General features: G+C 36.8%; 3 protein-coding genes and 1 non-coding gene across 9 annotated transcripts; 1 reads left to right on the top strand and 3 right to left on the bottom strand.

Moving 5' to 3' along the window:
• Window positions 1-40,131: 40,131 nt before the first annotated feature.
• On the bottom strand, window positions 40,132-40,204 carry TRNAA-AGC (transfer RNA alanine (anticodon AGC)). The gene has a single exon. It is a non-coding gene; the product is annotated as a tRNA-Ala (tRNA).
• Window positions 40,205-41,177: 973 nt separating this feature from the next.
• LOC141623154 (UPF0481 protein At3g47200-like) lies at window positions 41,178-43,692 on the top strand. Its single transcript, XM_074439223.1, has 2 exons — window positions 41,178-42,345; window positions 42,440-43,692. Exons 1-2 carry the CDS (start codon window positions 41,348-41,350, stop codon window positions 43,047-43,049), a joined length of 1,608 nt encoding a protein of 535 aa, XP_074295324.1. The 5' UTR covers window positions 41,178-41,347; the 3' UTR covers window positions 43,050-43,692.
• Window positions 43,582-46,399, bottom strand: LOC141623155 (protein RER1A-like). Of its 6 annotated transcripts, XM_074439229.1 has the most exons (5): window positions 46,104-46,399; window positions 45,907-46,010; window positions 44,757-44,937; window positions 44,607-44,672; window positions 43,582-44,098 (listed from the first exon to the last, which is right to left on the bottom strand). In XM_074439229.1, exons 1-4 carry the CDS (start codon window positions 46,281-46,283, stop codon window positions 44,616-44,618), a joined length of 522 nt encoding a protein of 173 aa, XP_074295330.1. In that variant the 5' UTR covers window positions 46,284-46,399; the 3' UTR covers window positions 43,582-44,098; window positions 44,607-44,615. The 6 variants fall into 6 exon arrangements, with proteins under 6 accessions (XP_074295330.1, XP_074295325.1, XP_074295327.1 ...); XM_074439224.1 differs by having other exon boundaries at window positions 45,907-46,398; XM_074439226.1 differs by having other exon boundaries at window positions 43,632-44,093; window positions 45,907-46,399.
• Window positions 46,400-49,346: 2,947 nt separating this feature from the next.
• LOC141623153 (small RNA degrading nuclease 1-like) lies at window positions 49,347-55,785 on the bottom strand. The gene is made up of 12 exons (XM_074439222.1): window positions 55,561-55,785; window positions 54,284-54,466; window positions 54,120-54,206; window positions 53,157-53,225; window positions 52,875-53,015; window positions 52,646-52,762; window positions 52,474-52,543; window positions 52,278-52,378; window positions 51,885-52,019; window positions 50,711-50,818; window positions 50,309-50,413; window positions 49,347-49,831 (listed from the first exon to the last, which is right to left on the bottom strand). Exons 1-12 carry the CDS (start codon window positions 55,591-55,593, stop codon window positions 49,514-49,516), a joined length of 1,467 nt encoding a protein of 488 aa, XP_074295323.1. The 5' UTR covers window positions 55,594-55,785; the 3' UTR covers window positions 49,347-49,513.
• Window positions 55,786-72,089: the final 16,304 nt, after the last annotated feature.

The raw sequence follows: 72,089 nt of genomic DNA, 5'->3' as shown, positions 1-72,089 counted from the left end.
GGAACCTTAGATGAAGTCTAGATCACATATATAGTTATATCACTTATTTAATTTCCGCTGCGAGTTGTATCAATTTTTATATTAAGTTTTAGTTGGATAATTTGTAATAAACATGTAATCATTAAAGTTTTAATTTAAAGTACTTTGGTATTGTTGTACTTTGTTATTCATTACCTCGGGAAACCGAGATGGTAACAGTCCTATTTATTTGGGAATGTCTAGCTAAAGGCTCCTGAATAAATGGGGGTGTTACAGTACCCACTTTGTGACACACCAGTATTCCCCGTTGGTGCTACCACTCTTGGTGCCTCTCGCTCCCCGTGAAAGTCGAGCAGGCGTTCCGCAGCTGATATGGCCGAAGACAGAGTTTTGGGATTCTGCCTCATGACCTCCTGTTGTGCCCACCTCTTCAACCCGTCAATGAATTCGAATGTCCTATCCGTCTCGGACATTTCGCTAATCTCGAGCATGCACGCTGAGAATTCCCTCACATATTCTCGGATTGATTTGGTGTGCTTGATTTCCTTCAACTTCTTCCGAGCAACAAACTCCGTGTTCTCGGGGTAGAAGTGATCCTTCAAGATCCTCTTGAAGTCGGCCCACGATGTCACCGTAATCGTGCCCGCATCGATTTCCTTGTATCTAGCCCTCCACCACATCTTGGCATCGTCGACTAGATACATGCTTGCCGTGACAACTTCCGCGTCTTCGTCGAGCCCACTTACTCGGAAGTATTGCTCCATATCGAAGATAAAGTTATCCACCGCTTTCGAATCCCTCGCCCCATCGTAGGCACGAGGTGGAGGGGCCTTCACCTTATGGCTCCCCACAGATTTCCCGTCATTGGCCACCGCTTTCACGAGCGTGGCGCAAGTGTTCTCTAACAACTCGACCTTTCGATGCAGATGATTGATCTCTTCCTCCCGATCGTCGGGGATCGCACCACTGATCGCTTGGATGCGGGTGTCCATCCCGTCCACCTTCGTCTCAAGGTCACAAACCGTCTTTTGCAACTCCTCGAGGCTCGCAGCCATCCGCATAACGATGTCCTCGAGTTTGGGAAGCTTGACATCGATTGTGTCCTCTAAGGCATCCACTCGGTCCTCGATTGTTTCGCCCATTTTCTCGATCTCGATGAACAAATGCGGCTTGCAGACGCCCGTCCGAAGACCGGGCTCTGATACCAAATGTCACGGTCCGCTACTTTTGCCGGACCGTGGCGCGCACCTTTGCCCCTTCTCAAGGCAAGATGCAAGCGACAAGGCTCTTCGTACTAGTGAGGGATCGCCCACTAGCACGATACTCGGGTCTCGGGGTGTGAGTCGGGATCCTAGTGTCGATCCCACAAACACGGCTTGTTAGTAAAGTGAAGGCTAAGAGTCGTTCACAACAAAGCAACAACAAGCAATACGAAGGCACAAGGTAGGAAGTAGATTTTCATTCACTAGTACTCCCTAAAGAGGGAAATTTGATATTTACATCCTGGTAGCAGGAAACATTGATTTTACAAGTTTAGTTCAGAATAGCAATATACCTATTTATGGAAACCTATTCTAAAACTACTAAGAAAATACTTACTACAAATGTACAAGGGAAAATGAAATTACATAAGCATAAATAAATCTAAGGGTTCAAGTGTGCGGATCGTCACACACTGCCTAGTAGATTCCTAAAGTAGAGCAATTTTCGTTTATAAAGTAAGAAATATACGAGTCTAATTGTCTATTAAATTTTTAATGGTCTTATTATTATATAAATCCTAACTTTTTTCCGGGATATTTCATTATACTACTGGTTATGGGTATTAAGACGCTTTAGGATCTTTTTCATCGCGACACTAGGATTTTCTTAAATGATGACTATACGAGTCTTAAAATAACAATTCTTTATTTCTTTAACGTGCTCAAAATAGAAAATGTTATCCCAAGAATTTTTTGAGATAGATCTTTACTCACCCTTAGGAGGGTTTATTGTGTTGTCTAATGTTGGTAACGGCTTGTTGTTTGATAAAGTCACTAATTTTTATTACACACGCTCTGTTTAGAGTCTTATATGGTAGAAGTTGGGCCTGTTTAATCCAAGCATGTCAAGTAGTGCAGTGGCCGGAGCATGCTTGTAATGCTCTCCGTGCTTTTGTGGGGTTTGCTCGGGAGATTGATCCTGACTCCAGTTGATTATGGATGTCACCTCATTGTAGGGATGGCAATGGGTGGGATATGGATGGGTTGGAGCCATATCCATATCCATATCCATATCCATTTAATTTATGGTCATCCATATCCCACCCTCATCCATTTCACATTTTTTCATCCATCCATATCCATATCCACCATGTGAAGCGGGTACCCGTTGGATATTTTCACAACTTATAAAATTTAAAGATAATATATCGTAAAAAAATTGTGGCGATAAAATTAAAAGGCATACATAATTCAAGTAACAATATGTGTTAGCAAATAGCAACCTAGTATATATCCAACAACAAACTGTCTTTGCAAAGCAAGTGACCCTACAAATACGCCACGCTAACTACAAAGAAACCATCAACGCATTATATTATTGATTAAACTAACAAAAGTAAGTTACTTTGATTAGCGAAAATAACAATATCCACACAAACATAAATTTTACTTTTCCTAAATAAGAGTATGATATTAAAATGAAGTAAAATTTCTGATAAAAAAATATACTTTTGAAGGGAAATCATTAATGACCTAAATAATTATTAACTTAATAAAAATATAATTATAAATATTAATTTCAGATATCCACAGGGTGGTTAAGCGGGTGAGAGCGATAATCCATATCCCACCCTAAATTCATCCATATCCATATCCTACCCTAAATTCGAAAAAAATTCGTCATCCATATCTCACCCATTTAATTTCGGGTGGATGGATATCCACAGGGTAAGGGTAGGACTGCCATCCCTACATCATTGTTCTCCTCTTACTGTGACACCCACATACTCCAAGTGCCTTACCAGGACCACTCAGGTATATGGACGTCACCATCTCGGTTACCCGAGGCAATGAATATCATAAGACAATAACGAAACGTACTTTAAAAGTAAATATAGTTTAAGTGATTACATGTCTCAAACCAAAACTGTTAAACGAAAAACAATTCTAAAACCAAACTGTCTACTATCCAAAACTGAAAAACTAAAGGACATCGTCTGACAAAGCGGAAGACTCTTATAACTGCAAGTGATGACTCATCCCAGCTAGCCCATATGCATCATATCAAACCTGCTCAACAACTGCTCACCATCCCCTAATGGATCACCACAGTTTTACAAAACAAACAACGGGGTCAGTACTAATTACACAATACAAATCACGATAAAACAATGCCAAACAGCTCAATCGTCACATCAAACCCCAAACTCCATCATCAATCTCCACACAACTGACTACACACTAAAGTGTGTAGTCCTGCCAGAGTACCCATCGCAATAGATACTCCACACCGCCAGTGGGGGACCGCAGCCGTTCCCACCTAAGCCCCGCTAATCTCCATCGAGCGATAAACCCATGTTCATTAATGTGCACATCCTCTTCTGTGGCGGGTTCTACAGAGGGCGAATCAAGGGCGTGAAGCAACTCCCGCAAGTGACTCCACTCAGCCAGGGACGCACCCCGAAGATCACATACAGATAAACAGTAATCACAACACAAAACCAACAACCGTCTGAATCAATCAAAAATCGCTAACTACAGCACAATCACCACACATTATGTAATTAATACTGAGTAGGGAAACCCTACCTGGAATGCAATCACAAATCAGACGATCTAGCAGCTATCTCAAAACCTCTCTTCTACGAACCCTCCTCCTATACACATATTCATACAACTACTACCATAACAACAGAATCATAAAAACCCCCAATTCCCAAATTAAGGTTTAACTAACATTAACCAAATGTTATAAAAGTGGTACGTATAACTTACCCTGAACGCAAGGATCTCAATGATATAAAGAACAAAGGAATCCGACACCTCTAGCTCCGGGATTTGCCAATAATGCGAATGAATCGAACAACGTAGTATGCAATATCTCTTTTTGTGTATTAGGTATGTAAAAGTGTTTAGGAAAAGATGACGGAGTATTATATATATATTAATCTGCATTATTAACAAAACCCGTCAAATAACACCTGATAACCGACCTACTCGATCGAGTAAGTCTCGTACTCGATCGAGTGCCAGTTACTCGATCGAGTGCCAAGGCTACTCGATCGAGTACCCTACATGCAGACTACTGTTTCGTATACCAAAACATACTTACTCGACAGAATAAACCCCACTCGATAGAGTACCCAGGGACTCATAAAACCGTAGTAATACAGTCTTCCCTCTTTAAAAAGAACTTCGTCCCCGAAGTTCAAACCACAACAAAACAAAAACACACTAACACTCTCCCGACCCAATAACAAAAACAAAACTCAACATAAAACTCCAAAACATACTTACCAACCAGACTCAACCCGACTCAAACAACCACTAACTATGTCAAAAACAACATAAAAACATGTAAAAACACTTCGCGACCATCTCCTACCCCCTTAAAAGAAACAAGGTTACGTCCCCGTAACCATACATACCTGATCAAAAAGAGACGGGTAGCGCTCTCTCATGGCCTCTTCCGCCTCCCATGTAGCCTCCTCAACCTCATGATTAGACTAAAAAACCTTAAGCAACACTGTCGCACTATGTCTAGTTTTCCTAACCTTTCGATCAAGAATCTGTTTAGGCACCTCAAGATAAGACAAGGACTCATCCAACTCTATGTTCTCTACCTCTAACACATGTGATGGGTCACTAACATACTTCCACAGCTGAGAAACATGAAACACATTATGTACCCTATCCAAAGCAGACGGTAAAGCCAACCGATAAGCAACCTCTCAAACACGGTCTAAGATCTCATACGGTCCTATGAACATCTGACTCAACTTCCGATCTCATACGGTCCTATGAACGTCTGACTCAACTTCCCTTTCTTGCCAAATCTCATGACCCCACGCATAGGAGACACTTTCAAAAGAACCTTGTCCCCAACCTGAAACTCTATATCCCTGCGATGTAGATCAACATAACTCTTTTGTCGATCCTGGGCCGCTCTCATCCTCTATCTGATCAGCTTAATCTGTTCCACAATCTCATGTACCATCTCTGGTCCTAAAACCACTGCCTCAGCACTATCGTCCCAACAAATCGGACTCCTACATCTCCTTACATATAAAGCCTCAAATGGTGCCATGCCAATACTGGTGTGATAGCTGTTGTTGTAAGAAAACTCAATCAAATCTAACCTCTGTTCCCAGCTACCACCAAAATCCATAACACAAGCTCGTAACATATCCTCTAGAGTCTTGATGGTCCTCTCCGTCTGGCCATCTGCCGCAGGATGAAATGTTGTACTCATCTTTAAGGTAGTTCCTAAAGACTCCTGTAACTCTTTCCAAAACCGTGAGATAAATCTTGAATCTCTGTCAGACACTATATCTTTAGGCACCCCATGCAATCTCAGCACATTCTTCCTATAAGCCATAGCTAACTATGCCTTAGTCCATGTATCTTTCATTGGCACAAAATGAGCTGACTTGGTCAGTCGATCCACTATAACCCATATCATGTTGTTACCCTATTGACTCTTCGGTAAACCCACGATAAAATCCATAGAAATGGACTCCCACTTCCACTCAGGTACCTCAAGAGACTGAACCTTACCTTGTGGTCGTCGCTGCTCCCCTTTCACTCTCTGGCATGTCAAACACGAGCCACAAACTCAGTTGTTTCTTTCTTCATCCCAGGCCACCAGAAAGTCTTCTTCAAATCCTTGTATAGCTTGTCACCACCTGGATATACCGAGTATGGTGTACAATGAGCCTCTGTCATGATCGTCTTTTTCAACTCCTCATCATTAGGGACACACCACCTCCCATCGAATCTCAGACTGCTATCTGTATGAATAGAGAATCTAGACACTGTTCCTTTCTCTACTCCAGCTCTCCACTCCACAATCTTGGGATCCAACACCTGTTTACCGCGAATATCATCATAAAGATCAGGCTGCACTGTCAAATCTCCCATAGCATTCCCTTTCTGGATCATATGTATCCCGAACTTCCCCACCTCATCTCTCAATCTCATCAAAGATATAGCTGTGCACAAAGAATGCACACTCTTCCTGCTCAAAGCATCTGCAACTACATTGGCTTTCCCTTCATGGTAGATAATATCCATGTCATAATCGCCAATGAACTCCACCCACCTCCTTTGTCTCATGTTCAACTCCTTTTGAGTGAAGATGTACTTGAGACTCTTGTGATATGAAAATACCTTAATGGTCGCCCCATATAGGTAATGTCTCCAAATCTTAAGAGCAAACATAACTGCACCCAACTCCAAATCATGTGTAGGATAATTCTCCTCATAAGGCTTCAATTGCCTAGAAGCATAGGCAATCACTTTCCCATTCTGCATCAACACACAACCCAACCCATTCTTTGAAGTATCCTTATACACCTCAAAGTTCTCACTCCCTTCAGGCAATGCTAAGATTGGAGCTATGGTCAAACGCTCCTTTAATGTTTGGAACGCCGTCTCACAACTTTCATCCCAACGAAACATGTTCTCTTTCCTCATCAAAGCTGTCATAGGTCTAGCAATCTTGGAGAAATCTTTCACGAACCGTCGATAATATCCTGCTAAACCCAAGAAACTCCTGATCTCAGCTACATTCTTTGGTGATTCCCACTTGGTAACTGCCTCAATCTTTGCAGGATCCACCGCTACCCCCTTCTTTGAAATCACATGCCCCAGAAAAACAACCTCCTCTAGCCAGAACTCACACTTGGAGACTTTGTATACAACTCGTGTTCCCTCAAGGTCTGCAACACAATCCTCAGATGTTCCTCATGCTCCTCCTTAGTCTTAGAAAAGCCTAAAATTTCATCTATGAAAACCACCACAAAAACTGACTGAACACCCGGTTCATCAAATCCATAAACACAGCTGGTGCATTAGATAACCCAAACAACATCACCACATACTCATAATGACCATACCTCGACGTGAAAGCTGTCTTTGGTATATCCTCTTCCCTAATCTTCACCTGATGGTATCCCGACCTCAAATTAATCTTAGAAAAGACCGCTGCACCACTCAACTAATCAAACAAACCATCTATCCTTGGCAAAGGATACTTGTTCATCACTGTCACTCTGTTCAGCTCCCTGTAATCTATGCATAACCACAAGCTCCCATCTTTCTTTTTCACAAACAGAATTGGTGCTCCCCACGGTGATACACTAGGTCTAATATATCCCCTCTCAATCAGATCATCCAACTGGTTCCTTAGATCCTCCAACTCCTTAGGACCCATCCGGTATGGTGCCTTAGAGATTGGCCCCGTCCCCGGTTTCAACTCAACACTGAAATCTATCTCCCTCTTTGGTGGCAACCCCGGAATCTCCTCTCGAAAGACATCTGGAAACTCTCCCACACCTGGTATCTTCTCAACTGTCGGACTCTCCACTCTGTGATCCCTCACATGGCACAAGATCAACGGGCACCCTTTCCTCAGATAAGACTTCTAGGTCAGAGCTGCAATCAACTTAACTTTGGGTTTGACAACAAATCCACGATAAGACACACTAATCCCCTTAGGACCTCTCAAAGAAACTTTCTTTTGATGACAATCTATCTTAGCTTTGTACTTTCCCAACCAATCCATCCCGACTATCATCTCAAAATCGTCTAAAGGAAATTCTAGCAAGTCTACAGGTAGATCAACTTGTCCAACTATCATGGATACACCTCTATACAACCTCCCACATGATACAGACTCACCCGAAGGTATAAAAACTTCCTCTCTTACAGACTCATACTCACTCAAACCCAACTGTTTAACATGACTCGAAGATACAAACGACTGTGACGCTCCCGAATCAAACAAAACAAAGGTATAAACACCATTAACAAGAAATGTACCAGTGATAACATGAGCATCATCCTCAGCTGCTTTCTTCTCCATCATAAACAGCTTGCCACTGGTCTTCTGCCCACCTCCCTAGACAGTACTAGCTGAGGTAGCCGGCTTAGCACCCGACCCCTGGTTGTTGTTGGTGTTCGTAGCGGGTTTTTGATAAGAATTACCGCCATTGCGATTGCCCCCACCATTGTTGTTCTGACCTCCCCTGTTGTTCCATGACCCAGCCGGTCTATTACTCGCATAACTCTGTGCAGGACCCTGTGAAAAGCTCCCCTGTAATGCCCTCTGTAAACCCCCACTCACAGCACTGGTATACTCATGCCTCTTGTGGACCACACCGCCACAGTTAAAACAAGTCATACCCCAACTGCTACTACTACCACTCCGACGGCCACGCCCATATGAAGCCCCAACACAAAACCCTGAACCAGATGAATATGCTCTTGCCTGAGTGTGGTTACCCTTCTTATAGTTGGATTGACCACCACTCTCGCTCTCAGCCTTCCTTTTCTCAGCACCCCTCTCCCTGGTCATCTCCACCAACCTCTCAGCCCTACCAGCTCTCTCATACACTTCCTTAACATCTATAAGGACTCCCACCGATAGCTTCTCCATAATCTTGGGGGTCAACCCCTTCTCAAACCTCAAAGCTAGATTCTCCTCACTCAACCCCATGTCCTCAGCATATCTGGACTTCTCATTAAACTTACGGTAGTACTCAGCCACCGTCATATTAGATGTCATCTTACACTCATCAAACTCCTCCCTCAGCTTACTCCTCACATGCTCTGGCACAAACTCACGTCTCATGGCTCTCCTGAACTCATCCCAGGGTATTGCAGGTAGTCCCTGCTTCATATACATCTCCCTAGCACTCACCTTGACCTTATCCCACCACTCACCTGCCGCTTCCCTCAAGTAGAACGCAGCTTGTTCCACTTTCAACTCATCCGGGCAATGAACTAACTCTAGGATATTCTCCATCTCTTCGTGCAAATTATCCAGAAGAATTGGCGCCCTGGTTCCCTTATACTCTTTCGGACTGAACCTAGATATGTGGATACTGATCTTGGAGTAATCAACCTCCTTATCCTTTCCCACTCTTTTCAAAGCTTCCGTAAGAGCATCTTGGTGCTCCAACATCTTTACTATATCATCAACGGCCATACTCTCAGCTCTAGCATACAAGGCGTTTCTTTTCGGCGGCATCTTGTAACTATATAAGAAAAGTTAGACATAAACACTCATACTATGACCGAAAACACGCATACGACCTGTATAGAACCCACTCGATCGAGTACCAAAACCCACTCGGTCGAGTTGAGGCCACTCGATCGAGTGCCTCGACTCCAGAATCTGACCAGAAACTTTTCTAACACATACTCGATCGAGCTGACTCCACTCGATCGAGTGCCCCTACTTACTCGATCGAGTGCCAAAAAACACGGTTCTGCCCAGAAAACGTAAACTACCCACTCGATCGAGCCATGCTGACTCGTACACAATACCCGCATATTCATCTTACTTTCCCAACATAATATACAACTTCTATACGTTCAACATATCAACAACAACTATACATGCATATATACGCAACTCTTTATATACTCAACAAAAAAATTTACTTCATATCACTAATATGCCAAATTATAAAACAAACAACATGCTTTCATCTAATCCAACATATAAATCACATAGCTTTCAACTTCTATTTCACACCTCCACTCCTCCACATTCATAAATCCATCAATACACACCACATGCTACTATACAGTTACACAAACCAGAAGACAACACACACGATCCCGACACGTACCCCATGTGACCGGTTCAAAATTGCGGGGCGAGTTCGCGACTTTAGGACGTCTCCCAAGCCTTTGCATTAGCTCCTACAAATTTTACCTCGGGTTCATTTTAATTTGACTCCCTATGTTCATTAGATTCATTGGTTACAGGTTTCAGGATCGTCGCTCTGATACCACTTTGTGACACCCCCATACTCCAAGTGCCTTACCAGGACCACTTAGGTATAGGGACGTCACCATCTCGGTTACCCGAGGCAATGAATATCATGAGACAATAACGAAACGTACTTTAAAAGTAAATATAGTTTAAGTGATTACATGTCTCAAACCAAAATTGTTAAACGAAATACAATTCCAAAACCAAACTGTCTACTATCCAAAACGGAAAAACTATAGGACATCGTCTCACACAGCGGAAGACTCTTCTAACTGCAAGTGATGACTCATCCCAGCTAGCCCATATGCATCATATCAAACCTGCTCAACAACTGCTCACCATCCACGAATGGATCACCACAGTTTTAAAAAACAAACAACGGGGTCAGTACTAATTACACAATACAAATCACGATAAAACAATGCCAAACAGCTCAATCGTCACATCAAACCCCAAACTCCATCATCAATCTTCACACAACTGACTACACACTAAAGTGTGTAGTCCTGCCAGAGTACCCATCGCAACAGCTACTCCACACCGCCAGTGGGGGACCGCAGCCGTTCCCACCTAAGCCCCGCTCATCTCTATCGAGCGATAAACCCATGTTCATTAATGTGCACATCCCCTCCTGTGGCGGGTTCCACAGAGGGCGAATCAAGGGCGTGAAGCCACTTCCACAAGTGACTCCACTCAGCCAGGGACGCACCCCGAAGATCACATACAGATAAACAGTAATCATAACACAAAACCAACAACCGTCTGAATCAATCAACAATCGCTAACTACAGCACAATCACCACACATTATGTAATTAATACTGAGTAGGGAAACCCTACCTGGAATGCAATCACAAATCAGACAATCTAGCAGCTGTCTCAAAACCTCTCTTCTACAAACCCTCCTCCTATAGACATATTCATACAATTACTACCACAACAACACAATCATAAAAATCCCCAATTCCCAAATTTGGGTTTAACTAACATTAACCAAATGCTATAAAAGTGGTACGTAGAACTTACCCTTGACGCAAGGATCTCAATGATATAAAGAACAAAGGAATCTGACACCTTTAGCTCCGGGATTTGTCAATAATGCGAATGAATCGAACAACATAGTTTGCAATATCTCTTTTTGTGTATTAGATTCGTAAAAGTGTTTAGTACAAGATGACGGAGTATTATATATATTAATCCGCATTATTAACAAAATCCGTCAAATAACACCCGATAACCGACCTACTCGATCGAGTAAGTCTCGTACTCGATCGAGTGCCAATTACTTGATCGAGTGCCAAGGCTACTCGATCGAGTACCCTACAGGCAGACTACTGTTTCGTATACCAAAGCATACTTACTCGACAAAGTAAGCCCCACTCGATAGAGTACCAAGAGACTCATAAAACCGTAGTATTACACTTACGGACCCGTTCTTTGAGAATTCTGCACATTCGGAACTGTGGATGGTAATATTGAGATATGGTGCTGATATTTGCTGATATTGCGATGGTTTTATGATATTGAGGAGTTAGATTGAGAATGGTGACAAAAATTATTGTTCCTTGATTACCGTTCAAATAGGGATCAATGAATCTTGCAGGTAATTGAGTTGATGTTTTTAGTTGCTGGCTGCATAATCGGAATGGGTGATTTGAGGACCAACCATACTTTAGTTGACGATTATTAATCCTTTATTTTATTTACTAAAAGAATAGGTGAAACTGGGAATTTTCCCACTCGAATCACTCTAACATACAAATTGAGCTTAACATGTTTGGTTCGTTATTCTCTATTGTTAGGCTTAACATTTTTGGTTATTCTATACAAATATTAGGCCTAATATAATTCTTATTTGTCAATATTTAGCAAGGAATATATTCTGCCAAAATATTTTAGACTACCATATATTTTCGTTTTATTTCCGTCACTTAATACTACACATTTGTAATTGTAAACTCTAACATAAAATTTTAATTTTAATTGCTAAATGTTAATTTCTATACATTATAATCTAAAAAACCGTGCATAAAAGCACGAGATCAACACTAGTTATGAGTATTAGGGTAAGATTATCAGTCAGACTCTTCCGAGTCTTAAAACTCTGCCACATTATTTTTCCACTAACTTTTATAATTTTTATATTGCTCAGACTCACTTCAGACTCATCTCAGACTTTATATTTTATCAATCAGACTCACCTCATACTCTAATTTTTACCCTACTTATTATTTTTAATTTATAAGAAAAAATGAATAATAAAAGAGGTACACATGTCAATTATTAATTGGAAGAGATGCCTAGTAAATTGTGTCAATACTCTACAAAAGTCTTAACTTAAGACTTTATCAAGACTTTGGTAGATTAGTGGTAATCTTGACCGAGTCTTGTCTCGAGATATTGGTAAGTCTTGTCTCCAGACTACTAATAATCTTACCTTTAGAAACATCAACTAGAATAAAGTATTCCGCTGTAACAGTTGATAACTAGTTATATTGGCACAAATTCTATTTGTGAAGAAGAAGGACGATAGTGTGAGGTTAGGCATTGACTACAGAGAGTTAAACCATGTTACTGTAAAGAACAGGTATCCTTTGCCAAGGATTGATGATCTTTTTGACCAGTTGGGTGGGGCGGGAGTGTTTTCCAAGATTGACTTGAGGGTCGAGTTATCACCAGTTGAGGATTGCAGATGAGGACATTCCTAAGACAGCTTTTTGATCGCGGTATGGTCACTATGAGTATGTGGTGATGTCTTTCAGGTTGACTAATGCACTGACAGTATTCATGGATCTTATGAACCAAATCTTTAGCCCGTTTCTGGATAGGTTTGTGATGGTTTTCATTGATGACATCTTGGTCTATTCTAAGACTAAGGAAGACCACGAGGAAGAGGAACATTTAAGGTTGGTACTGCAGACTTTGCGAGATAATCAACTTTATGCTAAGTTATCCAAGTGTGAATTCTGGTTGGAGAGGGTGGCCTTTATGGGACATGTGATTTCAAAATATGGTGTGTCAGTGGATCCTAGTAAGATAGAGGCGGTGTCAAACTGGGAAGCACCAAAGAATGTTGATGAGATCCGGAGTTTCTTGGGTTTAGCTGGCTACTACAGGAGGTTCGTGAAGGATTTCTCTAAGATCGCTAGACCTATGACAGCTTTGATGAGGAAATAGACCACATTTTATTGGGATGAGAGTTGTGAGACGGCGTTCCAAACATTGAAGGAACGTTTGACTACAGCTTCCGTTCTAGCTTTGCCTGAGGGAAGTGAGAACTTCGATGTTTATACCGATGCTTCAAAGAATTGGTTGGGTTGTGTTTTAATGCAGAATGGGAAGGGCATTGCCTATGCTTCTAGGCAGTTGAAGCCGTATGAGGAGAACTATCCTACTCATGATCTGGAGTTGGGTGTGGTTGTATTTTCTCTAAAGATTTGCAGGCACTATCTGTACGAGTCAACCTTTAAGGCGTTTTCAAATCATAAGAGTTTGAAGTACATCTACACTCAGAAGGAGTTGAACATGCGTTAGACACGGTGAGTGGAGGTGATCGGGGACTATGATATGGAGATCGTTGATCAAGAGGGGAAGGCTAATGTGGTTGCAGATGCTTTGAGTCGCAAGAGTGTGCATTCGCTATGCACTGCCATATCACTGATGAAATTAAAGGAAGAGATGACTAAGATGGGGATCCATATGATTCGCAAAGGAGATGCCGTCAGTGATTTAACTATCGAGCCTGAACTTTATGATGACATAAAAAGGAAACAGGAAATTGATCCCAAGATTCAGGAGTGGAAGACTAGGATAGAGGATGGTACATTTTCGAGATTTTTTATCTATACAGATGGGAGTGTTCGCTTCGATGGGAGGTGGTGTGTACCTAATGATGTTGATTTGAAGAAGTTGATCATGACGGAGGCTCATTGCACTCCTCATTCGATAAATTCAGGTGGTGATAAGCTTTATAAGGATTTGAAGAAGACGTTTTGGTGGCCCGGTATGAAGAAAGATGTCGCAGAGTTTGTGGCTAGGTGTTTGACTTGCTAGAGGATAAAAGGAAAATAACGGAGACCACAAGGTAAGATTTAGTCACTTGAAGTACCGGAATGGAAATGGGAATCGATTTATATGGATTTCATTGTGGGGTTAACGAGGACTCATCAGGGTAACAACATGATTTTATTCCAATGACAGATACTTAGAGTAAGATTCAACTGGCTCTTGGGTACATGAAGCATGTGGTACGATTACACGAGGTACCAAGGGATATAATGTCGGATAGAAATGCGAAGTTTATATCACAGTTTTCGCAAGAATTGTAGGAATTGATGGGAACTACCTTAAAGATGAGTACGATGTTTCATCTTTTGACAGATCAGATGGTCAAACTGAAAGGACTATCAAGACCTTAGAAGACATGTTGCGAGCTTGTGCGATGGAATTTAGTGGGATTTGGGAGGATAGACTTGATCTGATAGAGTTTTCTTACAACAACAATTATCACACGAGCATCGGGATGGCAACTTTTGCGCCGTTGTACGGGAAGAAGTGTAGGAGTCCGATGTGTTGGGTTGATAGCGCTGAAGCTGTGGTTTTGGGACCACAAATGGTACAAGATATGGTTGAGCAAGTGCACTTGATTCGACAAAAGATGAAAGCAACTCAAGATCGGCAAAAAAGAGTTATGCGTACTTGCATCGAACACACATTAAGTTTAGAGTGGGTGACAAGGTTCTCCTGAAAGTGTCACCTATGCGGGGCGTTATGAGGTTTGGCAAGAGAGGGAATTTGAGTCATAAATCCATAGGTCCTTATGAGATTTTGGATCGGGTAGGTGAAGTAGCTTATCGGCTAGCTATACCACCATCTCTTAATCAAGTGCAGAATGTTTTTCATGTGTCATAACTTCGGAAATATGTGAGTGATCCGTCATATGTGCTCGAGGTTGAGAACATCGAGTTGGATGAAACTCTAACTTATGCGGAGATACCAAAAGAGATATTGGATCGTAAAGTACGCAAGACAAGGAATGGTGAAACCGTCTTTCTTAAGGTGCTTTGGGTCTTATCACAATGTGGAGGAAGCCACTTGGGAGCCAGAAGAGGCTATGAGGGAACGCTACCCACACCTTTTTGAGCAGGTATCTTTGGTTACGGGGTCGTAACCGTTGTCTTTTAAGGGGGTAGGATATGGTCGCATGTGTGTTGTGGGGTAGTGTTGAGATCGTTATGGTTGTGTTTCGGGTTGCATGGACAATAATTGGTTATAGTTGGGTTTATGGTTGGTGTCTTTTGAGTTAGGCGTTCTTTCGAGTTGCATAGTTAGTGGGTTGGTATTGTATGTTGTATCAGGTATGGTGTGAATTTCGGGGACGAAGTTCGTTTTAAGGAGGGAAGACTTTAATACTACGGTTTTCTGAACTTAACTTACTCGGTCGATTAGTCCATACTCTGTCGAGTAAGTTGTCGAGTGCTTTTAAACAGGCTACTGTTTTGGGTGCACTCGGCCGAGTTGTGAGATACTCGGCCGAGTAGGTCGTACTCGGCCGAGTACCCCGGATACTCGACCGAGTACCCGGTCTAACGGGATTAATTTCCACGGTTTTGATTAAGGTGATTAGAGGTTATAAATTACGTGTTACCAGTTACTAAATCATTTTTACAAAAACCTAAACTATGTTTAACACTTCTCTAATCATCTTAATCACTCTCAAGTCTAGTTTGATCGATCGTGAGTCTACATCTCTTTCCGTACCGGTTTCGTTGGTAAGTCTCTAGTGCTTTCTTAATCATTTTGTGGTTGTCTTTTGGAGTTTGCCCTAATTTGGGTTAGGATAGGGGGTAAAGGTTGATTAGTAATGGTTTATGATATAGTATTGTTTGATTATTCTTTGCTAGGTGACGAGTTCGTAGAAGAGCAATTCTAACCTCGTTGTTGTTGTTGATTTACGGAACTTCCGAATAAGGTAGGGTTTCCCTACTCAGTTGATTGTGTAATTGATTTGAGATTGATTGTGATTTATTGTATAACATGATTTATTGGATTGAGATTGGTTGAGATTATATTGGTTATTGGTACTGTTGTTTTGGGATCATGTTCGGGAGATAGTTCCAACCCTATGTTCGCCTCTTGTGGCTCCCGTCACAAGGGGGTGTGCACATTAGTGATCTGGGTGCGCTCATTGCGATGAGTGGGGCTTAGGTGCGCAAGGTTGCGGTCCCCCACTGGTGGTGAGGGTTACCTGTTGCGATGGGTAACCTGGCAGGGCTACACACTTCGGTGTGTAGTCGGTTATTGGTTACTATTGGAGTTTGGAGGATGGTTACTACAACTGGATTGGATTGTATATTGGTTTGTGTTTGTGATTTCTTATCTTGGTTATGCAGTTGACTGACCCCGTTATTGTTTTCAAAACTGTGGTGATCCATTCGGGGATGTTGAACAGTTGATTTAGCAGGTAATGGTTGTGAATGTAGCTCGCGGGTCTTGGATGGGGTCGAGTCATTACTGATCGCTTAGCTAGCTTCCGCTGACGTTTAAACATTTGTTTCCTTTTGGTTGTTTCGGTTGTAAACAGTTTTGGTTTAACTTTGAGTTGTACTTTGGTTAAACAGTTTTGATATCTTTTAATAAATGTTCTTGGATGGTCTATTTGATATAGTTTACCTCTGGCAACCGAGATGGTAGCACCATGATATGCTAGGGTGGTCTTGGTAAGACACCTTGGTGTATGAGGGTGTTATAGTTACGAGGGCGCCGGGTCGGGTTGTTATATTTTAAAATTAAATTATACTTAATATTATGATTATACTCATTATTTCACGTACTTTTATTAAGACATTTATAGAAATTAAAATATTTTAATAATTATTTTATTATTTAATGATATAGAAATTTATAGAAATTAATTTTAAAATTAATGTTTTAATTAAAAATATTAAAGTAATTATTTTTATTTTTATTATTTCATATATAATATAAAAATATTATAATTTTAATATTATTCTTGATTTATCTTTGATCAATCGGGTTGAACGGATCGGGTTGGGTTTTGATCCTAAAATGACGAGTCATTTAAGGTTTGATTCGCGGGTCAATTTTTATGGGTTTAGACCCTAAAAAATTTGCGCGTGTCATGTTTTGGCGGGTCTACGTTACTCCCCATTTATATATCCTTTATTTTCAATTACCTCTCATAGCCATATCAATCCCTCATCTACAAGTAGTCAACCAACAAAGGGAGCCATCAATTGTTGAAAATCAACCACTATTATCAGCTCCTTATCTATTCTTTTTTTTTGGGTGCTGATTTTCGCAGTACACCTTTTACTCATCATAGTACACTTTTTCCATTATTTCCCCCTCTCAATCTCTCTCCTCTCTTTTTCTCTCTTTTCATGTACTGCGTTTTCAATATGTACTATGCATAATTAAAAAAAAAAAAAAATATATATATATATATATAGAGGCGGGATCTCGTGAGTTTGGTTCTTACGGTGAGTTGTGAGTTTGTGTGCTCACAAATCTCAACCATTCAATAAAAGAAAATAAATGGCTGAGATTGATAAACATAAAAACGCAAAGCGATATTAAAAAAAAATCGCATTTGTCCTTTGTTCTTCATTCCCCTTATCACTCTTGCCTCTTCATTCTTCTGTCTGTCCGCTTGTTCCAGACCTCAAGAATCTCACTCTCTTCCATAATTTCACTCTTCAATCCTTATGCTCGGGTTTCTACTTCCTTACTTTAGATTCCCTGTTCTCTAGAATTACTCGTTATTTTCATTTCTTGCTGCGAATTCGTTTATAATCGTTGCTCTTTTTTCTCGAATTATTCGTTAATTTCGTTTCTGGCTACGAATTCGCTTTTCAATTGTTGTTTTTCTTGCGAATTAAGTCAACTTTTTCTCGGATTATTAATGATCGTCTCTCTTTTTTCTTTATGAATTATTGATTTCCGTCTGGAATAAGCAATTCTCTAATAATCGTTGATAATTCGCTGATAATCATTGATTTTCTCTCGAATTAGTTTGATTTTGTGGTGGTCGTACTATTATAGATGATCGTCTTTCTGTTTTAGCTTTATGAATTATTAATCCGGCAGTGTATTGGTTATTTAATTGATAAAATTAGGAATGTTCTTCGCTTCGGAGTGTTCTTACTTGCTGCAATTTCTTGTTCTTGATCATGTACGTATATTATTGTCATTTGTGAGAATCTATCAATCAGTTATTTATCAAAAAGGACCAGAGAAGAAAGGTATTAAAATCTGTCTTATTCAATCGTGTATATGTTGTTTTCCCTGCAGGTTTCCTTGGCCTGCTATACTTTCTTGTAAATTAGCCAAAACACTGAAATTACTGATCTGTGAATGTTATTGTTGTGGTGAAGGAGCCGAAGTAGCTGTTCTGTGCATAACAAAGTCAGGAGAAGTTGTGAACTACCAGGCATTCACCGATTCAAAAGGGGTTTACACAGTCGCAGAAACAATGCCTGAAAGTGAACGTTGGGATGTATGCCTTGCTCGGCCAATTAGTAGCTTCCATGAGAGGTGTAGTCACCTTAGTGATTCCACATCAGGCGTCACGTTCACGTATAAACGCCCTTTCTGGTCGCTCTTATGCTCTTAAACCGTTTGTATATAGGCTTGCCAGTTCTCGGTGTACTGTATGTAACGGATTCCAGCCTTCTATGCTCATATCATACAGTTTGTGAACTTGTGAGGTGTGTCTAGTGTCTACAACAGAGGATGATTGTAAAATGGAGTTGCTCATGTTATTCAGCTAGTGCTTGGTATACGTATGTATGAATGTGAGAAACCCTTTTATGAGAAACCCTCGTATAAAACCGTCCTATGTAAAAACGAGAGTAGTCTTAAGTGATTGGTTTAACCCGGTCAATTTCTAGTTGATTATGGATCATCGATTTGTCTACAGATTAGTCGGACCAAAAATGCTAGTTCACTACTTCATTAAGCGTCTCTGATCAAGTTAGTTTATGATACTACTAAGTACTAATATCACTCATTAACCTTTTTTTTTCCCTACAGAGTATTGAAAAATGCCCTTGTAGCTATCAACGACTACTTCTCAAGGCTTCGAGCACTCAGCTCTCTCTGGCTCGCCCGACCTCGTGACTAGAGCCGTTGTTTACACGTTTCTGGCAAAACTCGATTGCCAGTGATTAGGATCTTCAAATAGTACGCTCGACAAGTGTTCATGTTTCACCCCCTTTGTATGGTATACATATTGTTCAGGTTGATGTAATTTAAGGGTGTTTTAACTAGTTAGGTTGATGTTATAGTTACTGAAAAGGAAATGTTCAAAGTTTAGAAATAGTGCAATGCCACATTGTTTGCTAGGTTTTTTTTTTTTTGTAGTTTTTCTTGAACTATGTAAAAAATTCATATTTTCTGTTTTATATGGCTTGTGTTTTAGTTTGGCCGAGGTTTTGACGGTAAATGAGTAGACTTGGTGTATTTTTATGAATATCAAAATCGTTAATGTCCATATTTGAATATCCTCCGACCTCCGTTATGCAACATTATGTAGTGTTCGCACTCTAATATGTAACACCAGAGTAACACTACAATAACACCAGAATAATACTCCAATAACACACGGATAAAACTACAATAATGCCACAATAACAGCACAATAACACGGCAAAAAAAAGTAAAAAAAAAAAAATCGAAGTAGTAAAAAAAATCAAAGTGACACCGGAATAACATCACAATAACACCAGAATAACAATACCACCAGAATAACAGCACAATAACACATGGTAAAAAAAAGAGTAAAAAAATCAAAGTAGTAAAAAAGTAAAAGTGACACCGGAATAACATCACAATAACACCAGAATAACAGTAGAATAACAGCACAATAACACGTGGTAAAAAAAAAGGAAAAAAAAACATCAAAGTAGTAAAAAAAATCAAAGTGACACCGGAATAACATCACAATAACACCAGAATAACAGCACAATAACACGTGTTAAAAAAGAGTAAAGATATCAAAGTAGTAAACAAATCAAAGTAACATCGGATTAACATCACAATAACACCAGAATAACAATGACACCAAAATAACAGCACAATAACATGTGGTAAAAAAATGGTAAAAAAATTAAAGTAGTAAAAAAAGTAAGTGACACCGGAATAACATCACAATAACACCAGAATAGCAGCACAATAACATGTGGTAGAAAAAAGTAAAAAAATCAAAAGTATTAAAAAAAATCAAAGTGACACTGGAATAACATCACAATAACACCAGAATAACAGCACAATAACATGCGGTAAAAAAAAGTAAAAAAATCAAAGTAGTAAAAAAAATCAAAGTGAACCCGGAATAACATCACAATAGTAGCAGAATAATAGTAGAATAACAGCACAATAACACGTGGTAAAAAAAAAAGAAAAAAAATCAAATTCGTAAAAATAAATAAAGTGACAGCAGAATAACATCACAATAGCAGCGGAGTAACAATAACAGCACAATAACACGTGGTAAAAAAAAAAGGAAACAAAAAAATCAAAGTAGCAGCAGAATAGCATCACAATAACAGCGGAATAACAATAACAGCACAATAACATGTGGTAAAAAAAAAAAAGAAAAAAAAAATCAAAGTCGTTAAAAAATCAAGTTAAAAAAAAGCACAATAACAGCATAATAACACGAGGTAAAAAAAAATAAGAGTGAAAAAAAATTCAAGCAAAAAAAAATTTGGTACAAAAAGAAAAAGAAAAAAAGGTAACATAATGAGAAAATTAGAGAAAAACATAAGAGAAAAAAAAAATCAAAGTTGTAAAAAAAAGCATAATAACACGAGGTAAAAAAAAAAGATATAAAAAAATTAAAGTTAAAAAAAAAGCAGCACTAGAAAAAAGAAAAAATAAACTAAATAACAATGTTTTTATATGACAACTAAGATTAATCTTGGTCACTCATCTCTAATTTAATCTAATGGTTGAGATTTCTCCAACTCACAACTCACCATAAGAACCAAAATCACCAAATCCAATCTCTCTCTCTCTCTCTCTCTCTCTCTCTCTCTCTCTCTCTATATATATATATATATATATATATATATATATATATATATATATATATATATATATATATATATATATATATATATATATATATATATATAGTGAAACTTTAACATTCCCTTCCCTTAAAACAACACATACAACCATCCACTTGCACCCCACCGACCACCTCCAACCGGTGATCATCTACTCCACCCACCGGAAACCCTATTAATTATTTCCAAACTAAACCCCGCAACTCCCACCACCTACCTATACACGCCTCCTTCCATCACCACCCCATCTGCTGACCGACACCACCCTATCCACTCTCTGATTTCGACACCAGATTCCGGCGACCCCACGTCCCCTTTCACCACACACCGCACTCTTGGCCTTGATTCCAACCGCCAGCCGTCGTCCTTCCATCCATCTGCCCTCTGTCCAGGCCCTGATCACCATAAACCACCAAGCCAAACCTTGTTAAAACCAAAACCCTAAAAACATAATTATAATGCTAAAAAATTGGATCACAAACACTAGTTTCATGTTCAATTTCTTTAACGAATCAAAAGCGTGTTTTAGATTGTAATTATAACTCATAGTTGAAGAAATACGATTGATTTAGGAGGGTATATGGTTAGAATTGAGAGAATTTGGGTTCATAGTACAAGGGTATGCTAATGGAAACAATTGTGAATAATGTACTAAGATAAGTAAAATACGTACTGCGAAAATAAATTACGTTTTTTTTTAATGTTATTAACTTTCCCCAATTTAGCTCCCTAATTACGAAATATTTTTTTACCTTAGTTGATCATGTACAATCTAGGAATTCTTCTTTTTTGTATACTTATGTTAATGATGATATACGGAGTAGTAGATTTAATTATAGTACTAAATTATTAATTTTGGTGCATAAATTTGAGCAATGTTAAGAAGTAAAAAACCCTAATTTAATTATGTTTATTTGTGTGGTCTGTGGTACTTGTAGGATGTTGTAGTTTACAACTGATTAATCAGGTTTGAATTCATATGTCAAACATTGCAAAAGACGACATTTGAATCTACGTCTCCTTGCTGAAAATTTCTCTCAAAGATGGGCTTGTGGATACTTACAAATGGGTACCTCGCGAACTACTCTGCTGGCAACCAATAATGGTTCCCAACTTTTGATACAAAGATCCCATACATGTATGTAATAATATAATGTTTTGATCCCAAACGGTGCCTTTATTGGTGAGCTGCGTATATATCCAAAATAAGTAGTAATGGTATGGAAGTGAAAGAATTTCCCAGGCAGACTAAGATCAGTGAGATGATATGGTGTTTTCTGGTGCTTGAATATTGAGACTTTGAAAGATGGCTGATTTTGCCGATACAATTACAATGACTATCGATCTGTGATTGGAAATATATTGTAGTTTATGCAAGTAATCATAATTTGTTGTGGGAGAAACTTGAGGTGCTTTTGGTTTACCCTGTACATTAATCGACCTATGAAGCGTGACTTCCGTATGACCGCCGTACCCCTTCGCCATTTACTAAGTCCGGATGAGCAGCTTAGATGCATAAATGCATAGTTAATAGTGGTTAAATCTACAGAACTCCATGAGTCCCTGAAATAAGGGGAGTACAACAAGAAAATAGAGGAAAGTGTTAAAAAATAAATGGCTTCGCCCGGGGCTGGGGACCTTCAGTGTGTTAGACTGACGTGATAACCAACTACACCACGAAACCAATTGATAAATTGATGTACAGTTAAGTTATATATAGCCAAACTACTTAGTTAGATATGGCTTTGGATCTCTTTTACGGCTTTTCCCAATCACAGAAGCCCAGTTTACCTAAACCCAAATACATGGCAAAGGTATCCTCTTTGAAGATCTAGCAGAGATGCGATAATAAAATAATCTTCGAAATTCTATGGATATCTTGAATTCTTACGATTTTTAAGTTATACTGTGATTTAGATAGCACTAAAACGGATGCGAATACGGATACGTGATATGAAATTACATGATATTCAACACCGGACACATGTTCTAAATTTAATAAAAGACTAGTATTGGTGCCCGGCTTCGCCCGGGCTACCTCTACTTACCATTAATTTTTTTTTCATTAAATAAAATTACTTAAAGTTGCATAACCCATAAATATGAAATAAATATTGGGACAAATCTACTACTCCCGCTATTAATATTTACTTTTATTAATGAAACAATAGTAATAACATTTCACTACTTGCCCGTAATCATTGTTACTTTCACTACTCCTGCCGTAATTATTGTTACTGTCACTACTGCTGCATTAATGTTGATAAATTCACTACTCCCGTTGTAATTATTGTTACTTTCACTATTGCCGCATTAATATTGATTATTTCACTTACATATATGCATTAAATCAAATCGAAAGAATTATGCAATATTATATATTATGGAATCTAACTTGAATTATTTATAACCTACTTATTATATTTTTGTACGTTAAATAATTAACATCCCTATACATCTAATAAATTATAAAGTTTAATAAAATTGCATAAATTATAAATTTAATATATAATTGTATGATGATAATAATTAATACCATAAGTGTGCATGTTTATACTAATTAATTATTTTATTTTAAGAAAATTGACCATCTTCTAGTCTTCTACAAATATTTAGAAAAATTATCAGGCATCTTCTTTCTTTAGTCTTTTTGAAATTGACCATCTTAATTAATTATTTTATTTTAAGGAAATTGACCATCTTAATTAATTATTTTATTTTAAGGAAATTTACAATGTTTAGGAAAATTACCAAACTTCTATATAATTTATTTTTAACCCAACTTATATAATATTTGCATTGATATCCCTTAATCGGGTCCATCACACGGTGCTATTGATTTAAAACTATATAGTATAATTAATTTGTATAACTTTCTTTAAATACATTAAAGTCCCTTGGTTTCTGGATTTAATATATAGTATTGATTGATATATTCTTAGTTATAAAAGTACAATCTATAAATACTATTAAAAGGCTAGCCTAAAAATGCCACATAGACAATGTCACATAGGATGAAAAAAAGCCACATACACAATAATAATATGACTTGGCAAACTAATATGACATGCATTATCAATTTATTATTATATTGCATTAATTTAATTTACTTATTTTCTTTAAAAATCCATCCATATTCCATTAGTTTTAAATTTAATTAACTAAAAAAAAAACTATAATAAAAAAATACGCATTAACTATAAGTTAATAATTTCAAGATATTTCATATGGAGTAGTATTATATGTATTCGAAATAAAAAAACTGAATATATAAGAAATTAAGAACGAAAAAAGAATAAATGAAGTTAAAAAAAAAAAATTGTATTGTCACTAATTCACTATTGTTTTTTTTTCTTTTGAAAGGCATTAATTCACTATTGTTATTACTAGAAAAAAACAATAATATACCATAACTTTGTTGTATATAGAAGATGTTTTACAGAACTAATTAATCAACAAATGAGTATTAAAGATCATATAAAATATTTTCTTAGGAAAATATAAAATATTTGGAAAATAAATATTTATTTAATTTAAGTAATTTACATACAAATTTTGTAAATACTTAACTGAAATTATAGACTAATAATAGAATTTTAAAAGGGTAGTAATACCATGTATTTAGTTCATGAAATTATTTCACGTAAAGGATAAGGTTTTATAAAAAAAAACACAAATTGCATTGTTTAGCAATATATTTAGTAAGTAAACTAAAATAATTATATTTATAATTTTGTGTTCATGGTGAATTTAAACGAGACCTTCTCCATTCCACTTTTATTGTTTAATTATCCTTTAAAATTTATTCCAAATTAATTATTTTTTTGAAATCTATACAATAATATAAAAAGCCTAGATTGAGTAGCTAATAGAAAGACACGTGACGTAATACAAGTTATACAATAACATAAAAATGCTAGATTGAGTAGTTACAATTATATGCTAGATCACAAATTAATGAAAAAATAAATTAAAAACTAAATACAAAAAGACAAAGTAGTAATCAATATATTATAATCATTTATCCTACGTAAACTTTCATCTTCCAAACATTACTCTATTTCATAATTACAAATTATTCCTCTTTAATACCAAACTTTTCATATTCCATAATTATGAAACCATCAACAAATTTTACCTATAAAATAAGATTAGTTGATGAGAATCTAGCTTACCTATTTGTTTTCATTTGATTGAACTTTTTAAAAAAAAAACTATCTTTCTTTTGTGGGAAAATGAACGAGAAATGAAGAGATAAGAGAAAAATAGAAGAAAAGAGAATGTATAATTAACAAGCATTTATATCGTATTGTTCGTTTTTGGTGTTGTCGAATGTTGATGATGACACATGAGATTATTGATGATCGATGATCGATGATCGAATATATATATCACCATCCATTGTGGCGAAAGAATGTCCAACTTTGGTGAATGAAACTCTAGCTTGACCAAATTGTACCCTTAACTTTTTTGTCTCACACATTCTTAAGAACAATGTAATGTTTTGGAATTTTTTTTAATGTATTCATTAATTAATAATGTGTAGTTAATTTGTTGGGATTAACAACATATTACATATGTATTGAATAAAATTTATATTTTGCTCGTACTTTGACTATCAAATAGTAACATATTTTTTTTATTTTTGAAGTGAGAATATTGCAGTAATATCGATGTTTTTTTTATCTCGATCTATTATATCCATCTCATTTAATTTTTTTTTATTTGATTAAATGTTACAACGGTTAAGTGAAAATGAGTGAAGAATAGTTTAATTTTTCAATATAATTATTTTCAAACATAAAATATAACTATGGTTGATGTTACTTACTATTTTTATGATATCATCATTTTAATAAAGTTATAAACTAGAAAAAAATATCATTTAAATGTCGAATAAATACAATATCATTTGGCTATAGATAACAAATAAGAATAATATAAACATGATGCAATAACAAATAAACAATAAAGAATGATGTAAGTATCAAGACACTATAAGAAAATAAAAAAAAAATTACGTGAGCAAATAATTATTAATAACGAGCTAGAAAAGTCACGTGATTTTCACGGAAAATCTATACAATATTTTAAAAAGATAAAACTAAGCATTTCACTAAGTAATGTCTCCTATCAAAAGTCATATCATCTTGAATTGTGATGTGTCACATGTATATAATTAGTGAAAATAAAAATAAAATTTATGTTGTACAAAAGAATGTAAATGTCAATAAACTTTTTAGTTTCCTCTCATCTTTATAGCTATTAATAATTAATAATTAATTTACTCTACTAATTTGACATCTAAATCCTTTTTTAGTTGATTTTTTGGCTTCCATCTCCTCATTTATACTACCTATACACATTGTCATATTTTTGTCTACAATTATCATCACTTGCATTACCACAATGTTTCGACTTCTCTACCTTAAACACTTTTGAGATTTTATTTTAAAGATTTTTCATCTTTAAGCTTCCACACTCAATTCAAAATTATTTGGTTCACATAAAATCCTAATTGAATTAATCATTTCAACTTGACTTTATAACAACTTTACGTAGCTACAATATATTTTATATTCTTATTTAATTGTAGCTCATTCTACAGAATTAAATTAATTGTTTCAGTTTACATTTCATTATTATAGTTTGATTGACTTTTTATTTTTTTGACAGGTACTCCTTTTATACTATGTAGTATGTATAATTACATATAGTAGTATAAATTTCAATGAAGCCACATAAGACATTACATCCGCCAATTCTTGGAAGATTTTTTGTCAAAAGTTTGTGAATTCTACCCAGTTTATCTTTGTTGCACTAATATTGCACGTAACACCTTTTTTTCCTTAATTTTTTTGTTAAGACTTCAATTAGTCACAAATCAAATAACTCAAAGTGTGTAAAAGATTATACGAGTAAGTCAATAAGCTTAGACATTTTTGCCAATATAGTTTTAAGGATATATTTTTAAGTTGTAGCTAATTATTTTTACAATGTATAAGAATGTTTATTTATTTATATTTTTGGTTGAACAAAGTGGAAGCGCCTATGTGACATATTGTATAGACTAAATATTTTTTATGTGTGTTATTCATAAGATGCATAACTAATTTTGCTCATTTTTACCAATAATTGTTCGAAATTCTAAAGTTACACTCTTTTACTTCACTCTCTTACTATTTTCCATAAATCTATTGTACGCGAAAATAATTTGTGACACAAATTTTTTACTTATTTGGTGTTACAGGGCATTCTATGACAGAAATTTTTTAAAAGTAAAAAATCCATTGAAATTGAGGGAATATAAAATTGTTGTAATATACAAGTATATCCATTATTAGGTACTGAAAATTTAGTTCGTACTTGCAACACATACACAATAATTTTAAAATGTTACCTTAAGCAACTTTTTTTTTATCAAATATGCAATTATTTTCACTATCCATCTATAATTACAGGTGTAAAAACTCTAATTCATTTAATCAATAAAGTGAAATTAAACTAACGCTTAAATATTTGTTGGTTAAGAAAAACATTTGTATTGCATAATCTTTAAGCCGATTAAAATAATAAATTATTAACGATCCCGTGATTTTCACGGGCTCCAAAACTAGTTTTATTTTTACAAAGCTACTTATATTAAATTTAAAATAAAAATTCAAATTATGTACTGTAGTACTTCATTTCCTAATCCTTCACACTTAAAAGGTATGAAGTTGCCCCAACTTTTGCTTATGAATAGTGTAGTCCTTATGAATAGTCCATAGCAATAGTAACTTCCTTCAATCTCATCCATTCACTAAGGGATTGTCATCAACGCCACTCACTCACCCTCTCATGTAAATTGTTCATGATCCTAGCCGTCCAAAACATTTTTTATCCTAATCTCTACCGTACACTGCCATTCTTCACTCTTCTCAATCGCCCAAGTCGTTCATGGCCCCAAATTCTATCCTTCACTCTAGATCCGTATAAAAACTTCACTCACCTTGGTACAACTCCCAAAAAGAATCAATCACGGTCAAACGAATTACACTTCCACGACGGCTAACCCTTATCATAATCATTAACCACCAACCATTTAACAATAGAGCGGCAGACACTGTCTATAACCCTATCCACTCAACACCAGCAGCGTTTATGAGGCTGACTGGTTAACCATCATAGATGCAGAGCTTGTCAAATGGCCAGATAGTGCAAAGCAAACTGGGTAGCGCTCAAGCGGCTTACAAACCGCACAAATCAACCGCCAAGTTATCAAGGGTCGCAGAAATCTACAAAGAAGGATAAGTGAGCGGTGAACTTAGACGGTGGACACTTGCATATGAAAGGGTGAGTGAGCGGTGAAGGGATGGAATGAAATGGATTTGAGTGATTCTAGTGTTTGGTTGGGGTATTTTGGAATGGAGTTAGAATTCTGATGGATTCTAATTCCATCCCAACTCCTTAAAATCTCATACTCACCTTCTCAATGGAGATCTTCAGTGTGTTAGACTGACATGATAACCAAGTACACCACGGAAGCAATTGTTTCTTTATTGTATACCGAATATTATATACTCTCTAAACAACAACTCTCACAACTCGATTGCGGATCGGTAAAAACGTGATATAGAATTCTAGAGAGAAGTGCTCCTCCGACTTCTCTCTAAAAATGCCCAAAAGGAAAAAGAAAAAACAAAATGAAATCCTTATTCCCCAAATCTCCCCTGCGAGTTCTAAGCCATCTTTCTCAAATAATTGCAAACTGAGTACTCATCCCCTTCCTTTTGATAGTGTCAGTGATTTGACTTTGATAAATTCAGATCTAGCTTCAAATATATCTTTAATTAAGTATGTTTGGAACCGATTGTGCATATCCAAGATCTTTCTTGGTAAGCTAATGAGTGAGTTTAGATCGATAAAGCCATATCGTCTTGGTTTTTATCTTTCCTTGGGTTTGAGTGAATTAAGATCTGTTGAGTCCGATAAAGGTCGTTGGTGATATTGTTGTCGGTGCGGTAGGACCTTTCGCTGGTGTTATTGTTTTCGGTGCAGTGATGAGGAATCACTCCGATTCATCGTTGAGTTGGTCTCCTTCCCAGGAGATTTGTGCAAGTGTATCTCCAATGGGAATATCTGTGCCCAATGGTCCATAGCTGCAGATCTGCGAAAGAAAGAAGTTGCTGACCTTTACCAGTACAGAAAAGTTGTGAGGAATCGAGTTTGGACTTGGGGTAGCTTTCCTCCTGTTTTTTTCTTTTGGGGTAAATCTATTCTTTCCTAGTTTACTCTTGATTAGTTTTGTCACTTGTTCAGTCATGTGTCTTGATCTATCTCTTTTCTTCTTAATGGACACATGGTTGCTTTCCAATCTAGTCATGGAAAGCTCTATCCAGAATCGTGTCTGTTTTGAAGAAAGTGTTGATCAAGAATCCCTTCTAGTCACAAACTTTTCAGCCTCTCTTAAGAGTATTTTTTGTTAGATATCTCTACAGGCTTACTTTAGAGTTTGTCTGTCATACAGATCTGTTCTTGCTGCATAAGCTTATAATCGTTTCACTAGCTTAAAACCCGTGCAAAATTGCACGGGTATATATAGATAATATTTTTATAAATAAATTTTAAAATTTATGGTATGATATTGAATTAGTTTGGCTATACATTCAGTGTAAATGTTTAATATTATTATGGTAAAATATGTGTTGTGAATACAGGTGACAGTTAGTGACCCGACCCAAAAACACGACATGAACCCAACACGAAGCTAGCGGGCTAGGGTTAAGACATTGCAGCCCATTTATGTAAATGAATTGACATGGATACGACACGAAACTTAAGTGGGTGGGTCAAGGTTGAGGTATTTCGACACAAACACGGCAGAAATAACCCATTTATTTAAATTAGTCATGATTTCGTTTGGTTGACTTGATAATCTAACCAACCGTTTAAATGTAGGAATCATTCATTTAGGGTTAATAGTTTATAGGGTTAAGGAATTAAGGGGGTGTTTGGTTAGAACTTTTGGAATGGATTGGTTGGAGCATTTTGGAATGGAGTTAGATACTCTATAGATTCTAACTCATTCCAACCCTTTGGAATCTCATACCCACCTCTCCCTCAAGTTTCTAACTACATCCAACCCAGTACATTATTATTCCCCATTTCCGAAATGAACCAAACAATTATAACCATGTATGGGCTTCTAACTCCGTGCCTCCCTAGAGTTAGAATCCATTCCATTTTTAACGTTCAAGCCAAACGGCCCCGCCTAAGTGGGTTAAATGAGTTAAGTGGGTTGAAAATGAACTGCTTCAAGAACAAAATGGGTTAAAAAGTCGGTTGGGTTGTTGAAAAATTAAATGGATCGGGTTTGGGTTGAGACAAATGAACCGTTTATGTACTTGGGTCGGGGTACGGTTGAGGTAATAATAACCCATTTAAATTTGGCACAAGCACGAACACGACACGGCACGACCTGTCTGTTAGGTCTCATTATCAACAAATATGTTTAATACTGATATATCATTGTATTCTGTTTAGAGTAAATGATCCTCTTTAATCACTACAATAATATTGGGGTACCTTTAAACATAATACTCGTGCTACTTTATTTATGTCAACAAATATCTAAATGGCAATATAATTAAATATGACACTAATAAACTAATATAAAAAATGTGCCTTAACGATATTTTTTTTTATTTTTTTTACTGTAATAGAGTGAGTAGTAATGTAGTATACTCTTAAAAAAAAATCGATGTTTATTGTTTTACGAACTTTTGATAGAAAATCAGTAAATCCCTAAAAAATGCTACTCATTTACAAAATATATAAGCGGGAAAGTGGTGATTGACCCCCATAACTTTGTACAATTATGGAATTAACCCCCAAAACTTTCAATTGGAGTGATTAGGCCCCGTAATTTACATAATAAGTGAAATTAAACCCCTTTGTCAAAATCTCACGAGAAATTCAATTTATCATATCATAAAAGTAAAAATGGTTATGTTTTTAAGAAAAATACAAAATAAAAGTTTAAATTATTAATAAAAAAAGCATATATATTAGATAAAAAATTAAAATATTTTACGAAAACAAATAATTTATTATTTTAATATAAAGTACATTTTTCAAATTTCTAAATGTACAATTTTTGTAAAAAAAAAATAATTTCAAAATATTTTGTTAGATAGTTGTGTTAAAATCAAAAGTCAGAATAAAAGATTTTCATGATAAAAAATATAATAAAAGGGTAAAAAAATATTCAAATATTTCTATTTTTCAACATTTCAAAATAATTCACATAAAACTGTTAATTTTTTTTTTAAAATCATACCGAATTACATACAGATGTAAAAAAAATTATTTGTTTTCATGAAATATTTTAATTTTTTTTATTAATTTTATAAACTTTTATTTTGTATTTTTCTTAAAAACATAACCATTTTTACTTTTGTGATATGATAAATTGAATTTCTCGTGAGATTTTGACAAAGAGGTTTAATTTCACTTTTTATGTAAGTTACGGGGCCTAATCACACAAATTGAAAGTTTTGGGGGTTAATTTCACAATTGCACAAAGTTATGGGGTCAATCACCACTTCCCCAAATATATAAGTAAACATAAATAAATGAGTATAAAATATGAATAAAATTTGTTGAAAACTCTGAGTAATAATAAAATTTCTCAAAATAATGGAACAACAAAAAATAAATGATAATATGTAAATAAAAGCTCACCGGAGAAATGAAAAAATATGACAAAAGACCAAGAATCCAAGATAAACCACGTTTAGCCTTCTCCACTCGGTGAATCATACAACTTTGAGACCCAATATCCCATCACGACATCACATACATTACGGTTCAAAGACAAATTCTTATTTAAGGATGTATATTATATGTCTTTACCTTAAGACGGGACAAATAATATGAATAAGATAAAAGCAAAATGCATGGAGAAAAACAAACGATTTGTCTAAATGGAAAAGTGGGATGATATGTGTCTCATTTCAGTGTTAAGACGTATGCGTATTAAGAGAGACTAACTGACAATTCAAATGCATATTTGTCTTAAATGTTCAAGTGGGATGATATTTGACCCGTTTTAATATTAAACCGGCTACCTCCGTTTTAAAGGAGACTATCCAAGACAAATGCTCAATACGTAAAATGCTACACTTTGTAATTGTTTCGAATTATATTTTCTTTTTCTTTTTTATAATTTGGAAAATAAAAAAGTTAGTTTTTTCTTTGCAAATTGTTTGGGAAAAAAATTATACTAAGTAATAACTCAACAAATCTTGTATTCTCTCCCATTTTTTTTTTATTTTCTTCCTAATCTTATTAAGTTTCCTTCCCCATTTACTATATACAGCTCAAAGACTTAACTAGTTAATTCGTAAGAGTATTATGGAATATATTGCAATAGAAGTAATACAGAGTGTAAAAAATAAAGTATAAAAAAATCTTACTAAAAATTTTTAAATGAAATAAATACATAGTATGAAAAATAGAATAAGTTATATAAAGCATACTACAAAAAATCTTTAGTGAATTCGTAAATATATATTCACTAGTATTGGTGCCCGGCTTCGCCCGGACTACCTCTACTTACCATTAATTTTTTTTTTATAAAATAAAATTACTTAAAGTTGCATAACCCATAAATTTATCATTAAATATTTTTCTATGACATATCCTAAAATTATGATGAAATAAATTTTGAGACAAATTCACTACTCCCCCTATTAATATTTTACTCTTATTAATAACATTTCACTACTTGCCCGTAATCATTGTTACTTTTACTACTCCCGCCGTAATTATTGTTACTGTCACTACTGCCGCATTAATATTGATAATTTCACTACTCCCGCCGTAATTATTGATAATTTCACTACTCCCGCCGTAATTATTGTTATTTTCACTATTGCCGCATTAATATTGATTATTTCACTACTTCTGTTGTTGTTTCTACCACTTTCACTAATCTCGCTGATAATATTGTTACTTTTACTATTCAAATGAGTGATTACTATCATATAACTATATCCAATGTTACTACAATTCAATTCTTTTCTTTATTGACGAAATTACTTTTACTACTTAGACATGCAATTTTAAGAGGATTATATATTTATATAAATATATTACATATATGCATTAAATCAAATCGAAAGAATTATGCAACATTATATATTATGGAATCTAGCTTGAATTATTTATAACTTACTTATATTATATCTTTGTATTTGTATGTTAAATAATTAACATCTCTATACATCTAATAAACTTTAAAGTTTAATAAAATTGCATATATTTTAAATTTAATATATAATTTTATGATGATAATAATTAATACCATAAGTGTGCATGTTTATACTAATTAATTATTTTATTTTAAGGAAATTGACCATTTTCTAGTCTTCTATAAATATTTAGGAAAATTACCAAGCATCTTCTTTCTTTTACTCTTCTTGAAATTGACCATCTTAATTAATTATTTTATTTTAAGGAAATTGACCATCTTAGTTAATTATTTTATTTTAAGGAAATTGACCATGTTTTATTCTCTTACAAATATTTAGGAAAATTACCAAGCTTTTCTATAATTTAATTTTAACCCAAACTATATAATATTTGCATTGAGATCCCTTAATCGGGTCCATCACACGGTGCTAGTGATTTAAAACTATATAGTATAATTAATTTGTATAACTTTCTTTAATTACATTGAAGTCCCTTGGTTTCTGGATTTAATATATAGTATTGATTAGGACATCTGTCTCTCCCGTATTCATTATATTTGTTTGTAATTCAATGAAATTTTTTATGAATATTCTTTTTTATATAAGTGATGTAATCTTGTATCAAAAGATATAATGTATAATTTTTATTATTTGTTTGTAATTCAGTTGAATGTTTGATGAATATTCTTTGTTGATATAGTCTGTTTGATACAATATAAGTGATGTTATCTGTATCTTTATAAAATAAATATGAAGATTATATATTTAAAAATATTAAGAGAATATTTTTGGTAGGTATCCTAAGTCCTAACTATAATCTTGTGATGCATTAATTATTTTGGAAAGTATAACCGTGATTGTATGGAATATTTTGCAAATCTTAAATTGACATATTACTGAAAATATTGACTGAATTGGAAAATCAACATTAAATGGGCTCTTGTTAGCCGTGTAAATGAAAGTGGGCTCAAATGATGCCCAAGTTTGGGATAGTTGGCGGGAAAATCAATATTGAGAGTGAATGTGAGACTGCCACGTGTTTAGTGGTTCCTCTATTATACTTTTATATAGATATAGATTCTTGATGATTAGTATAGTTTTAATGGTTAAAAACATGGGTTGTGTTTTTTTTTTACCAAGTTATGCTATGGTGTTGCTTCTCTAACTCTATGCGTATACAAATTGGCTATTCCGATTTCTTTGCGAAGCAATGCTGTCACATTTTATTGCCAGTTTGGAAATTTTTGGAGAAAAGTCAGTTTATTTGCTACTTATTTATCTCTAGTCATTGTTTTTTCCAATCAGCTGGGATGGTTTTGTCTAGTTCAAGAGCTATATGTATCAATTTGTGCAACTCGGCTTTCCCTTTATTGTCATATATTGGTGATTGTTGAGACTACTTATTTATACATGTGTGTCTCTCAAATATATAATTTTTTGCCTTTGTTCGAGTTTGGTATCATCTTTGATGATTTCTGTCTTACTCGTTTGGTTTATTGTTCAAGATGGTTCTTGGAAATTTTGATTAGTGAAGTTTATCATTTTTCTTATGACGATAAGTTGGTGGTATGTTTTGATGTACCATTTTCAGCCTTTGGTTTTCAAGTCTCGAATCGTTTTGTAGCCTTTGCTAGAACTTTCGTTTCGAGCATCTTTTGCAAGTTATCTCAATGTATTTACCTCATGTGTTATGGCTATGTTTCCTTTGCTCCTGATGAATACAGTCGGATTAATCTGAAGTGTTCTCTAAGAAATGTTGTAGAACTTCTTTGCCATCTTATTTGCCAACTTGAAATTTCGCAAGTAATGTGTTTTACTGAACTCTGTCTAAGCAAATTGGTTACAATTTTTTATTATCCCTCATGAATATTGCTTTTTGGAATGTTAGGGGTACCAAAAGAAAGAATTTTGCGGAAGAACTTAATTTCTTTAGCGCGTCAAATGGAATTAAAATCTTAGCTATATGTGACACTAAAACGTCTTCTAAGCCCGAACCTTATCTTATGGCGAGTTTTGGGTTTAATAATTGTGATTTTATTCCTAGTACGGGCTTATCAGGTGGTATTTGGATATTTTGGAAAGAGTCTATCTCAATGACCTTTTCGATAAATGTCACATTTAAGTCGAATAGATTCATTGCTTGCGAAGTGTGTGACTTAACGAAAAATGTGGTATTTTGCCTTAGTTTTGTTTATGCTCCTGCTCAAGCGGCTGAAAAAATGGACTTTTGGAATGAATTTCAAAACTTTGTACTTAGTCTTGATTTGCCTTTCTTATTATTAGGCGATCTTAACGAGATTAAGAGTCCTAGTGAAAAAGAAGGGGGTGCAAAAGTTACCAATGCGCGTTGTTTGGGATTAACTAAGTTTTTAAGTAATACTAATTGTGTGGATCTACCTTTTTCCGATAATTTTTTTACTCGGAGAAAAAGGAAAACTGGTTCTGAAAATGTTTTTGAAATCCTTGATAGAGCTTTTGCATCTCCTAATTGGATTAGTATTTATCCAAACATGCAGTTTGTGCATCATGTGTTTACTAGCTCCGACCATTGTCCTATATCGGTGAAGTTTCATGACCAAATTCATACAAAAGCTCCTCCTTTTCGATTTGAACTTATGTGGACTCTTCGAGATGATTTTAGTAAATTGATAAAAAAAAAGTGTTGGCAACCAGTTTCATGGGTCTTATATGTTTTGTCTTTCTCAAAAATGCAAATTCTTAAAGCAAAAAGCTAAAAAATGGAATCAATCTACTTTCGGAAATATTTTTAGACAACTTTCGACTGTTGAAAAAAAGTTAGAGAATATACAAAACCAACTTGGTTCGTCTCATTCATCGATTTTAGAAGTCGTACAGTTGAAATGGCTAAAAAAGCGTGATGCCCTCCTCTATTATAAACGTATTTATTGGCAGCAAAAAACTCGTATAGACAAAGCTAACTTTGGAGATAATAATACTAACTATTTTCAAAATCATGCTACAATTAGACGTAGTAGAAATGGAATTAAACAATTTATTAATAAGGATGGTGCTCTTTTTATTGATCAAGAGCTCATTAAACAAGAAATATCTCACGAATTTAAAATTAGATTTACAAAAAATTAACTTTGTCTTTTCGACAAAAATGAGGACTTTAAGTCGATTAGTGGTGTAATTACAGACGAAGATAACGCTTTTCTTACAAGTAATTTTAGTATGGAAGAGGTTAAACAAACTGTATTTAATTTAGCTGCGAATAAATGCCCTGGTCCTGATGGATTCCCTATATAGTTCTTTCAAAAATATTGGGATATTGTGGATATTCTGTAACTAAAGCAGTTCTAGCTTTTTTCCATTCGAGTAAACTACTAAAAGAAATAAATCATACTTTCATAACATTGATTCCTAAAATTGATAATCCTCAAACAGCAAATCATTTTCGTCCTATTAGTCTTTGCTCAACAATCTATAAAATTATTTCGAAAATTCTAGCTACTCGTCTTCGCAGTGTCCTGCATAAGATTATTCATCGTTTTCAAGGCGCTTTTACACCTAATCGTTTTATTCAAGATAATATCCTTCTTGCCCACGAGATTTTCAACTCTTTTAAGCGTAAAAAAGGCAAAGGTGGCTGGATTGCTATTAAACTTGATATGGAGAAAGCATACGACCGACTAGAATGGAACTTTAGTGAGGAAATCTTTAAACAAATGGGCTTCAATGCCATTTGGATTTCTTGGATTATGGAATGTATAAAAACTGTTTTGTTCTCGATGTTAGTAAATGGAACACCGGGAGACGTGTTTATACCCACTCGAGGTATTAGGTAGGGAGACCCACTCTCGCCGTATATATTTATTATGTGCGCTGAGATTCTAGCCAGATCTCTACAAAAAAAAATAGTGATCTTAGTTCTAGTGATATTGGTATTAGGATTGGATCTGGGGTGGAGAAAATCCTTTTTCTCACTTTTGCGGATGATACTATCATCTTCGCTAGAGTCTCTAATCAGAGTTGTAGAACCATTAAGTCTATTTTAGATAAGTTTTGCATGATATCAGGACAATTTGACAAATCCGTTTTTTAGTGCACTAGAAATATTGACCGGTCTTTACGGGAAGCCTTTAGAGGTATTCTCGGTATGAACGAGGAAGCCCATTTAGGTAAATATTTAGGATGTCCTTTAATTGATAGCAGAGTAATTAAAAATACTTTTAAAAGTATTATTCAGTCTTCTAGCAACCAATTATCAAAATGGAAAGCAAATTCTTTGTCGCAAGCAGGTAGACTAGTTCTAGTCAATGCTAATTTAGCTTCGAAGGGAACTTTTCAAATGCAAAGCTTCCTTCTTCCCTCGTCAACCCATAAAAGATTAGATAAAATTAATAGAGATTTTCTTTGGAATAAGAATCCTTCACAACACTCTCCTAATTTGATTGGTTGGCATAAAGTTTGTTTACCGAATTCGGTTGGAGGACTGGGAATAAAATCTTCGGAAGCAGCCAATAAAGCTCTTCAAATGAAACTTCTATGGAAAATTCTTATGGATAAAGAAAGTATATGGGTCAGAGTGATAACTAAAAAATACTTGAGAAACTGTTCACTCTTTGATCATAAGCCAAATTCAGTCTCTTCTTGGCAATGGCGTAATCTCATGAGTCTTCGGACTCTATTTAGAAAAGGTCTGAGATGGTAGGTAGGTAATGGTAGTAATATTAAGTTTTGGTCTGATAATTGGGTTTTCTCTCACCCTCTTACCGGCAGTATGGATGAGGATGATAGTAGTCGTGATCTTAATCTTTTGGTTAGAGATTTCATAACCTCTGACAAACAATGAGATGTTTCTAAATTATCCAATTTAGTGAACAACGATATTGTGAGTCAGATTACTAATATCCCATTGCCACACAATGATATTCCAGATACCCTCATCTGGGGGCTGTCTGTGGATGGAAATTTCTCTACAAAAAACAGCAACTTGGCTAGCGCAAGGTTTGTTTGACCAAGCTTTTGACAAATGTGAATTTCAGTGGATTTGGAAATTGAATATTCCTCCAAATTTGAAATTTTTTCTTTGGAAAGCCTGTGTTGACGGCCTTCCAACGAAAGGTAGACTTCTCAAGAGTCATATTGATGTCCCACCTTATTGTGTTCTGTGCAACAATCCTATTGAAAACAAAGATCATTTCTTTTACGAATGTCCTTTGATTGGGTCTTTTATCCAAGACCTGAACATTATTAGTTTCAACGAGTTTGTGTCAAATTATGATAATATTGCAAGTCAAACTTTTCTAACGAAACTTAATTATCTTAAAGATTTAATTCTAAAAGATTATTTCGTTAAGATTATTTTTATTTGGTGGAATGCATGGTTCCATAGGAATGATATTATCTTTAATAATGTTAATTTAAGTATCAGCAAACTTATTACTTCATGTAATAATAGCACTAAGACCTGGAATGTGACTAGATTTAAGGATCTTAACAATCTCGAGATAGAAAAGTCAGCTAGAAACAACTCTAGTAAGGAAGAAATTTGGTGGGAAAAACCTAGAATCGGTTTTCAACTTTGACGAATCGAGAATAGAAGGTAATAAAGCTGCTTTAGGATATTTTATAAGAGATCACAATGGTAAAGTCGTTTTGTTAGGAGCAAAAAAGTGTGGATCCAATAGTATCCTTGTTGCAGAAGCTCTCGCTCTAAAAGAAGGTATTTTAGCAGCTAAATACTTAGGAATCCCAAAGTTAATTGTGGAATGTGATAATTTATGTGTTATTAACTCAATTCGAGGTACTTGGCAAATTCCTTGGGAAATTTCTAGTATTATCAAGGATGTGAAATTAGACCTTCATTTTTTCGATGAAGTGATAATTAAACATTGCTTTCGTGAAGCCAACAAGGTTGCTAAATTCATGGCTTCTATTGGACATTCATGTCCAACTCTTTCAAGGTGGTTTGATAGTCGGTGGCTTCAACTTACCTCCCTCATTCGAAAGGATGAGATAGGTTGGTCCTATCCTAGAGGATCAACCTAGTTTTCTTTCCTAAAAAAAAAAAAACTCACTGTAACACCTTCAATCGCTTGTCCGTATTACGCAATAGCCCAATTCTTCCAAAGTCCAAATACATTTATATTCATCACATCGGGGTGTCTAACACGACACCCCGATGTGTGAGAGGAACGACGATATCGAGCCTCCATTTTTTAGGGGCCGAATTTAACATATAAATTTAGGAGTTCTTAACAAAAAAATATTTCTGAACAAAACAAATCAACGTTAAAGCTTTTGTTGAGACTTTAAGAAATGTTTATTAAATTACCTCTTACAACATTCCTGTAAAACGTAAATCTTATTTTTTTTAAATGATTTCAGTATATAATTTTGTTAGCTATTTCTTACAAATGCATCGACAAGGAGAAGTTTTATGGCCTGAAGTTGTTGAAATCTTACATAAGCTCCCCAATGTTACAAAAGAGACATAATGGATTATCGTTGATAGTATAGAGTAACTTATTGAAACAAATTGTTTATAAAGCTTTGATTGATGAGTTTGCTTAAAGTAAAGCTAAAAGAATGATACTCCGTATTTTTCAAGTGAATGTTGGCAGTGAAGTTCAAATGTTCGATAATTTTATGGAGGTTCGAAAATATTTTAAAAAATTTAGTCGTTAAAGTAATAAAAGCTAATATATTATACGGAGTATATGTATATTCTATATCCAGCACAAAGCCTCCAGTTTTGTTGAGACGCCCTTGCATCACAATTCACATACCTACTACGGAGTACGTACTAAGAATCACATTGTGTATGTTGATTGATTAGCTGGGTAGATAACAAAAAAAAAACAGAAAGGATGGAGATGCGGGGTATCGATCCCCGTACCTCTCACATGCTAAGCGAGCGCTCTACCATCTGAGCTACATCCCCTTGGTTAATTTCTTTCTTATTTATTGAAAGTGTATTCTCGGGATTGGGCGTTGCTCTTTGGTTAGTTCAATTGGTGGATTGTGATGGAGGCGAATACAAAGTCAGCGATGTGCAACCAATCATGATCAATAATGTTTTAATTGAAAATTCAGGTAATTCGTTATTTTCTAAGCTAAATGATAGAGGAACAAGTCCTAAACATGTAGACCTTTTTACTCTTATTTTAAAATGCCCAAAAGACAACAAATACAATCCCTGAATTAGTCCATATGGCTTTTGAGTTTTGACATATAATAATGCAAATAAATATGAATCTCATTTCATTATAAAAGTTTTAACTATCATTTGCATAATAAAATTGTTTCGAACAAGAGTTATGATGACTATCATTTGCTTACAAGACATATACTCCGTATAAAAAATAAAGGCAATAATACTCGTAATAATTAGCAAAAATGGCAATAAACAATGTTCTAATAGGAAAGTAAGCAGCGTCTTCTTATGATGACTCGAGAACGCAACTCCTAACAAATGAGAATAAACACAACAAAATATAAATACTTGTACAATACCGTCTCAAATCTCAATATGGCTTTGAAAAATAAATCTACCTACTCATAAAGTAATATAGAGTATTGAGTATTATCTAGCGAATAATATCAAATTTTAACAAGTATTTAGGTTGTTCTTAATATAGTCTTATCCAAAACTTACTCTAGTTAATATGTCAATATACCATCATTGTGTTAAATGACCGCCTTACCTTAAGAGTTAAGACGGCTCTCACAACGAATTATAATTGAGGTGTAAATGAAATGAGGCTGTGAAACATCGTAAACTAAGACGGTCTTGAGACCTACAAAATCATGTATATGATCAAATGTTTAGATCTACATCCCAGTCAACCCTAGTTATTTTGGACACCTTCCCTCTTCATTTTCCTCAAAACTTCTCTAAATTTTTATAAATATGTTAGTAGTACATTTCTCTTAATGTGCTGATTCTTTTTAACGATAACCTGAGAAAAGAGAAAGTCAGTCAGCAAAAGTCACATTACAAAAAGCTAAAGAGTTGCATCAACTGTTTTCTTTTTTCTTAAGAGAATAAAGCATTTTCTGAAATTTTGTTCCAAAAAAAACAATAATGGTTGCTGTTTACAACAAAGATTTGTTAAGTTGGTACTTAATCACTCTAAAACTCAGAGAAACACTCAACAATGCTCCTAAACAAATCGAAGGAGCGTCTGATGACAATGTATCCCAGCAGGATCAACAGCAGGCCCAGCAGCAGTCGCGGTCGGAGTCGCTTGAAGTGGTCGTTGACCAGGAAGAAACCTGTATCCAAGGTGAGACATCGCAATCACCGAGTCCAAAAGGAACAGAATGGATAATCTCGATCAAGGAAAAACTCGAGGAGGCGGCCCAAGATGATGTTGCGGGTTCATGGGCAAAAATCTGTATTTACAGGGTACCAAATTTTCTCAGAGAGCAAGATGATGACAAGACATACATCCCACAAGTTGTTTCGATAGGGCCTTACCATCGTGGAAGGCGGCGTCTCCTAGCCATGGAACGACATAAATGGCGGGCATTGTATCATATGCTAAAGCTCAAGAAACAGGATATAGGACAGTATATTAATGCTATGAAAGAGTTAGAAGAGAGGACAAGGTCCTGCTATGAAGGCCCATTATTGAATATTACCAGCAACGAGTTTGTCGAAATGATGGTACTTGATGGTTGTTTCATTATAGAGCTACTTAAAGGGTATGTAGAGGGGTTTGAGAACCTTGGATATGAAAGGAATGATCCCATTTTCGCGATGAGGGGCATGATGTATTCTATAAGAAGAGATTTGATGATGATCGAGAATCAAATTCCGGTGTTTGTGCTTGATAAGCTTCTGGGTATACAGTTAGGAGACCCTGATAAAAAAGGGCTCACTGCAGAGTTAGCCCTGATATTTTTCGACCCATTGTCGCCTATTGATGAGCCATTGACAGCAAGACAGAAGACCAAGTTAGAGTCGTCTTTACACGCCAATAAAGTCGCCTTTCACCCGTTATCTGACCAAAGTGGGCTTCACTGCCTTGATATTTTCAGACGGAGTCTCCTTCGGAAAGGTCCTGAACCAATGCCCAGGTACTTGTTGTTATTCCTGTACTTAATCAGCTTTCTAAAGTCAAACCTTAATGATTTTACCCTTTAACCATATTTTCTAACTCGGCCACTGCAGGCACTGGTTCAAGAAATGGTCCCGTAGGAACATGGTGGTAGACCATAGGCGAACCCAACTCATCCATTGTGTCATGGACCTTAAGGAAGCCGGTCTCAAATTCAAGCAGAGGAAAACTGACCGTTTCTGGGACATCAAGTTCAAGAATGGAGTTCTTCACATTCCCCGACTTCTAGTCCACGATGGGACAAAAGCCTTGTTCCTCAACCTCGTGGCCTACGAGCAAAGCCACCTCGACTGCACAAACGACATCACAGCTTACGTGGTTTTCATGGATAACTTGATCAATAGTGCTCAAGATGTGAGTTACCTTCACTACTGTGGGATCCTTGAGCATTGGCTTGGCAATGATGTTGAAGTCGCTGACATGTTTAACCACCTTTGTCGAGAGGTTGTGTTCGACATCAATGACAGTTACCTCTCTAATGTTTCGGAGCAGGTTAATATGTATTATCAACGCAGGTGGAATGCTTGGAAAGCCAGCTTGAAGCACAAGTACTTCTACAATCCATGGGCTATTATTTCATTCCTGGCTGCTGTTTTCTTGATATTGCTTACCTTTGCACAGACTTATTATTCAGTATATAGCTACTATAGACCCCCTAATTAACTCCGACCACCAAATCCAAAGAAAAATACACGTTTTTACTTCTTTTCCGAGGCATTGTTTTCTTTATTAGGATCGAAATAGAAGTGAGTTTTGTATGTGACGTTACCAACCGATACATTTACGTATTATTCATTTATCAGTATTGATCTTACATGTAAGATGTGTGTGACTGATCTCAAATCTCGTTCCTAGTCATGGTGTTGATTTTTTTCTAGTAATTATAACGCTTTTCTTATTGTTACAATCGTAAATACCACGAAGTATAATGTTCATGTAAACTATAGAAATTAAAAACAATAATATGAGAACATTCTCAAATCATAACATGTATGTATGACGGTGGGCTCTGCAAAGTTTGAACAAATACGACAACATTACCCCCAGCGCCTCAATGGCTACTGCAAAGTTTGAACAAATACTAGTAATACATATGTAGTAGACGAGTGGTACATATTTTCCCCACACTGAACCTATATAATGAATTCACATAAATCAACAAGCACTCCTGTTAAGTTATCGAAGTCGTGTGCTCTAATCAAATAAAATGGAGGGACTCCTAGACCCAAATTTCCAATGTGTGTTATCCATAAAACAATCCATTTCAAGGCTCATTGAAAAAAAAAAAAAAAAAAAAGGAGTAAAATACATACCGGTCTCAACCTCTGGGGTATGTCGTACAAATTAAATGGGGACTAAAAATGGTTATTGAATTGAAAGAAACAATCCAAACCATATCATGATACAATAAGCAAGACAGCCTCGTTAACAATTGGTGAGGCAGTGATTAAATTGCAATTCAAAAGGTATGTCGTTCCATCGCCGTTCCATCGCCAATGCCAAACTGAAACTAGCATTCACGGTGTTTCTTGAGACAAGATTGAAAAGATGGAGAGTGAAAAAAACAGCAGCATCCTTGATCCCATATGATTGAATCAATATGGCGCTTAGGGAGCTTCCTATAAAAAGAATGGGTAACACTCGATCCTCTTCGGAAACTAGATTGAAACACCGGGGAACTGTAGCTACAGCCTACAAGTGCTAAAGCTGTCCTGTGTTAATCGAACAATAAAATTATACAATGAAACTTTGAAAAGAATGCTTATACAAAAAGCAATCTGCATTATCATTTTCATAATGTGATCTCAAGATCAAATCATACAAACTGTTCCATGCAGTTTTGCCTCATTGAGCTTCAAACAGAATGAATTTTCCAATTTCAATGGGCTCAAAGACTAGTTATTCTTTGGTTCTCCATTATGACGGAATGAAACAAAATGACTCACTAAACTGGATACACTTCTTTTCGTTGTGAAGTGGCGGTCAGTCAACCAATGCAATTTTGCTGTAACTGTTTGCGTATCTTTGTCACCGCAGATTTTTAGAATCGTGCCCTTAAGGCACAGGGTAGTTGTTGCATACCATCAAAATCCTCGCTCTTAGGAGTTACTTGTCTTAAAAATCATTTATAAACACAACATATACTGAGTCTGTCTTTCAAATTGGTCACGGCTAGTCAAAAAAAGCTGAAGAAGTATAATTATCTATTTAGGATTTTACCTGCCTGAATCAATCTCTTACAAGGGACACGTTCTCCTCTGCAGCTTGCCTCTTTCGGTTATAACGCTAGACAATGCAGAATAAGTATCTAAGACAGCATCTCACAACCAAAGGAAGGAAAAAGAAAGGAAAGTAGAAACATTATGATACCTTTTTCCCAAAGGAGAATGGAACATATTTGTATTTGACCATATGTTGTATTTGTCTTCTCATGGTGAGTGTGAACAAAACAAACCAGTAAAAAAGGAGTATCGGCCAGAAAACGGGAACATCAAACACACTGAAGAACGTCATTACGAAAGCTATGCAGAAAGCTTTTGTAATGGAATACCTTCCATAAAAAAAAAGAGAGAGAAATTTTAGTCCATGTAACCTTGCTAACTATGGTAATTCTTCAAAGTAAGTCATTTGCAAAACCGTCAACAGTAGAAATAGAGACAGTAGGCTTCTCTAAACTAATTGAGAGTCATCTGATGAAAAGCGATAAAGACACCAGAGATTGTCACCGAGTCACATTCGAATAAACAAGGATGTTGTTAATGTCGTACAATTCAATTTATCACAAAATGAGAACGCATCAAAGCTCAAACGATTCAAAAAAGTATCTTATGCATTATGCCCCTAGATTGAACAAAACATAATCATTTTCGCTAATATGCTAATAGGAAAACAATGAGCTCATCATGTAACGAAACCAACAAAACACATTATTTTCAATCATACCTTCATATACTAAGTAACTTGAACTAAGGGAGGCATGAAACAAATTGAAGCGAGGCTAATAATAATGCCACATTTCTGAAGTAATGACTAATACTAGGCTACGACTACCTATTTCAAGATCAGGTCTCCATCCAAACTCAATAACATGTGTTTATATACCATGATCCGATTCAGAATTCCAAATAAACGTATTAAATATCTACAACAACGCCATACACAACACGCTTTTCGAGATTTTAAAGTACACTACAGTCACAAGCTCATATCAATTCTTTCGTTTGTTTGGTTAGCAAAACGGAGGTGGATCGATTTGGAGCATTCCCTCCTCTAAGCCGAATTATTTCCCCTCCAATAAACGAAAGATTACCTCTCCATTCCGCCTTCCCTCCCGTCTTTCTGTCCAAACAAGGTCTTAAGCAAAGCCGATCGAACAATCACTACTCACAGGATAGAGAAATTCGATCCGAATTCATTAATAAAACATAATTAATACTCCCTCCACTTAAAATATCCCTCACAAAGAATATAAAACATAAATAAAGTTAAAAAAAAAAAAAAAAAAAAAAAAAGGGAATACCAGAATTTGAACTCAGGTAAACGGCGAACAAAGGGGCGAAATTCATCGGAGCCACGTGTAGGCAAGGTTGGACCATCAGTAAGTTCTAGAATCTCGGGGTCCACCTGAGGAGATAGAAATCCGATCAAAAGGTTAAGAAGGTAAATTCCAAGGCCGTAGGATATTATGTAGAAACCTTTAACGTAGTACACGCGTACGGCGTAGATGAATGCCACGAAGCACAACCCGATCCAACGGTGGAGAATGTGTGGGGTCGATTTGTCTAGGTAATATTGGAATCGTTGTGTAACCATAAAGTGCCACCGTGACGCCAATGCGGACGGTGTTGACGTCATGTCTTCGTCGTTGGTGGAGGTGGAGGTGGAGGTGGGGTCCATCTGGTTGGTTTGGAGATTGTGGGAGACGTCAGGGAAGTTGGGGTTGAATGTGACTTGCTATGGACATTTTTTACATTATTAATTTATTGTTTTATTAAGGTTTCATGTTTTTTAAAATAAAAATTTAAAGTCTTGTTTTGGCGGATTAAGGAAATTTAGTTTTCTAAAATATTAAAATTCATGTCAATTGTTTGTTGTGAACAATTTATGTGAATTTCTCAATATGATTTTTAAAAGTAAAATGAGTCAATGAAATAGATTTGACAAAATGCAGAACATTGAAAAATTAACGTCATATTTTTTTCAATGGCAATCAAATAACTCCTCGGATTTTTTTAGTGAATTAATTAATAAAGAACTAGTTTAAACTCGTGCAATAACTGCAAAGTATTTAAAATTTTTAATATTTTGTAAAAATAGTTATATAAAATTGGTGCTTCATTAATATTTCACATTTTTTATCAATGTATTTTGTTTTGAAGAAAAAAAGGTTGAATTTAAATTTAAAATTAATTAAAAAAATCGAGTAATGTGCTGAAAATCTGAAATGTATTTGGGAAAATGCACGCGGTGCTCTTGAAATTTCGAATTTGTGCCCAAAATACCAATTTTTTGTTCCGGAAAACTTTAAGTGGCTATAACTCGTGTCTACGAGTTTAGAAAGTGAATTTTTTTTTTCAAATCGATTATCTTTCCGAGAACTACGATTTGAAAAAAAAAATTGTCGTATTTGAATCCCGTAGCTAGGAGTTTTTGTATGTCAAAGTTTTTTTTACCGAACAAACTTTGACTAACCATATCTTTTATATTATAGGAGTATGGATCAAATGATTATTGAATAACCACATCAATAATTTAATTAAATATTATAGTTAGAGTTAAGTGAAAATAATACTTGTAGAAGAAAATATTAATTAATGAAAAGCTAATAATTTAATCATAAATAAGGCTTTAGAAACTAATTTTCTTTTTACCCAGAGTTTTATCCTAACCCAAAACGTGAAAGGACACGGGACCCAATCCACGGACCCGTTTGACATGTGTACATGCAACTGAAACAAGTAGCTACAAAAGGAGTTAACCACCAGAGCAGATCCTCTGTCCCATTTTATGTCTCATCTTGTGTCCCATCACCTCTCCTAATGACACATTAACACTTTGATATATAATCTTACCATTTTTATTATTTCGAGTGTGATGTGTCAAAATCTTAACGGAATGAGACACAAGATGGGACATAAAAGTGGGACAGGTGATCTCTACTGGTTAACCACAGCGTGGTAGCTTTTTTTATTTATTTATTTATATTTTTTTTTTGACAACAGCAGGAGAATAACTTACAATGTTCTATCAGCAACAACGTAAGCTACTCGACTATGTAGCACCAGAAACACGACGACTAAATCTAGCACTACAAAGCCATACCTAAGACATACATAATAATTATTAAAACCTAAAGCTAGATAAGCAAGCTCCGCTAGGAAAGGAAGGATAAGGACGGAGCAATGGCCACAAACAACCGAACCAGCTTCAACAGCGCACTTGACTTCCGGAAGACATCGATGCAACCGAGCCGCAGAGTAGCGATGACAAGGTGTACTTCCGCTCTTGCGAAAAGAACGAAGAAATAAAAGGAGATGAGCAAGACGACGAAGTCTGCCATCAATGGAGACAAAGCTCCTACACCTTAGAAATCGAACCCTTTGACCAAAAGGCCGATACTTCAAGAAAAACCTTCTGTCGAAACCAACCCACACATCACTACCAAATATATCCATAAGGAGATTTATTGAGACTACAACCATAAAGGGGCTATAAACAGACAACATTACCCCTATAAGAACTAAAAACACAACTCTACGATTCACCTCAAAGATTAAGGGACAAGACACCCATAACCAAAGGGAGGTTATTATTAAAATTGATAAAGAAAAGGACCAGCTACGATAAAGATACATCATCAGAAAGAAGCGGAAGCCACCACATCCGACCCGACCAACGACACTCCCAAAGCTCTGACTCCACCCTACCCATCTCGCCTCAAAAACAACAATCAGGGTACCCAAACAGCCGTGAACTCACACCAACAAAAGAAAGAGACGGCCACACTGTACGAACACAAAAGCACAACCAGCACAACAAACATCAAACCCGTAAAAGACACCAAGACACCCGAAAATCAAACGAGCCCCCCAGGACCATCGGCTTGCATGCGCCAACCCTTGCCGGAAGAACAACACAGCCGACTTAAAACACCGAGCAGACACCACAAAAACGCCCGTTTCACCAAACGAAACCTCCCAGGACCACCGCCTCACAAACAACTAGACCATAGCCAGAACTTAAACAGGCTGACACAAGAGGAAAAGGACATGGACTGATAGGTGGGGGGAATGGGGGGATCACCATATCATACCCAAGTCACGACCACAAAGAAACAGCCAGAGCAGAAAGATGAGCATATACTCATCGACACTGACGGACAAACACACGCAAGCCATCCCAGCGATGGGGGAAGTGGGGGGATCACCACTGGGATGAAAAACAAGAACGACGGTGACAGGACCAGGGGACAGAGGGACGGGACATACCATGACCACCGGAACAAACCAAGAAAAGGGGCGGCATGCAAGGCACGACGACAGGACAGGGGATCGGCATGACTGGCCTGCATCAGAAAAGGGGAGACAGACCGTCGCATCCGGCGGTACAGCAAGGCAGAATCAACAACCGTCAAAAAGGCGAGATCAAGCCATTGAGCACAGAAACAAAACGACGGAGGCCTGGGCGATCGCCGGAGATAGGCTGAGGTAAGACCCCATCTCCGGCGAAAGGGTAGGGGGAAAAGGAGAGGAAGTGTGTGGTAAGGAGGTGTGGCGGCGCAGAGGAATAAATTAGGGTTTTTTTGTTTGTTTTAGAGAGAGAGGGGGGAGTTAAGAGAGAGAGTGAGGGTTGCAAAATGACCTACAGCGTGGTAGCTTCATACATCCACTTTACGCATGTTTTTATCAGCCCTTATCTCCAAATCTCCGATTTAACAAACAATTTAAAAAGCATATATAGTTGCCGAACCAGATGATTTTTTTCTCACTTCAGGAGGGTTTGCCAAGTAAATAAATCCAGTGCAAAATTATCAAAATTAACTGACACTCAGGAAAGATAATGTAGACAACATTTTACGAAAATTAGCCCTAATAAATTTCGAATACTGTTTATCGGCCTTGGTCTGACTACAGCCCTTGTTTTCTTGTAAGAGCAGTTAAAATATTTTGCTGCCTAGAAATTTCTTCATCTCTTTCTTCTACCAACTTCTTCAATCTTTTAATCTCCAGTTCATGATCAACACATGAACTTCCCTCTAAAACTTCTTCACTGTGGTCGGTCTTCAATCTTTTCAACTCGCCCCCAGATGTCTCTGTTTGAGATGATCGCTTCGCGGAGACTTGTGAAGGAGAGTTATCAAGTGTCATTTTACGAACGTAGATTGCAGATGTCAAACCGGATTTCAGCTGGACTGAGACGAGTTTTTGTGGTCGCCCATAAGAGTCCTGATAATAAAATTATACCGAAGCACTTCAGAACCCACTTCACAACGGAATATGATATCTGTAACTGGGCTAGGGAATTCCTGTTAGACCTTGCAAATGGGTCAATCAGGTCGCTTACAAGTCGTGTTAGCTTAGTTCGGGCATGTTTGCATTCAAATCAGATAGGATAATTTCGAGTTCAAGTATGTTTTTTGTGCTATCATGGCCTCATAGGGACATTTAGGAGTAAGTTCAGCTGTTCAGGGTCATCAAGATCGGTCGAATTGGGTCAATCTGGGTTCTAGGTCATATTTGGTTCACCTCTCCCAATATGGAAGGAGTTTAACCTCATTTTCCACCACACAAAGCATGTCTAAAAAGAAAACCACAACTATCAGCGGGAACAAACCAAAAAAGGAATACGTAGCCATGTAGGGAGAGTAAACAAAGATTATGATCAGCCTTCCAAAACTGCTTGGACAGAGAACTTAGACATACCTTATTTTCTTCTCCTTGCAGATTTTCATATGCATTAAGTGCCTCCTGTGGATTTTCAAAAATTGCAAAAGCAGAATAGTTTTTCCCTTTACCATTCTTGCTAGCCTGCAAATGCATTTCATGACACAAAAAAGGTAACGTTAAGTTTAATTTAAGTGGGCAAACCGCGATTCTCTATATAGTCATTACATACATGATACATTATACATATGCCTTCACTAGGAGCTGAATGTCAAGCTCAAAATAAGAAGGCAATGAGTGAAAGAACAACTGCTGTAGCTAAGAAAACTCAAAACTACAGCTGAGGAAACAGATTCTTCCTTGAAGTACTTCTGACAAAAGACAAAAGAACTTGAGCAATATGAGGGTTATGGACGAATTTTAGTTAAGACTTGGACAAACCTGAATTTCAATTGTGAAGTCCCCGCAAATCACCTGCTTCAGTTCTTCACTAGCTAAATCGTTGGGAATTCTGTGCACAAGAAGCTTGGCCTTTTCCACCTCTGGTACCTGACAATTGACAAGTACATCATGGACAAGAACTGATCAACTTTGTTTCATCCAACATACTCCCTCCATTTCTTTTATATGACGTTTTGTTTTTCAAAGTCAGCCTTTGGCTTTAATTTCTACAAAAATATATTATGAAAATTAAAAGGGTAAATTGGTAGTTAATACCTAATATTTACAACTTTTTACAAATTAGTACCTAATATAAGTTTTTTACTTTTTTTAAAACTTAATACCTATAAAGTACATTTTCATTACAAATTGGTACCCAAAATGAAACCTACAATTTTTTTTGGTATTTCCGACTAAATCAATCTATCTTTTTCTTTCTATACCCAAATTATTCTTACTATCATATCTTACTAATCCTTTTTCCCAAAATCAATTACATTTCTTCATCTTTTATCACTCTTCAAATTTAACCTCTATACACAATCTCATCTCTCTTCTCTCTCTTTTCGAGACCTTCTTGTGTTTTTCTTTTGAGGTTCCTTCAAACTAAGAATTTGTCAAAATCTTAATCGGAAATGTCTCTTAATCTTCTTAATTATTGGTATTAGTCTTGCTTCTTTCTCTTCTTTGCGTTCTTTCTTCTCATCAACTAATTTTTTCTTCTCTAATCGATCCCTTTTATTTCCCAAAAATTCACATGAATACTCCAAATTAATGTAAAAGTATGATTTGAGTGAGCTTCTCTTAATTTGAAAGTATGATTTTAGTCAAGAAATCAAATTAGGGTTTTGATTGATTGGGCATTCCAATTAAGATTTAAAATTGTTGACGGAATTCATTTTAGGTACCAATTTGTAAGGAAAATGTACTTTTTAGGTATCAAGTTTTAAAAATTTTTATATTAGGTACTAATTTGTAAAAAAGTGTATATATTAGGTATTAACTACCAATTTATCCTAAAAATTACACCACAAATTCCTCGTGAAAAGAGATTTCATATGAGTATACATTTCGTAATATTTACTCTTATATTTTGAGATATATTGAAGAGAGAATGCGTCTCAAAAGGTGAGAACGACATCTAAAAAACAGAGGGAAGTATATTTCAACTTACATCAGGCTGAGCCACAGGAATAACATCGTCGTTTCCATTCTCTATCTTTGCAAGCACGAGTTTCATTGCAGCACATGCATCATCAACACAATTATGCGAAGCTCCCTTCTTCCGAAGTTCATAACCCAACACAGTCTGCTAAGACATAACAATTGGATCATTCAATTTTAGACAACTTTAGCCGTGTCATATTCCTAAAGCAAATGTGTTCCTTTTATGGCCAACAATTAAAGTTTAAACTTAAAACATGCACAGTGGATATAACCCATGCACACGGATGGGGAGCCAGGGAGCTTAGTGCAATCACTCAATTTCGGGGTACACAGGCAACTAACCCCCTAGACCCACAGAACATGGATATATTGTACGTAGAGAAACCAGACAAAAACGTGCCTTACACAGATCATTCAAAGAAGGGCGTCTTCTTGTAGATTCATCTCCATACTTGAAGATAAAAGAAGTGTCAATAACTATCGCATGGTCTACCTTCATTGCTGCAGAAAGAATTAAACAACTTGAAACAGGATCTCAGCGGTGAAATTTCCGAACTAGTACAAGAACCCGATGAAACTCTATTCCAAGTGCTCACCTTTCAGGTCATTACTGAGGCTATGACCAACTAAAATCTCCCCGCGCGACAACAGCTTTCGCATTGATTTCTTCAATTTGTCAAAAAAAAAAGGAAATTGGTCAGCACTACAGATACAACACTATACCTAAAGACATCAAATCACTCAATAAGGCTGGTACGAATGTCTGACCTGTATGTCTTTAATTGAAAAAGTGACTCCCTCTAAATCTTTTGCAGAAACTCCTGTAATGTGTGTCCGGTAATCTGCAACTGGCTTACCAGGATTCACAAATTCATGGAGTTTAATCTGAAAAGTAAACAACAAACAAGGAGTAACTAACCAGGGACTAAAGCATATGGAAATTTCCTAGATTTGAAAAACAAAAAAAAAAAAAAAAAATTCTTACAGTAACAAGTACCTGTAAATCCCGATCAACCATACAAATTTTAACTAAGGCTTCAGTTCCATCCTCACAGAGAACCATCTCACAGTCAACAGCCAGCAATGTATTTGATGTTTTCCCCTTGGCTTTCTTACCAAATTTTGTAACGAACCATTCCTGTCCACCACATCCAGAGATCTACTATGAAGCTATACTAACTTGACGTGGTCCATACAAGATAAAACTAACTAGGTGTATGCTTCTTGGATGCGTGCTCATCAGATTGTGAAACAAATCCAAAGAAAGAATAATTCATACCTCTTCATGTGAAGGAAATGAGTAGGACAATGAATAATGTGGGTGCTCAAGGGTCAAATGAACCAACCTCTGCACTGGCACAACAACAGAACAAATATATTATACCCTTGAATTTCACAATACGAGACACAATAAAGCCATCTATGTTGCCACCCTGGTATCAAGCTCAACTCAACTTTCAAAAGCAAAAGTGATAACAACTAAGAGCACAAGTGCAGAACCTCCCAGAGGTGAACCTTGGGGTCCCAGAGACGGTGGACAACTGGCTTATTATGTATCTTTACGAAACCGACATACAACAATGGAATATGTTGGATATCCATTGACCATAACTCACCAAAGACATTCACTTACTTTGTTTTCACTTTTAAGTGAGCCATTCGTCTTCATGTTCACAAAACCTTGGAAACAAAATTCATTGATTTGGAAGGAAGGATTTTTTTTTTTTTTTTGGGTGGTGATGTTGGTGGGGGTGTGGTGGGGGTGGGGGGAGGGATAAAGTCCCTTGTTTGGTCGCAAGTTGGGTTGGAGGGAACTGGAAACTAAAAAAATGGATGGAAGTAAAGTACCCTGCCTCCTTTTCTCCTCCCCCGCCTTCCCACCTGAGTGTGTATCAAAACAAAGGGTCTTGGACAAAGTTCACTCTCACTGCTAACTACTTTGTTTACTTTCCTTAATTTACTTGTAAAATACACTCTTTTTTTCCTTTTAAAGGCAACTAGTCAAGTGCTTTCTAAGCAAATGAAACCCTCAGAAACTTCAAGGTACAAAAATAAAGAGTTCACTCGACTCCTTCATGCATGAAGTACATGGAGGCAACATTCTTAGTACTACCAAAGGTGAGTAATACTTGAAAAGGTCAGTTTCCACAGACCACATCCAATGTTCTACCATGTTTGATACTTTGATCTAGTTACGCAACAACACTATGTTCTAAAATCATGATCTTGAACTTCACTTTACCTGTTCAGGGGACTCGGTGTCTTGACCTTTCAAGAGTTGCTTTACTTTCTCACGATTTGTGTGACTCTTCATCAGCCTGGCAAAGTACTGGAAAACACCAACCAGATGGTATTAGATGTAAGCAACACAAGAACATAAAAGGTGTAGAGGGGGTCAAGGTATACATTAATATCTTCCTTCTCCTTGAAGCTGAGTACAAATGCACGTAAATCATCGGCGGTCCTCTTAGACGGGTCGCTCATGCTAGAACCAAATTTTTTATCAAAAAATTTCAGAAACTCCTTCCAGTCACCATGTTCACCCTTCATTCCGGCTTTTTGCGCTAATTTGACGATATGAACAAGGACCTGTATATGTTGGAAAACACAAAAACAGGTATCACATGTCACATTATCAAGTCCACATAAATTATATGCGAAGATGATTGATACTAGCAAAGAAATACTGTAACTTATCTTTCATCATAGAACAATAAATTATAATTTGCTTCCTCCATCCCATTTATATTGTGCCCTTTTGGCATAGGTAGTTAACTTTGAAAACTATTTTTTAACAATACAATACTTGCAAAGTTTTTCAAAAAGATCATATGAAAATAGTTGTTTCGATGATAAATCAAACATGACGAATGTGAAATTTGGCGAGATTAATAGTCTAAGTTGACCATCAAACTTATAAAGGGACAATATAAATGCGATGGATGCAACATCATCCCAAATCACGAATTGGAACGCAGTGTTCAAAGATGAAGCACATTACTCACTAGAGTCAGTAGTCACTACCTAAAACACCTGATAACAAACGAAAGACTCAATTTTTCAGAAACTTGGAAGGGAGAGGACTAAACCTTCTTACAATAAAGTTTTTGTATACCCTTCAAATAAAATATTGATGAAATCTCAATGAAATTTACTTTGAATTACAATGTCATTATTCTCAAAAAATCAACTAACTAGCAACAAAATAGCAATACTCCATCACCCTAATTTCGTATATTAGACATTACACCTTTCCGAACAATAACAAAACAACTAATGGCACAACCAATATTTGAAGTTAGTGGGGGCAAAAAATATTGTGGATGACCTAGTAATATCATAAGGTAAATTAGGGAAACAAATCGCAGATATTTAACAAAAAGTTTCATAGGAGCGAGCCCTTGCTAGCCCCCTTAGATACGCCACTGGGAACATCGAATTCAAAACGAAATACTCAAAAGTAACATTCATCTAATTCAACTAATTTATGAGATTCATCAACAAGTCATCATTTGTGCTACGCATCATCCAAAAGCAATAACGGAACTAGAATTTGAAGCTTGGGTTGAAAATTTTCCGGGGGCGAACCATTAATGGAATAAGCTAAACTAGAAAACAAATCAAGAGGGTAACTAAAAAGCGAAAGAAGAAGAAGAAGAAGAAGAAGAAGAAGAAGAGCATACATCTTTAGAAGCAGTAGATAATTTGTCTTCCATATTTGCACAACTGAAAAAGAGGAGAGAAGGAAGTGATGGTGTTACGAAATTGCGTGGGGGGGAAGAATGGCGGCAGCGCCCAGCAACTAAAATAGAGGAAAGTAGGAGGAAACTGCGACTAGGAGGAGGAGGAGGAGGAGGAGGAGGAGGAGGAGCTATGTTCTTAAATCCCTCTATTGTCTTGTAAAACCCTCCGCGGCTCCGCCAAATGAATGGAACTCATATTAGTTTGAAATCCGCGAGAGTGGCGATTAGGCCCTAACTTTGACACAAAGTGACATTTAAGTATTCAACCCATATTCTATTTTGAATTGTACAAAGGGTTGTCGGCACCCGTCCCAGAAGGGGCTGGTATGAATAGAGCTTTGGCAGGTGTGGGTACGAAAATTGTATCCACCCTGGGTTGTGGGGCCGTGATAGATTTAGCATCTTACACACCTTATACCCGTCTACCTGCTAATATCTGGAAAAAAAATACTATTATGATCATTTTATAAATCTTATTTTGTTATAATTAAGATATAGTGTTAATTGTCACTATTTTATAAAACTTTGTACTAACTTCTTGTTGGGTAAAACTTTATAAAGTTTATTTTGTTATAATTAAGATATAGTGTTCATTATCCTCCATTTTTTCATTTAATAAAATCTCATCTTTCTCCAACTTTTATAAAACTATATTTTATGTCGAATATGTGTCAAATCATTCTCTAATAATAGTATCAATAAAAGATTTAACAATTTATAATTTACCAATTTTATTTTAATTAAAAGACTATAGTTTAGAAATTAGTGAAAATAATATAATTTAATGAAAATATAAATTTTAATGAAAATATAATAGTTTAATTGATATGCCAACTTAGGGGTCAATGTTATTTTGGACGATTCAAAAAGTACTAAACACCCTACGAATTAATCAGAGTTGCAGCAACAAAACAAATAAAAATAGGCTGTTTTTTTGTGGGATATTTTCTGGTTTTTGTACCATATAAATAAAGGATAAGAGGATCAATAACTCTCAAGCAAAGCACAGAAAGTTCAGATCTAAACCATGAACTTAAAGTATCAAGTAAAGCACAGAAAACTCTAAGAACAGTGAGTCTTGAGCACTCAATCACCTAAGCATTGCACAAGGGATTAAGCTAATCTCAAGCCAACAACTGAGCAAAGCACAAGTTGTTGAAAGTTAACTAAGCAAAGCATAAGGTAACAGGATAAAAGAGTGTTAAACTCTAGGGTTTTTCATTCATCAAAATCTAAATATTACAAGGATAGGTGTTTGGTTTATTATAATAAAATAATAATAAAGTCTAAATATTACAAGGATAATAAGTCGACTTTATCATAGGTGTTTGGTATCTATATAAACCAAACACCTATCCTTGTAATATTTAGACTTTATTATTATTTTATTATTGCGACAGAATTTCCGTCGCAGGGGTTCCCGCCATGTCAGAAAAATTAGCGGTCTAGGAGATTTGGCTGCTACGGAATTTCCGTCGCAAGTCCGTCGCAGAATGTGGGTACCGTCGCAGAATTTTATTTGCTACGGACTATGTGTCCGTTGCAATGTCTCCATCGCAATGGAACCTTTTTTTTTGTAGTGACTCTTACCCTTTTGTGCCTCTTTCTCATAAATCATGAATGTCAATCATGCCACATACCCATGTATAATACAACCAAATGCTATAATGCAAATCCAATGATATTATGAAACCAACACTAATGACTTATTATCATGTTATAAGGAAATCCCACAATAATACGAGACTAACATCAATCATCCACAACATTAATGGTATAATGTAATAACAACACAATAATGACACATGCAACCATTTATACTTATTGAAACCGAGTAAGATTAACCTACCTTTTAGCATAATCCATAAGCTACTCGAACCCACCAAGTATCCATCTCATAAAACCGTCTCATCCTACATAAATTACATAATAACTATCACAACCAATTACTACAATAACTAACAATACTAATTACCCCCCACTTAATTAGTCAAAACCCTAATTAATGCCACAAGACAAGTAGACAACATACTAGAAAGCTAGGGTTTACTAAATGAGAATAAGGGAGAAAGAGTAAGAGTGTACTTACAAATGTAAACAAATGACCAAGAACAAGGATTGGAAGACAAATCCTCAAAGGTATGAGCTAGATCTTATAGATAAGGTATGAAGTATTTTGTGGGGTTTAGAGAGGGATATGTGGATAAGATAAGGAGTGAAATGAGGGCCAAAATCTGAAAATAGAGGTTTAAAGAGATATGGTCCACCTAATGCTTACACGCAATTCTTGGGATAACGACAAGTCACTCGGACGAGTGTCCGGTTCACTCGGTTGAGTGAAGCTCCACTCGGTCGAGTGAACCGCCCCTCGGTCGAGTGACTCACCATCAGAATGTTTCACAGAGTTACAGGTCTCACTCGGTTCCTCACGCAGTCGAGTGAGCTCTACTCGATTTACTCGACCGAGTATAGGTCTTATAAACTATGGGGTATTATAATTTTCCCCCCTTAAAAAGAACTTCGTCCCCGAAGTTCACCTCACTCTCTCTCTCTCTCTCTCTCTCTCTCTCTCTCTCTCTCTCTCTCTCTCTCTCTCTCTCTCTCTCTCTCTCCCCTTTCCGATTACTCTCTGAAACCTCATCACCGATTCTCATGCGCTCTCTAGAGGTCTTACCGTCATCATCACCTTCGTTATGCCAATATAATTCTCATCTCTCTCACCAAACTCTCATGTTTTTCTTTATCATATTGTAACACCCCAAGAGATTGAGAGGAAATTTGTCCCACACCGGAAAAATATGGAGCTTATGATATGTTTATTTGCGATTCAACCCACCACTAAGGAACAAGGCCTTGTACTTTTGGGCATAAGTGAGGACAAATAATGGGCCCAAAGGTACACATCCCATCTTATTGGGGTTGTGTTACGACGGTGGTAGGTAGGTTTGTTATAAATGGTATCAGAGTAATCCTGCGACCGCGTGGTGAGCCTGTGGTCAGGAGTACTCGGGTCACCCGCCTAGCGGGGGAGGATTCTGGGCTTGTCTGCGGTCAAGTTCGAGGTGGCACAACGAGGACCTTGTGTTCTTTAAGTGGGGGAGTTTGTAACACCCCAAGAGATTGAGAGAAAATTTGTCCCACACCGGGAAAATGTGGAGTTTATGATATGTTTATATGAGATTCGACTCGCCACTAAGTAACAAGGCATTGTGCTTTTGGGCATAAGTGAGGACAAATAATGGGCCCAAAGGTTAACATCCCATCTTATTGGGGTTGTGTTACGACGGTGGTAGGTCGGGTTGTTATACGTATACCCTTTCTTATACTCATATGCTTACTCATACGCTACTCGTATACATACCACGCTACTCATATACATACCACGCTCGTTTTCCTTCTTTAAATTCCCAATTATTACATTCACTCTCCCTAAAAGAGAACTTCATCCCGAAGTTCAACGCTCAATACTTCTAAAGTACTCTCGCAGAACTCATCATCTAATGCCACAAGCCACCACTTTCCGGGTTTACCAACCGCTTCTCTACTACACAAGTCTATGGTCAAATCTTGTATGTTCATAATGTCGTTGATATAAGTCTTAGTCTTTGAGTCTCCCGAAGGTCAAAGCACGAAGTCAAATTCGAGGTTTAACATTCTAATTTCATAAGTAACGCCCAACTTCCGTTGGTGATACACGTATATACCTATATGTATATATCACGCAACATGACTCAAACATTATTACAGATGTATATGTCACGTCAAATCTCACACAATCACATGAATGTGTATCAAATCACAAGAATATACGGACTCCATGAAATAATTAATAGACGCCAAAATTACTCGTAATGTGACTCATCATATTCAACACTTCCATTTTCCGCATATAGTCATATACTATGTCACGCATGTACCGCGTCAAATCCCCCCCACATGATCACACATATGTTTTCATACTCATTTTCATCCACCATCGACTCCTCCATTTATAATGAAGATTACCATACTCAATCATGCAAATAACCACTATATGACACATTTGGTAAGCGTCAACTAAAATGAATATCATTATCATCTTGTGGACACCCCCCGCGGGAACTGTGTTCGCGGGATCCACATGGTTATATCGACTTGAGGTTCCTTCGAATCGAATTGAGACAAATTAGAGTCGCCGCCATGTTTTATGGGAACTTGGAACCGTTCAAGTCAACTTTACACCTTTCATCGAAAAGCATAAAGCCAATCGACTACGAGTGATTAAAGATAAAGACTTGTGCCCTATATTACTCGAATGAATGACTCTCATAATCCAATGGTATTTAGACGGATCCACAAACCATAGATTTTGAGTAAGGGGTGAAGGTACGTGCCAGGAAGCCCATAAGGACACCTAACCCCGCTCGTTTCGATAACGGCCTCTACTAAGTCAAGTATCGGATTTTAAACAAGGTCGTAGCTACTACGATATATGACATGCAAACATCGTTTTAAAAGCCCTAACATGTGACAACAATTTCTATGTCGTTTAATGCATGAAATAAACTAACTTTGTCAAAGTTGTTTTAGCATATAAAGTTCATTCAGCTATTCTAGCAAGAAAACAAAGAAAGAGAGAAAGGAAAGAGATATTCTTAGTTTCTTAATCTTTAGCATAAGAAATATTAACAAACATTAGTGGTTAGATTACAAACAATTGCAACAAACCCAAGCAAACAACAAACGACATGCACGGCCAAATACACGGCTAAGGCCGAAACAACAACATCAACGTGGCACGCAATTCGTGACACCATACACGGCTGGTCACGGTCCCAAGGGGGTCATAGAAGGCCTAACCTAGGTCAAGTCGGGTTTCATTCAAATGATATGCAATAATCTAAAGCACATGATATGAAACAAAGCAAACAAGCAAACAACTCGATTGATTATTTCATAAACAATGGGCATATGAATAGAACGAACAAAGGGACAAAATTTTATACTAAAACAGCCCCTAAAGGTCAAGATTCTCATATTATTCATAGCACAAATCGACTCATCAAATAAGCACGACGACAGTTGATTAAACATGTTAATAGTTTTAATTATATCATAATCAAAACAAACAAATCTAAACATTCAAATCTAACATGTGAATCATACCAATCGTACATAAATTAGCTTGATTCTAGCCTAGGGAAAACGTGATATACGAGCCAAGCACACGACATTCATATGGAAACGAATCAACACAAACAATTCTAATTCATGCGATTTAAAAGAAATCTAATTAATTAAGTCTAATCAATTAAATTAACATGTGAACAAATCATATGAATCAAAAGTAAAGCAACTATTCTAGTCATAAATCTCGACACATGTGACTATCACGAACAAACTTCCAATTTTGATATAATTATTTCATAATTACAAACAAACATGTTGATAATCAACAAACATGTGAATTAATTAAATAAAACATGCTAACAAAAAAAATAACATGCTTAAATAATCAAAGGCTCAAGCTTTAACAAGTTAAAACAAGTCTAATTCATAAATTCAAATAACATGATTAAATTCACCCAATTTAGACAAGATTAAATCAATTAGACATGTTAAGGTTTTCATGCGATAAACATAGAATAATTTTGATCCTAATAGAAGACAAATCCAACACATAAAAGCCATCCATCAACACATCAACACTACTAATCCCATTCTCCTTCATTAAACAACAACAACAAGATACAATAAACATCGTTTATTAACACAAATTAGTTGATTTAATAATTTCCGAATCCGAATATGAGGATATGTAAATGAGAAGGGGAAACGACCGACCAATCTAGCGGCTTCTTTCCCCAACTCAAGTCAACGCGGGTATTTAAATTAGAACTTTAACTCGTACTCAATTATACGCTAATATTTCATATTTAACAAAATTATACGAGCTAAGACGACATAAAACGATATAATAAAACAATAGAAAAAGATGAAATTAAAAGAGAGAAAGGAGGGATTTTTATGCACCCTCAACCTGCATGTATCGTTGACACCGTCTTGGGTCGTAATCGATCGTAGATTTTTTTATCAAGGGGCCGTTGTCGATGAAGTAACAAACAATTTAAAACACGTCTTTGAAGGAGTTGCGCAGCGTTTTTCAAACTTGATTTGTGAACTCGTTTCTTGATGAAAATTCGATTGGAAAGATGTTTTGAAAACTAAAAAGAACGTGGATTAAATATTTTTAAGTAAGCAGGACGCATTTCAAGGGATTGGGAATGAAAAGTGAGGGAGAAAGGGGCTGGTCTGCGCTAGAACAAACACGAAAACAGAGTAATTGAATACCCTGTTTCTCGTGTGAATTCGAGGGCCTTTTAGGGTTTGTTTTGCTTGGGTGTTGTGTGTTAATGGGAGTACGATGTATGGAGAGCTTAGAGGAGCAAAATGGTTCAAATTAGGAGGTATTTATAGGGAGTTGCGAAGGGTAGAAATAGGGTTACCCGAGAAGAAGAGCAGCTCGGGTGTTGGTGTTTTAGATGGACTTTGGCTGCGGTTTTCGTGGGGAAAAAGCTAATATTTTTGAGGTTTAGATACTAGGTTATTCGGGGGTTAAGTTAAGAATGAGTGTAGGCTAGGTTTGAGCACTAAAGGGAAGCTGATGCGTAAAGAGGAGCGGAAGACTAAATTGTGAATTCAAGTGAGGCGAGAGATCCGAATGCACTAGGTGCAACCTGACCAAATCGTTTCACTTGAGGTGAATAATGAAGGATATTTGCTTTAAGGTTAGAGATAACCTTAAACCAATGGGATATTTGCCCAAGCTAGACCTATAACTTGTTCAATGAAGATTGTATTCGATAAACTCTTCGAATAGCAATCAGGTGCTTTAATCGAAACGCGTCAATTAAAACGGAAAAGATTGAAATAATGAGTTTCTCTCTCTAGAAAAGGTTTTGATTACAACTTGGATGATTACAAATGAGGATTTTCGTCCCTTATATAGCCTAGGATTTACTTGTGCTCCAAGGCAGCATTAAATGCTAAAAACCATTTCCTAGGTGCTTATTCAAAGTCCTTGACTTTGTAGAAAAAAATGCTAGACTTTGTAGAAAACTAGGTGATGAAAACTAGAAGAGAAAAACTAGGTGCATCCTCTTCTTTTGGGCGGCACACGTGGACCACACGGTTTCAAGTCGGTTCCCAAGGGTCTCGGGTCTTGATTGCGCACATTTCCCTTTCTTTAATTGAGCCAAGGCCATCCATATTTTATGTGTAAATAATGCATTACTTGGGCTTGAGTTCACTTGGTCTTCTAAATTAAGCACAACCTCTTCTATAGGGTCGATATTCACATCATCTACTCTCCCTTGAAAAGGAATTGCCCTCAATTCCTTGATTCCATCATCATCGACATAAGGAGATAGATCACCGATGTTGAAGTTAGCGTGTACACCATAGTCTCTGGGTAGCTCGATCTTGTAAGCATTATCGCCTGCCTTTAAAATTACTTTTTAAGGACCTTCCGCACGGGGCATGAGTTTGTTTTTGCGCTTGTTCGGGAACCTGTCCTTCCTTAAGTGTAACCACACTAGGTCTCCTTCGTTGAAAGCCCTTGGTTGGCGATTCTTGTTCGCTTCATTTATGGTCTCGATCCTTGCCCGGTCTTGTTCATGGAGTTTAATCATCGATTTTAATTTGGACTCCGCATCCTTGTGAATAATTTCGTCCTTCGGTAGAGGAATTAGATCGAGGGCAAGTACGGGTTTATGCCATACACGACTTCAAATGGAGAGTGCTTTGTGGCATATGTCGGGGAGCGGTTGTATGCAAACTCGGCATGGGCGAGTTTTAAGTCCCAATCCTTCTGAGTTTTGCTTACGAAATTCTTCCATTTCATACTCTTAATTATATTGAATCGAATTATTGGTGGATGTCATCCATTCCATCTTGATAATGGTCTCTGAAGCCAACGGCTTCAGAGCCCCCAATTTGCAATGGGTGTAAAGTCGAAGACTTTAGAGCCCCCAGTTGAAGCATATCCTGCTATATTTGAAACAAAAAAAATGTACGAGCAATAATCATCACATAAGCGCATTTGGATCATCGATCTTAAAAATTGGATCATTTGAAAGACTGGGACATCGGCTACTTGAAATGTACCACTAATTGGATCATCGATCCATAATTCGCAAAAAGTGTGAAATTTTGAAATTCTGAAATATCCGGCATTTTGAAATCGAACCTTCATGGGTGTGCATGAAAAGCGACTCAGACATTCTGTATGACCCGTAAATATCGTGGGTGTAGCCCGCTACCTTTAAAAAAAAACCCCAAGTATGCATGGGTTATAAGTCAAGTATTGACGTGCTAGGGGTAGAATTGTAATCTGGCCATTCCGGCACACAAAACATTGACAAAGTCTGTAAAACATTCAAAACTTGTGGCGGAAAATCTGAACATTTGAAACAAATCGGGTCGTCGACCAGAACATTTGAAACATAATAGATCGTCGATCCAAGAATTTGAACATTTGAAACAAAATGGGTCATCAACTCGAACATTTGAAACATAATGGATCGTCGATCCGAGACTTAAAACATTTGAAACATAATGGGTCGTCAACTCGAAACTTTGAACATTTGAAACAAAGTGGGTCGTCGACCCGAAACTTTAAACGTTCGAAACATAATGGATCGTCGACCCCGAACTTAAAAACATTGGATACATCGATCCGAAATATAAAGTTTCGAAGGCAAAAAGATTATCGAATTCGTCGCAAAACATTGGATCATCGATCCGGAATTTTCAAAGGGAATGGATCGTCCATCAGGATTTTTCAAATAGAATGGATCGTCGATCCAGATTTTTCAAATAGAATGGATCATCGATCCGTATTTTCAAATAGAGTGGATCGGCGATCCGGATTTTCCAAATAAAATGGATCATCGATCCGAATTTTCCAAATAGAATGGATCGTCAATCCGAATGTTTTTAAATAGAATGTGGACCGTCGATCCAAATTTTTCAAATAGATTGGATCATCTATCTGGTTTTTCAAATAAAACGGACCGTCGATCCAGATTTTCAAGATGGATCGTCGAATCCAAAATCTTAAATGGATAATCGATGCGGGACTTTCAAATGGTTTGTCGATAAAAAAAACTTCAAATGGATCATCGATCCGGAACTTTCACACAGAAATGGACCTTTGATTCGAATTTTCAAATGGATCTTCAATTCCGACTTTTCAAATAGATTGGATTTTTCGATCTTGATGTTTCAAATTAAAATGGATCTTCGATCCGGATTTTTCAAGTGGATAGGACCTTCGATTCCAATTTTTAAAAAAGAAGTGGATCTTCGATGCCAATTTTCAAATAGAAACGGATCTTCGATCCAGAGTTTTCAAACAAAAATGGATCTTCGATCCTGGTATTTCAAATGAAAATGGACCTTCGATCCGAATTTTCGAATATAAATGGATCTTCGATCCCAAATTTTGAACTTCTTTCAAAATAAATTCTTTGGACCAATTTTGAACTTCTGTCAAAAAATGAATTTTGAACTGGAAAAACTTTTGAACATTTGTCAAAAACGAAATTTCAACTGGATATTTAGATAATGACGGGTGTACATGTTGTGCCTTACATTTTTAATGCGACTCGAGTGTGACTCGAACATTTGACCTGAATGCGACTCGAACCATATGAATGCGACTCGAACCATTGGCATTTGAACATTGGCCATGATTGACTCGATCTAAGACAAAGTTTTACCGACGGACAGAGTCGCACATGTGCAGGTTTTGATGACTAACACGTGGTTTGGATGAGACACGGGTAGAGGGTATCATAATCTCCCTAATAAAAGTCCTCGTCAAAACGTGAGCCAATTATCAATTCAAACATCTTTGCCAACACCGTTAGATAGAGCCCATTCTGAGACTTGATAACTACTCATCTAGACCTACAACTTCATCCTAGCCTACATCGAGTACTAAGATTGATTCAACAAAGGTGGCTTCATTTGGACTTGGTTAAGACCCGTAAGAAACCGACAAGATGACAACTTGGATGATGGGTGGATTGAATCCCTTATTCTGAAGGACTGCCTACTTATTCGCGTGGAGCAAAATCAAATCCGACGTAGTTCGATCGTGGTGCATAAACATGGCATTTTTATTATATGTACACACTCGAAGGTTTCACCTAAGGTATCATGTCATATCCCGTTTCAGCCTGTAAGGTACCGTCAAATCCCGTGTCTAGGGTTGGTGCAAAAGGTTATGGTTCTTTGAGATGTGGAGCTTGGTAAAAATAAGTTTGAAAGATAAACCATCATTCTGAAGGTTTGCTTTGTGGTGCTAAGGCCGAAGGCTTATGGCTTACAACGTGGTTGGAAATGGTGTCTCAAATTTGATGAAACCCGAGTACAAATGGGTTGGAAATCCATGTGGGTTCAAATTTTCATGTCTGGACCCTAAAGGCTTTGGTGTACTAACACAAACTGACTGATTCTCAGAATCCGTAACTATTCCCTCGTAACTTCCCCGGGAAGGACTTAGGGGTATGGATGACTGCTGGTGGCACTACCTGACCATTTTGGCTTCGCCTTTGAATTTCGATCAATATTTCGACATTTCTTCTTCTTTTATATTCTTCTTTTTTTTTTCTTTTTTTTTCGTCTTTTCTTTTTTTTTTTCTTTCTCAAAATGATCTTCTACTCATACTCCTTAACCTTGTTACGATTGAATTCACACTGAAAACTGGGCTTCGCCAACTAATTTGAGTTAGAACTAACAATTCCTTATTAAAATAGGTTGGTCTCTTCTCTCTTCGAGAAGGGATGATTTTGTGGGAATGGGCTTGCCTTTCGTCATCAATAGGGGAAACAAGGAGCTAATCCGGGTTCGTCATATAATCATCTAAAAGCTTGTCTTGAGCATTGGTTTTGATGGAGTTTTTCTACCGCCAGACATGTAATAGGTAAATGAATCAAACACGGGATCCTAGTGTACCTTACAATTTTAAACGGGACATATTTCTACCCCAGGGATGCCGTTGAGTGTGTTGTGCATTTTATCATGTTTTCGGATTGATTGAGGATTGAAAACAAGACAGATTTGGAAACGAAAATGCAACTTTTTATTGGAATGACAAATGCTTAACAAACTCGAAGGAACGATTCCTAGGACACACCCTAGGTCATCACGGAACAAACGACTCAACTTCAAGAAAAGAAAGTCCTAGACTCGACTCAACTAAGATAAGAAAACAGATCCCGACTCTTATTTTTCAAATCTGGTCTTGAGCTTTCCCTTGTTCAGCTGTCAGCTTAGATGCTCGGCTTTGGTCCTTGATCCCTTTGATGGTCTGCTTCCATCCCGAGGTAGTCCTCTGAGGATCTACGCCAGTGATGAAGGTTGGTGAATCTAATTGTCTTTTATTAACTTCGTTGACGATAGGAGTACATTCTAGAGCAAGACTCCCGACTTGAATTTCATTCTTTGGTTTTGACAAGAATTTAGAGTAATCCACAAATATTTTCCCGATAAACACCCCTTTCAAGTGACATGGGCGGATAAGATGGGAATAATCGACACTGTGTTTGATAGAAACAAATTTGGCGTGGTCGCTAAATGGGTTGGTGAGGTTATTGGGTTTAACAGTTGGGATCGGGAGTGTTCCATTCTCAATCATGTCTTGGATTTCGTGCTTCAGTCGATAGCATCTTTCAGTATCATGGCCTTTCTCTTGATGAAAGGCACAGTAGGCATTTGGTTTATACCATTTACCTTGTTGATCAGCAGGAGGGTCTGGAGTTGGACCAATAGGATTCAACTTTCCTTGGGCCGTCAGCCTTTGTTGAGCGTAAGCATATGTACACCCAATATCAGTGAACACCCTAGGTGTTTGGCATTGCGGCTTCTTTGATTTCCCTTCGAAGAGATTGATGGCTTCAGCAAAATGGGCCACTGCTGAGGCCTTTACCTTAGACGATGAGGCCCCTTGATACCCTTTAGGCTTTTCAGCCTATGTCATTCTGACATCATCTTCTACTTTTATTCCGATTCTTATCAATTCTTTGAAAGAGCCGAAATTATGGTACTTCAGAGCATTGTGGTAGACAGGTCGTAAATTCTTCACGAACTTATCTACCATTTCAGCTTCATCAGGCTTCTTAGCTAACTTCACGCTTTCAACGCGCCATCTTGTAAGGAATTCAGTAAAACCTTCTTTGTCTTTTTGTGTCATCACCTCTAATTTTCTTATATTAGTTTGAATCTCGACATTGTCAGCATAGTGCTTACAGAACTCCACCGTAATATCTTCAAAAGTGGGGAAGTTTTTAAGGTCAAGATCATATAACCACGCCTTCGGGTGTTCATCTAGAGACTGGGCAAATATCTCGTAGAGCATGTCGTCCCTTCAATGCCAAGTACCCTTTATAGGCCTTGATATGGTGAAGTGGATCCTCCGTGCCCTTAAACTTTGGGATATCATTGAGTACAAAGTTTGTAGGCAACTTGTTTTGGACGGGGGCATAGGCCCTAGCATTTTCATATTGGATGTTCTTCCCCTGGGAGAGTTTCAGACGGTCCTCGATGAATTTGAACCGTTTCTCCAGATCTGCCATGGGTGGGGTGGATGAAGAGGAATCTTCACTAAGATTTGATTCGATCACTTCCATTCCGGTCCTCATGAGGTTCACGGCTTCAGTGAGCTTGTTAACAACATCTTCCATTGCTTGAAGTCGGGTTTTTGGCGGCCTTTCTACAAAAAAACCCCAAACCGAGTCTATATTCGAATGTATGAGTCCCTGCACACTTAAGGACGCGACATCAACTTGACTCAGACAAAGACTCGACTTAAAACTGAATTGACCAAAAGGTTCGACTCACGGTTGGATTTAAACATCGATTCGTTTTAGACTCGACAAAATGACATGACCCAAACCATCATAACTCGATTCTAAACTGGACTCGGTGTGACTAAACCCGTGATTGGACCAATCATAGCCCTTAGGTTCAAGTGAAACGTCTAAAATAAGCCTGGTTTGGACATTTCTGTGGTCTATCCTGGACCAAGTGGTCAACCTACATGACTCGAATCCAAGAGGTGAGCTTGAGTGACCAAGAAAGGTCGTGTTCTAGACTCTTGGGACAAAACGAGACTAGCCATACATGGCCAGGACTCCGACACGACTCGACGCATTTCAAGCTTGGTTGAGGTTCGGGAATGAGAATAATTTTGGATTGGTTTCGAAAACGAAGGATTGATTTGAAAATGAGATTTGAAATGGGCAGCATGCCGGCTATAAAATCTTATTTTGGCCGAAAATCTAGTCCTATTTGGGCAGCATTCCGAGTTTTTAAAACCATGCTATTTTGAAAGTGAGTTATTCAAAAGTTTGGCTTTGAAATTTATATGGAAATTTTTGAAAAAAGACTCGGGAAATGCATATTACACATTGTCATTCGCATGGTATAAGGATGTATGCTCCTAGACTCTTCTAAGTCTCAGTAAGTCTTCTATAAGAAGGTCTATGCCCTTCATCTTATCAAATCTAGTAGGGAGAGGACCTTTTCGTAGAGTACCTAGAAGAGTACCTCAACCCCCAAGACCATGAAGAGGATGAAGTTGATGCATGCAGAGTGCAAGCACCAGCATAGTGGGACGTTGCCCCCCTACGCGTCACAGAGTCGCGCTAGGACGACCCGGGAAAAATCCTTATGGGTTTATGCATGAATCATAGCACTACGAGTAATGTTTTAACTCTCAAAAACTTTCTTTTCGAGTTTCACCTCGGAGGAAAAGACCCTAGAAACAAAGTGTAACTAGTCCTCTTTTCCCCAGCTGAGTCGCAAAACTGTGGACACCCCCCGCGGGAGCCACGTAAGCGGGATCCATAGGGGCATATCGACTCGAGGTTCCTTCGAATTGAATTGAGACAAATTAGAGTCGCCACCAAGTTTTATGGGAACTTGGAACCGTTCAAGTCAACTTTACACCTTTCATCGAAAAGCATAAAGACAATCGACTACAAGTGATTAAAGATAAAGACTTGTACTCTATATCACTCGAATGAATGACTCTCGTAATCCAATGGTATTTAGACGGATCCACAAACCATAGATTTCGAGTAAGGGGTGAAAGTACGTGTTAGAAAGCCCATAAGGACACCTAACCCCGCCCGTTTCGATAACGGCCTCTACTAAGTCAAGTATCGGATTTCAAACAAGGTCGTAGCTACTACGATATATTGTAACACCCGCGAACTTCCCATTTTTAGCATTTATAATTTAATTAACCGTTCTATTGTTTTATTTATATTTTAAATTATTTAATTTAATTAATTTCGTTTTAAACATAAATTTTATAAAAGTTACATTTTTATAAGCTTGTTTATATAAAAATAAATATTTTAATCGGATAGTATTAATAGAGATAATAATAATAATAATAATAATAGTGTTCTGTCTTAAGTTAGTATAGATTTGAGCCATTTTCCCGTCTAGCATAAGTCCGACACGATTTACTTGTAAGGCGGGCCAATCAAATCTTAACAATACACATACCATTCATCTTACACTCTACTTTTAAATAATTATAATTATAATTATAATTATAATTATAATTATAATTATAATTATAATAATAATAATAATAATAATAATAATAATAATAATAATAATTATTTTTTTTTATTTTTTTTTTCAAAAAGGATGCGCGCAGCTTTCATTAAAAGGAAAATAAAAATTTACATGAAATTGGTGGGGAGCCGAGAGACAATCTGGGCTCCCACACCCTTAGTAACAGCAAAGCTAAGTCTACTAAAAATCTAAGCGGCCACCCGAGCCCCCACATCCTGAGATACCGAGAATTTCTGGATCCGCTTGAGCAAGGCAACAACATCCGAACCCAACTCCCCAAGTGAAGAGAAAGAGAAAGGAAGGAAACCATAACCATTGCCGCGCACAAATCCCCGTCGTACTTAGCACACTTACGCCGAGCAAGATTCGACAACCCGGCCGGGCACAAAATCCGTCATCCCACCGAGTCAAAGGAGAAGACCCCCACAAGTCAACGCACACATCACTCCTCTCGTCCCAAGAATAAAGCAACAAATCCGCAGGACGAAGAGAGCCACCATGCCCATCAACCAAACCGATATCAACCTCCTTTCTCGCAGTAATACGAGATCTATAACAGATGTCGAAAAGAGTGTCCCGGACGAGGTTATGCCGATGTTTATCGCCCACAGTACCAGTACAAGAAACAGCGTGGTCCCCAAAAACATTCTCAGCAAAAACCCAAGAGCAAGCAAGACAGGGCCTAGATACCGTGAATAACGGAACACCCAGGCGATACCCAAGCACACTACGGTAAGTCCTTCCGATCATAGTCTGACCCAACCCCGAGATAGGAACCGCACGTAACCAATCAGAGGAGTGAGAACCTCGCCGAGATCGCCATAAAGCAAGCTGGCGTGGTGTTAAAGAGAAAACAGACTCTGAGGCAGCCGCAACCGTCGCGAAATAAATGTTTGCCAATTTCTTCATAAGTTTGGGGGCAGCAATTTCACTAGGGTTACCTAAGATAACAGAGCCTGTAGTCGCAGTAAACACCCGCGCGGCCTCATCAAAAGCAGGGCCAGCAGCTACAATACCAGAAGGGCCGAGGAGCTTAGCCTGCAAACCAGCAGACTACAAACAGGACGCAATAAAAGCATAAAATAAAACATCTCCTGCCGCATAGACACCAAGACCACCAAGATGAAAATGGAATGTAGCAAGGCGCCACTGCCAATCCCTAAAACCCGGCCCAGACGCGGTGACAATACGTTCCAAGCTGGAATGAAGAGCGACATCAAAAGGAAGATGGACTGACCCAAAAACACTAGGGGAGCAAGTACGTAGTGAGAAATAAAGCTTAGAAATACCAGTACAAGCTTGAAGTAGAAGCAACTCACATTGCGGGTCCTCAATCCTCGCAACCAAGTCCATTAGCTCAATGGTCTTAGTTACTCTCTTCGCCACAATCTCACTGCCAAAACCAGGACAAGTACTGACAGGTCCACCCAAAACTGTAACACCATGCAATGGCCGAGAAATAGAAGGGGGGAAAACCCCAGGAGGTCGACTCTGAGGATCCTCAATAGGCCAAAAGACCTTCGTCTTGAAGACATTAAGATGCAGTCCAAAACGAGGGCCATCCACCATAATCAAATCCAAGACCTTCCCCACCTCCAAAGTATCACCCACAATGGTGCCATCATCTAAGTACCACGCTTGCATAGTGAGGTCAAAAGTGTCCCGGATCTTGCATACTAAGGGATGCAAAACCAAAGCGAAAAGCAAAGGGCCCAACGGATGAACCTGCTGAACACCCTAACAAGACCACAAGCAGTGCTCCCTGATGCGTGTCTTTTATATGATGTTTTACATCCCATTTTACACGCATTTCAGAGCTCATTCGTGTAGT

Source organism: Silene latifolia, chromosome X (genome assembly GCF_048544455.1).
Source record: "Silene latifolia isolate original U9 population chromosome X, ASM4854445v1, whole genome shotgun sequence".
Classification (NCBI taxonomy): Eukaryota; Viridiplantae; Streptophyta; class Magnoliopsida; order Caryophyllales; family Caryophyllaceae; genus Silene; species Silene latifolia.
Note: the sequence above shows the minus strand (reverse complement) of the source record. Positions and strands in the feature narration are given on the sequence as shown.

Bases quoted from the DNA above. Each gene is read 5' to 3' on its own strand.
- LOC141623154 (XM_074439223.1), top strand. From the start codon at position 41,348: ATGGTTGCTGTTTACAACAAAGATTTGTTAAGTTGGTACTTAATCACT. The intron at 42,346-42,439 runs GTACTTGTTGTT...CGGCCACTGCAG, and splicing joins GGTCCTGAACCAATGCCCAG to GCACTGGTTCAAGAAATGGT.
- LOC141623155 (XM_074439226.1), bottom strand. From the start codon at position 46,283: ATGGACCCCACCTCCACCTCCACCTCCACCAACGACGAAGACATGACG. The intron at 44,938-45,906 runs GTATTCCCTTTT...TTTTTATGGAAG, and splicing joins TTACCTGAGTTCAAATTCTG to GTATTCCATTACAAAAGCTT. The intron at 44,673-44,756 runs GTATCATAATGT...TGCATTGTCTAG, and splicing joins CATTCTCCTTTGGGAAAAAG to CGTTATAACCGAAAGAGGCA.
- LOC141623153 (XM_074439222.1), bottom strand. From the start codon at position 55,593: ATGGAAGACAAATTATCTACTGCTTCTAAAGAT. The intron at 53,016-53,156 runs GTATGAATTATT...TGTGGTGGACAG, and splicing joins CATTTCCTTCACATGAAGAG to GAATGGTTCGTTACAAAATT. The intron at 52,544-52,645 runs GTCAGACATTCG...GACAAATTGAAG, and splicing joins TTTCAATTAAAGACATACAG to AAATCAATGCGAAAGCTGTT.